Below are 59119 nucleotides of genomic sequence, written 5' to 3' on the forward strand. Positions count from 1 at the left end.
GACCCTGCTGCATACTAATATGAATATAAGTCCAGTACTTATGTGTACTTTAACTGTACTAGCTTGTTACTACATGTCAGATTTTAGCTGTCAGCAAGCTGAAATACACTAAAACTCCCATTTCTACCAAATAGCACTGCTAATATGTAGTCACCACGTAATTATTACGTGCTTTAAGTATTTATTAGTTTAAATATTCCCATCTTTTTCATTTGACCTGTTGAGCATATAAAACCTATTAACAAGACTATATTTAATATGCATGTCGTCTTTCGTTTGCTTTGTTTAGCTGAGCGTAATGATTTATTAGCCTGCTTCTCTCCTCTGTTGATCCAACTCTTCTGGACCAGGATGCAGTTTAGATTCCTGCAGGACGCAGAAACGTTTCCTGCTGTGTGTGACGGTTGTTTGACGGCCTGTACGACGACCGAAGCCGGCTTTGTTTTTTTTAATCCAGGCTCATTCTCCTGTGCAGGTTTACAAATCCAGTCGTGTGTGGCTGACGCGATAACAAGCGTATGAAGCTGAGTGTTTGAGCTGTGAAGACTCTGTAGATGTTTGTCATCGATGATCCGAGTGAGGCCGACACACACTGAGGATCAGAGGAGCGTTAGGATTCCCGTCAAAGCTGGAAAATGATTCGTTTAAATGTGTCACACATTCAGAACACACCGGGTTAGAAAAGCCGAGTTAGATGAAAAGCCAGCGATCTGGTCCTCAGTGTGTTAGACGCCACTCTTGTCCCCGAGCTGTGAACACAGCTGTCAGTGTGTCCGTTTAACCCTTTAAACTTCAGCCTTTCATTTTCAGATGAGTTGCCTAATGTCTTACCGTATACGCTTAAAGAAGCTCTGGGTTTGATTTCTTTGTATAATACTCCTACTTCAGGTGCTCTCCTATAATTGTGAGGTTTCCCTCGTGCATTTCCTCAACAGATATTGATGCAGCCACTTTATTTTATGGAAAGTATCAGAATTAGAATTTTGGCCCTTAGATTAATTATCATCAGTCTTGGGTGCACGTTTTACAAAAAATGCATTTTTAGTCAGTTATCATTTATTGCACAATAACAAAAAAAAGCCTATTTAAAAATATCTTTCTTGTAAATTTGAAGTATTATGTCCTGTGGTGGATTCTCATTTTAAACGTGGCCACAGATTCAGATATGAAGATCTGTCAGGCACTGAGAGAGACCCCTCAGCACTTTTAAGCCCCACCCACCTGTCGTTAAACCTTCTGTTTGCCGGACCCATCCAATCAGCAGAAAGCTGGCTTAAAGAGGGAGGAGCCAGAGTGAAAAATGCATTTTATAAATCACAGATTGATTGAGGCCTAAACTTTGGGACAGCGGTCCTTTACTTCCCCAGTTTGCTCTTACGATGGTAGATAAAAGGCGGATTTTACTGCAGACTTTAAATTAGATTTACAAAAACAACCGCGTACAGCAGAAATGACACAAATGTCAAAAACTAAATCTGTTAAAAATTCAGCGATGAGGCTGAGATTAACAGCTTCGCTAACATCACTCACCACAATAATCACTTCTTTTAAGCCGACGTACAAGTGAGGTTTCATTTTTATTGATTTTAATAAAAGTAACGGCACATGAATGTAACTTTTTACTGACAAATTTCCCACGAGCCTTGAACTCAGCATGGCTCCTGTAAGAACAGCAACTTTTCTCCATCTCATTTCAGACGTTTTCTAAAACCGCGAGGAAACAAACAGGTTTTATTAAAATCATAACTCCAGCAGCTACAGACCTTTCCAGCGCTGTGACGAACTCACTCCTGCCTGTGGTGCTAGAAGTAAAAAACCTTTTTTATTTAATTTTTTTTACTACTTTTGTAATTCTGTAAATTCTGCTTCATGCTCCTGAATATTAATCATCTTTTTCTATGTAAACCGTTTTTTTGTTGGATCTTGGCTGTAAAATAAAATCGTACGTTCGATGTGCACCTGATGATGAGGGAAACCTGCGCTTTGCTTTTATCGTTTTTTGTTTCTATTTAACTTCATGAGGCTAAAGTAGGAAAGCTTTAGTTTGACTGTGAGCTTGGGCTTGAGAAGATAAACAGTTGGTTATCTTTGGTCCTACTTTTTCATGCAAGACGTTTTGATTGTCCCTTAATAAACTTATCGAGTACTGACAAATAATTCTGAGTCTGTTTATTCATTTGAGGTTGTTGATGCTCCAAATCACAATTTTTATCGTTTATTTTGTAAATGAATCAGCATTCGATATTACAAAAATCAAGTTTCTTATTCTGATAAACATCGAGACAAACGTTTAAGATGAATGAACCAGAGGAAGCAGCAGGATGACGCGCTGGGAAATGTCTGATATGAATTAAAGACGTGCAGGCTTCTGTCTACGAGTCGATCGACAGATTTAATTTGTTCTGGTGAGATTTAAATCAAGTTCTTTGAAATATAAGGAAGTTATTTTAGGGGTTTACTCTGTTGTTCTTATAAATAAAGACAAAATGACAACATTTCACCATTATGATTATTTACATAATTAAATTAAAAATATTTAAAGATATGTTTACAAAGTGATTCTCCAAAAGTTGATTCTGTTCATCTGGACGTAGAAACGTTTCGTCATCATCCAACTGCCTCCTTCAGTCTCAGCTGACTGCAGGTTTCAATCTTATAAACAGTACATTTGCATAATGACTGAAACCAGCCCACTGAGGAACAATGGGCTGGGAGGTCAGTTCCTTCTCATGACTATTGATCAACAACCACTGATCAATGGTCATGAGTACCATTCACAGAGAGTTGGGGAATGGCTGCAATCACAGCACAGTTTACAGTGAGTTTTGGGTTCAGGTGAGTTTACAAGATTTTCTCTTAGGATTAAACCAGAAATGTGTGTTTTAGAGGAATAAAACAAATATACACAAAGTGCTCCACACTACATATTTAACCATAGATTCAAGCAGTGCTTCGGTCTGTACCTGCATCTCTCCTCTGGGTGAACGTGTAAACTCCAGGCAGAAAGGCCCAGGCGGGGTTTGAACCAGGAACCTGCTCATGAGAAACCTGCAGTCCAGAGTGTGGAAGAATAAGGATAAACCAAGATGGTAATCAGTGATGTGATGAGTCATTATCCAGCGAGTGTGCAGAGATGAGAGTCATTCTCATGTCTGCTTCAAAACACCAAGCTGAGTGTTGGACGTCAGCAGACCTCATGACCAGTCAGTGATGTCACTCAGCAGGTTTTGAGAGCGTGTACTTCATGAAAATCAAAACCCACATTATTTTAAGCCCGACTACAGCACCGTGACAAACACCGAGCAGCAGCTATACCATCGTCTCAACTAGGGCTGCCACAAACGATTATTTTGATAGTCGACTAGTCACGATTATTTTTGCGATTAGTCGACAAATCAGATCATGCATCCATCTGCTCTTATATAACTATCATTAGCTTACAGCTTTAAGTGTTTAAGGTATGTGCTAACTAAAAATAAAGACAAGATGATAGTTTATTAAATTTTAATGAAATTTGCAGATTGTTTCGGTGAAGTTTAATAAACTCCTTGCTATCTAAAATATAACAGGACACCGGAGTAAATTCTCGAGCATCTCACACTTCTGATAATCAGCTGTCTGCTTGACGTTTATTCAGCTGTGTAAAAACTATAACTTTAATCTCAGCCAAACAGATTTACTCAGGAACAAATAAAACACTAAAAAAAAAGCCAAACAATAACATTTTAAGTTATCTAAGTGACTTATATATCATGTTTAACCTGAGTAGCGAAAGATGGCGGTGGGTTTCAAAACGATTAGCGGGAGTCCGGTGTTCTCACGGCTCTAGTGACCTAGACCCCGGCTAGCTATCGAGCTAGTGGCTAACAGACATCTCCGAAAACGTCGGAGCGTTTTTGAAAATATGTGGTGTCTTGATAAACTGAGCAGATATTTGAGGTTTACACAGCTACATTCTCGCCTAAAAAATATGTTAAATGTTTATTTTGTGACCCAGAAAGAATAATAAGAGTAATATTAAAACTAACTAGCTGCCGCCATTGTTGTAAACTGAGCTGGGCTGCGCTATGAATTCTGGGACAGCAGCTTCTTCTTCTTCGGGGTTTAACGGCAGCTGGCATCCTTGTACATGCAGTGCTGCCATCTTCTGTTTCAGTCCGTTATTACACTCTTAAATCCTACTACTTATTCCTGCGTCTTTTGTGATCTTACAAAGCTTCAAACGACGCGTCGACTATTAAATCAGTCGTCGACGATTTTAATAGTCGACGTAATCGTGGCAGCCTTAGTTTCAACATCATCTATTGTTGAGGCGTTCACGTCACATACAAATGACGTGATTGGACTAGAGCGATGCTGTAACGAGCCCACGCACATTAGGTGGTCCTTGATTGTAATGGTGAGCAAAACGCAGTCGAGCTGTGTAAGCAGGTACGAGTGGAAAAGGGCTAAAAGTGACCTCACAGTGGCTACATCCATCTTTGCTTTACAGTCTGAGCTCACGATTCAAATGAACGTGTTGTTTTCAGGACCTTTAAACACTGAACGTGAGCTCAGTCCTGCTCGCAGCAGCGTCCTCAGCCTGGAGTCCCCAATGAATGAATGAATGAGAGGTCAGTGAAGCATCACCTGCAGAACCACAATCAAACACTTGTATTCATTTACTTTTGTTTTAATTGCACATAATGTTGCAAAATACATCCACACATCATCCTTCAACAGTCCAGGTTGTTCGGTACATACTGTACATGTATCAGTGCGCGGCGGCTGTTCCAGACTGTCCACAAGAGGGCAGCACAACACGGCATTCCTTTACCCGACAGCCTTACATGACAAACTTCTTGTTTATAGGCTTCAAAGGATGACTTCACATAATTAAATGAAGGAAAATATCGTCTTAAATAAGCAAAACAAACAAAAAGTTTGATTAAAATCTTTTCCTCGTGTAAAATAAACACAAACATGAGATGACAGAAAAGCAAACGAGTTCTCTGAAGCATCCTCAGTTTTTACCAGGTTCAGACTCAGACTAATCTGTCCTAATGAGACGGGCAGACAAAGAGCTCACGTCCCTCGAGGCTTTTACAGTTAATCCAGCGACAAACTTGAATGTCTCCTGCAGCCGAGTCCAAACCCTCATTAAAACACCGTGCAAACATTTCTGTCTGAACTCACAGCTCTTAATTCCTTTAATTCAGACGATGTGTTGGGATTTGTGCTTAAAGCATCTCCGTCCCTCTGAAGACAAACATTTCATAATCTGCTAGAAAAACAGCAGAACTCAAAACCACACATCACAGTTTTTATCAGGAAAGTTGTGATGGCAGAGGACGACGTCTGTGAAGAATGTAAGGTAGATAAAAACAGAATAATGATGCTGTGATGATCGACCTGGACAATAATCACAGCATCATCAGATATACTGAATTTCTAGGTCGATGGAACAACCTTCATCTCGCAACTGCTGAACCACACTAGGGCTGCCACAAACGATTATTTTGATAGTCGACTAGTCACCGATTATTTTTGCGATTAGTCGACTAATCAGATCATCATCCATCTGCTCTTATATAACTATCATTAGCTTACAGCTTTAAGTGTTTAAGGTATGTGCTAACTAAAAATAAAGGCAAGATGATAGTTTATTAAATTTTAATGAAGTTTGCAGATTGTTTTGGTGAAGTTTAATAAACTCCTTGCTATCTAAAATATAACAGGACACCGGAGTAAATTCTTGAGCATCTCACACTTCTGATAATCAGCTGTCTGCTTGACATTTATTCAGCTGTGTAAAAACTATAACTTTAATCTCAGCCAAACCGATTTACTCAGGAACAAATAAAATACTAAAAAAAGCCAAACATTAACATTTTAAGTTATCTAAGTGACTTATATATCATGTTTAACCTGAGTAGTGAAAGACAGCGGTGGGTTTGAAAACGATTAGCCGGGAATCCGGTGTTCTCACGGCTCTAGTTAGCCTAGCCCCCGGCTAGCTATCGAGCTAGTGGGTAACAGACGTCTCCGAAAACGTCGGAGCGCTTTTGAAAATATGTGGTGTCTTGATAAACTGAGCAGATATTTGAGGTTTACACAGCTACATTCTCGCCTGAAAATATGTTAAACGTTTATTTTGTGACCCAGAAAGAATAATAAGAGTAACATTAAAGCTAACTAGCTGCCGCCATTGTTGTAAACTGAGCTGGGTTGCGCTATGAATTCTGGGACACAGCTTCTTCTTCTTCTTCTTTGGTGTTTAACGGCAGCTGGCATCCTTGTACATGCAGTGCTGCCATCTTCTGTTTCAGTCCGTTATTACACTCTTAAATCCTACTACTTATTCCTGCGTCTTTTGTGATCTTACAAAGCTTCAAACGACGCGTCGACTATTAAATCAGTCGTCGACGATTTTAATAGTCGACGTAATTGTGACTAGTCGACTAATCGTGGCAGCCCTTTATTGCACAAAACATATTGAACAAAAACTGCACATTATTGCACTGATCAGAGGGGGTGGAGCCTATCCCAGCTGTCACAGGGTGACAGGTCACGAGCACCTTGTAGGGAAAAATGTCTGATGTAGAAGGAGCTGATAGAAGACTGCAGGAGGAAGAGAAGTCCTAAACATCTAACAGCCCTCACTTCTCACTGTGTGTTTTAAGCAGCTGGCAAAGACATTTTCACCTATTAGAAACAAAAACAATCTGGTTTTTGCCTCTAAAATGTGAGAATCTGAATTATTCAGTAAGTTTTAGCAGCTCCTGGAATAATAAGATGATTTCTGACAGTTTGTTAAATCTAAAAATGATGAAGCTGCTGATCAATAAGAAAAGAGTCACTGTGGAAGCCCAAATCAAGCAGCAAACAAAACACTGAGACAGTAAGCTGGGGGCGCGGGAGTCTGAGGATCAAGAGGATCCGTTATAAGAAGCACCTTACAGGGTTGTCGACAGCTGGAGTGTTTAATGGTGACAAAGAAAGTCACCAAACGTCTGAGCCACTTCTCTGACTTTGAATCGCACCTTCTCAGGCACCATCTGCAGCTTCAAGATCAAACAAAAGCTAAAAAAAAGAAGGAAAATCTGGATGCAAGTGAAGCGACTGTGTGAGAGAAAGAAGGAAAAGATGGTGGAGAAAGTAAAACAAACAGATACAGAGCGACCTTGGAAAGCTCAGCCCAGAGCTGAAAATAGAAACCCGAGTGTGCGCTGCCACTGAACGCCTCCTACAAACATCTCGAAGCACTAATAAAAACCATCTGATGAGATTACAGAGCTACACAAGTTCTTCATGCAAACACAGAAATCATTCCTCGAGGTAGCAGATGACATGTTTTCAGATTTGCAGGATGGCGGCGACTCGACGGGGAAGTCCGCTCGCTTCCAGAGCAAGTGGTGACCAAACACTTGTTGCTTTGACTCATGAATAAATAGTGTTTTTGGAGATGAAGTCTGTAAATGTATAAAGTGTCTGCTGAAGAAAAATTTAAAAATTTGTGCTTTTATCTTTTTTTTTTTGTTCCTCCAATTAATCAGAGATCAAAACGAAACGCGAGCTAGTGTCTGAAACAGTCGGCGTGTTCGTGTTTCTGCTGTCGGGATGGGAAACGCTCGCCGCTGCTACAGTGCTGATGTCTGGGAGGAATAAACCACACCGGCGGTGCTGAGACTGCAGAGGGTTTCCCATCCTCCGAGCTGCCCGGGCGGATTTACACGAGCCGTCTGTGGGAGGGAAATCAAAGTTTTGTTCCACCAGAGAAGCATCGATTCTTCCCATCAGCCCCTGGGAGCGAGTCGCAGAGAGGAAAGCCGAACATGTGAATTTCTGGGAACTCGACCAACATACTGATACAGGAAAAAAACCTACTGGATTAATTGCCAAGCAGCGAAATCAGCACCAAGGTTACGCGTATGTTCGTTCTGCACAGGCCTCTCTCTCCAGGGTCTCCGCCTGCACCGGATCTCCGTTTTTATCAGGTTAAAATTAGGATACATCACAGCGTGAAACTCCGGGATCCCTTTATTATGCTAAGCAACCTCTGACTGCTGACACACTAAAAGCTGAAACTGTGAAAGGAAACCATTAAAACTGCTCCTGCAGCTTTACTTTGTGTCCCTTTGTGAATTTCCGCGCTTTAGCTTCACACTGCACGGAGAGCTGAGCTGGTGATGTGACAGCGGGAACAGAATCCAGGAGTGAATCCAGTCTTATTGTGATGCTGGAATACTTGGAAAACATGCGGTTGGAGCACAAAGCGACAAACCTTCGATAAACCATGAAGCTGAACGTTTAAAACTTTTTGATTAACAGTGCAAATTCACGCACTGCACCGATCTGCTACCTGCTGCCCACCTGCAGTGACCTAGATGAGCTAAACGAGGTTTTACTACAAACACTGATAAGTCAAGCAGTGCACTGAGAACTGCAGCCTCACCTGCTCAGGTACGACCAACAGGTAACATCAGCAAGAGATTTTTGGATATTTATAAACTGATATGTGGGATTAAAGCAGATTAGCTGCTAAATTAAACCCAGTTTTCTATTTGTGCTGCTCAACAGAGGCGGAGTAGATTCTCATTTCAGATCATGTGTCACAAAGATGTGCTTTTACAGCGTGAGCCACATTCACACTGGGGCTGCAACATCAGATTTTTCACGTTATCGTGATTTTAAATCAGCCTGAATTAACAATAAGGATCATTTTGCTTTCAGTAAATCATATTTAATGCTTTCTCCTTTAGTGATGAGTCGCAATGCATCCATACAGATGTGGTTCAGTGACTATTAGAACACTTTCTGCACAGGCAGAAACCCGTCACTGTGACCTTTCACCTGGATTATGTCTCCTAGTCACTCCTAGCAGGCTTTCAGGGGTCACGAGTGGACGTTATTGTGTTTATTGTGTGGTTTTCGTCTTTTTTGGCAAATAAATGACTCTGAAAACGTGCGTGCAGGGACTCTGCAGCCATAAAGATTATTATAACTATGCAGCCGTTTCCTCTCTGACACTGGGAATGGGACTGATAAGAAGAATCGATGAGAATCGCAGCTTGAACCTCCCGCTGAACCAACAGACGCCGCTTTCTTGGAGCAGACGGTGTAAAAATAACTCTGGTCGCGGTCAGCGGCCAATTACGTTCCCTCACACTGTACGCCGCCCGAGCAGGATGACAGAGAAACGTCCGACTGTGAATACTTTTTTTTTTTCTTTTCTTAGAGCTGTGACATCAGCAGTGTTATGAAGATGTAGTGGCGTGTTAGGAGGAGCCTGATGGCGCGTCGCCGTCCTTCTCGTCGTCGTCGCTGAGGAAAAACAGCGGGAACATCCCCAAAATGCAGCCGATGGACACGCCGATGGCCTTACCCTGCAGCGGGAGGCGAAGGAGACATCAGATCATCAGAATCTGTTATTCTCAAACAGTCGGTGTGCAGAGGTGAAACTAGCTTCAGGAAGTCTGGGCAGCGATGCTCTGTTTCCTTATTTTAAACACTCGTGTGGCTCCACCACAAACTTCCTTTGAACGTTATCTGTTGTGATAAGTTCAGCTGATTATAATCAACACTTTATTTAATCATCTGGAAAAGTGGAGCGTCCTGCTTGCTCTGAGATAAAGAAGCATGAACTCATCATCCCTCTATTGTTGCCGCTACGAATAAGAACATGAAGAAGATTTAAAAATAGGACCCAAAGGAGAAACCTCACCATGTGAGAGCTGACCCTGGTCTGCCACATGTCCACCTGCTTGGGCGTCAGATCTGGAACCTGCATCCCCAGTTTGGAGGCCAGAACCTCCACGTAACCTGCAAGACTTCACACAGACAACAAACGTGTGTTAATCTCTGCACAGGCATTTAGTGACATCATTTCCCCCAGAAATAAAACACGTGCTCGTGGTTTTCCATCCATGTCCTTCAATTTTGGGGACATCAGCTGTGGAGACGTCTGCGATCATTCCTGCAGAAACTGTGAAATCTGTGAAATGGGCCGACGCAGATCAAGTTTCACAGTATTCGGTGCCAACACTCTGCATGCTTTGGATGCTGGTTTAGCAGCTTTGTCTTCGTCCAGACGTTATTCAAACCAAGTAAAAACTTCCATAATTGCTCAACCAACCAAAGGAGCGTGCAGCCAGCTCACATCCCAGCTCAGCTGAGGCTTACAGGGGTCAGAGGTCACAGTAATAGGAATAGGAAACCCCAGACAGTAGAGGTGGGAATCACCATACATCCCACGATACGATATTATTGCGATTTTTTAAAATATTTTGCGATATTCAGATTCTGTACATAAAGGTAAACTTTATCAATATTCATTTTCTCTAATATCAAAGTCTCACACTCAGTCTTTCTCTCATTTCAGTTTGATTGTTGACAAACTGAACGGTTTGTATTACAGTCTAGTCCAACTTAACTGAACAACCATCTGGTACAATTATAGCTATTCTGAACTATGCAGTTTATGAAAACTATGCAGCCCCTTCAGCAACTGAAGAATTTGAAAGTAAATTAAAATAAAATATAATTTTACATTAAATAAAAAAGTTTTAAACTTCATTAAAATAAAACATGTCTTAAATTAAAATAAGTAAACTGTCACATTTGGACAGTGAAGGAATGTCAGGATTCTTGCTCAGAAGTCAGATGTTCCATTCCACAAAAACCTTTTTGTAACAAAATATCGATTTCTGCTGTCCCTGTATCGATACATTATTAGCAAACAAAATATCACCATGCTACACAGTATCCATTTTTTCCCCAACCCCTACCAGACAGTTTGTTCTGTTCATGTGGATTCAGCGTCTTCAGTGGGAGAAATGTTTCATCACTCATCCAGGTGATTCAGCCCCGACATTTGTGCTGAACTACACACTCGGGATGAGGCTAGCCTTCTTCTGCACAACTGTTAGCGCAATTAAAAAGGCCGAACAGCAAAGTTTGAGCCTCTGAAGCGAAGATCCTGTTAACATAAACACCGTATATACACACACACACAGGAAGAGCTCATAACATGTGTGTATTTCTCGATGTTTTAGTGCCGGAGTAACAGTTAAAACTAAACCAGATCAGATCAACAGCTAAAAATCTGTTTTTCATTCAGGCTGATTGAAACTGAAACACAGAGAAGTTTCACTTCTCCTGTGGGAAGACATCTGCTGACTGCACACCTGCTTCAACACTTTAGGATGAAAACCGTCCTTTCAAAGATGATGTCAGACTTTAGTTACAGTGCAAACCTTTTACTACAGATAAATAAGAAAATAAAAGGTATTTAACACAGAAAATCACCAGCACTCAGTGAGTTTAGTTCAAACTACAAAAACAGAAACACACCAGGACAAACTTCACGTCATTGATCTAAATCTTTGAGCAGTTCTAACTTGCTTCAAACAGGCTTCACACAGTTCGCCCAGAATAAACCGAAAAGCCTCAGAGGCCGTTTGTAAAGATGCTGCTTACCCGAGCCCCGCCAGATCTGAAACCAGGTTCCCCAGAGCCGCCGCTGCAAACACAAAGAGACACACACTTTGGTTTCTGCCGCTCTCACAAAGAACAACAGCGAGCACGGTGACAGACACAAATGCATCAGACACACAGAAAAAGAAAAGCTGAGGATTTGTGAAACTCAGTGATTTGATTTCTGCAGATCTTAACATGTAATTATGAAAATAACGGTGTCACGTGTGATTTATGTGAACAGTATCGATCTCTTTCAGTCATCTTCTCATTCCTCTTTAACTTTAACAGACTTTAAGAAGCTTTATAGTTTCAGACAAACCAAACTCCTCCTGAGACTCTTGCAGAAACACGAGGTTCATTCAGACTGAGTCAGTCTGATAACCATCATGTTCCTCTGGGAGGCTCGGCGCCAAAATCTCTGAAGGAAATCTGCTCACTGCTGTGCTGACGACTATCAAACACAATTCAAGCCTGACACATTACACACACATACATGCACGCACATGCACACACACGCGCACGCACATGCACACACACGCGCACGCACACACACTTGCACACACACACACACACACACAGACACACTTGCACGCACGCACGCACGCACATACACACACACACACACTTGCACGCACATGCACACATACATGCACGCACATGCACACACACGCGCACGCACATGCACACACACGCGCACGCACATGCACACACACGCGCACGCACATGCACACACATGCGCACGCACATGCACACACACTTGCACACACACACACACACACACACAGACACACTTGCACGCACGCACATACACACACACACACACGCGCACGCACATGCACACACACGCGCACGCACATGCACACACACACACAGACACACTTGCACGCATGCACATACACACACACACACTTGCACACATACATGCACACATTAATGCATGCACACACACACTTGCACACACACACACACACATACATGCATGCACATGCACACACACGCACATGCACACACACTTGCACACACACACACACACAGACACACTTGCACGCATGCACATACACACACACACATACATGCACACATTAATGCATGCACACACACACTTGCACACACACACACATACATGCATGCACATGCACGCACACACACACACACGCACGCACACACTTGCACACACACACGCACGCACACACACACACACACACACACACACACACACATGCACGCACACACTTGCACACACACACACACACACACACACACACACACACACACACACTTGCACGCACATGCACGCGCACGCACATGCACACACACGCACATGCACACACAGACACACTTGCACGCACATACACACACACACTTGCACACATACATGCACACATTAATGCATGCACGCACACACTTGCACGCACACACACATACATGCATGCACATGCACGCACACATACACACACACACGCACACACACTCTCACACACACACACACAAACTTCCCAATTCAGTGAAAGCTTCGTCTGATCTTTTCTGCAGGGACCCAAAAGTGCATCGACAGGAAGTGAGTCGAGGTCGCGCTCGCCTTAGTGGCAATGACTTGCTCTTTCGGCAGCCAGAGAAATAAGCAAACTGTAATTTGAATGGAAGAAGGAGCCATGAATGAAACCATCACTCGTGTGCTCCAGTGCGGTGGCGTTCTCACTGATGATGTCAGTGCTGCTGATAAAACACTGGGTCTGATTTAGCAGCAGTGCATTAACTGGACGCCTGCTGGGATGGTTTCTCCTCTTCCTATTGGCTGCTCTCTCTCCTAATGCCTAAACCTGTGAGGTCTTCCTCTCCTCCTGCCTGGCAGCTCCAGCATCAGCATCCCTCACTACAGTTACCTGCACAGTCCACAGAGACTCCAGCCTGACCTCATCCATCAGCCTGTCTCTTTGTCGTACCCGTCCTGCACCACCCTCACATACGTCTCCGCCCCTCCTCACGCAGCACCATGGTCACAGTGAAGCTCCTCCTCTGTTCTCCTCCAGCCTCACCCTCAAACTTCACATGGTTTTTCTCAGCATGAAGCCACACCGCTGCTCGCTGACAGCCGCCTCTCTTCAACATCTTCATCGTACGGCTCATCAACTTCATCACTTTGATCCACATGTTTGATCAGACCAACACTTCACACTCGGTGCTTGGAAGCAGCGCGGTGAGTCCACAGGAGACTGTTTCTGTAAACAGCCTGATGTTTCCCACACTCAGCAGACTTTTCTCTTTTTTCAATGAGTTTGGGAACAAAGTGCATTTTTGCACAATAACAAAACTCTCCATTAATGCTCAGACTTTTATCCGGACATTTTTTCATTAAACTTGTCCTAATTTCCCCATTAATCATTTAATTGAAAGTAAATTCCCATCTTATTTAATCGTAAAGATGAATCTGAGCCACATTTACAAACAGCTAAAGCATCCAAATAACAGATTAAAAAGTACCCGGATCACCATCTGTGACATCGTCCTCCTTTTCCTGTATTTAATGCATGTTACATAAATCCTAACGCACTGCTTGCTTCTCCAAACATCCTAATTACACCCACGGTGTTTGGGGGAGACGGAGTGTGAAGAAGATCTTCCCGGATGTGTCCTTTTAACTCTTTTACAGACGCTTCCACCTGAGAAAGACTCCGGGGAAAAGTCGATGCAGGGATTTTACATCCCATCTGGTCCGGGAGCGCTACAGCATCCCCCGAGAGGAGCTGCAGGAAATATTCAGGCATCTGTTTCTCCTGCAGGAAACTGACAGCTGATTAAAGGTCAAATCTAACAGCGCAAACATTTACAGTGGGGCAAAAAAGTATTTAGTCAGCCACCGATTGTGCAAGTTCCCCCACTTAAAATGATGACAGAGGTCAGTAATTTGCACCAGAGGTACACTTCAACTGTGAGAGACAGAATGTGAAAAAAAAAAATCCATGAATTCACATGGTAGGATTTGTAAAGAATTTATTCGTAAATCAGGGTGGAAAATAAGTATTTGGTCAATAACAAAAATACAACTCAATACTTTGTAACATAACCTTTGTTGGCAATAACAGAGGTCAAACGTTTACTATAGGTCTTTACCAGGTTTGCACACACAGTAGCTGGTATTTTGGCCCATTCCTCCATGCAGATCTTCTCAAGAGCAGTGATGTTTTGGGGCTGTCGCCGAGCAACACGGACTTTCAACTCCCGCCACAGATTTTCTATAGGGTTGAGGTCTGGAGACTGGCTAGGCCACTCCAGGACTTTCAAATGCTTCTTACGGAGCCACTCCTTTGTTGCCCGGGCGGTGTGTTTTGGATCATTGTCATGTTGGAAGACCCAGCCTCGTTTCATCTTCAAAGTTCTCACTGATGGAAGGAGGTTTTGGCTCAAAATCTCACGATACTTGGTCCCATTCATTCTGTCCTTAACACGGATCAGTCGTCCTGTCCCCTTGGCAGAAAAACAGCCCCATAGCATGATGTTTCCACCCCCATGCTTCACAGTAGGTATGGTGTTCTTGGGATGCAACTCAGTATTCTTCTTCCTCCAAACACGACGAGTTGAGTTTATACCAAAAAGTTCTACTTTGGTTTCATCTGACCACATGACATTCTCCCAATCCTCTGCTGTATCATCCATGTGCTCTCTGGCAAACTTCAGACGGGCCTGGACATGCACTGGCTTCAGCAGCGGAACACGTCTGGCACTGCGGGATTTGATTCCCTGCCGTTGTAGTGTGTTACTGATGGTGACCTTTGTTACTTTGGTCCCAGCTCTCTGCAGGTCATTCACCAGGTCCCCCCGTGTGGTTCTGGGATCTTTGCTCACCGTTCTCATGATCATTTTGACCCCACGGGATGAGATCTTGCGTGGAGCCCCAGATCGAGGGAGATTATCAGTGGTCTTGTATGTCTTCCATTTTCTGATGATTGCTCCCACAGTTGATTTTTTCACACCAAGCTGCTTGCCTATTGTAGATTCACTCTTCCCAGTCTGGTGCAGGTCTACAATTCTTTTCCTGGTGTCCTTCGAAAGCTCTTTGGTCTTGGCCATGGCGGAGTTTGGAGTCTGACTGGTTGAGGCTGTGGACAGGTGTCTTTTATACAGATGATGAGGTCAAACAGGTGCCATTCATACAGGTAACGAGTGGGGGACAGAAAAGCTTCTTACAGAAGACGTTACAGGTCTGTGAGAGCCAGGGATTTTCCTTGTTTGAGGTGACCAAATACTTATTTTCCACCCTGATTTACGAATAAATTCTTTACAAATCCTACCATGTGAATTCATGGATTTTTTTTTCACATTCTGTCTCTCACAGTTGAAGTGTACCTCTGGTGCAAATTACTGACCTCTGTCATCATTTTAAGTGGGGGAACTTGCACAATCGGTGGCTGACTAAATACTTTTTTGCCCCACTGTACCTGATGCTGAGGACGCACGCTTCCCTCGACAACAAGCTCCTTTTTAAGGAAGCCTTTAGAAACCCACCCACACATCACGCCCTGAACAGATAAGTGTACCTACAAGAGTGCATCTCTGCATACTCACGGATGATGAAAAAGCAGAGCGAGTGTCCAAACAACACATCAAAGCAGAAACAGGAGAAGGTGTGAAAGTTTCCGAGGATCAAAGAGCACCTTTGGAAAAGGACCAAGACTCCCGTCAGCTTCTTTGTCTTCTGCTTTCACGGTTTCACTGTCAGCAAAGTCGGCTTTGCAACAACTGACGGTACACCACAGCTCTGAATAATTAACGCTGTGGACGGCAGTGTGGAGGAAAATGCATTTGTTTATTGAAACTAAAGCGTGTTTGTTTTGCCTTCAGGGAATCTGAACGTTCCTGCAGGAGCTGAAAGTCCAGATGGACACCTTCCCCTCAAAGAGAAGCTGCTTGATGGCCAAGAGGAGGTGAGATGGTGAAACTAGCTGGCCTTGTTCTAACATGAACCCTGCAGGGTGGACGGCGATGACACGGACGCGTCACAGCCTGGATGGAGACGTCACAGCACAGCTATTGATCGTCAGCCCGTCTTCAGCCTCTGATTTGCACTTTGCAGAGGAAAATGGAGCCAGGTATCCATGGAAACTGAATAATCGCGCGGTGAAGAGAGGGGAGAAGGCGAGCTCGGGGGCTTTTATGGTTTCGCAGAGCAATAAAAACCCAAACTGAGAACCGCAACAGAAGACGGGGCGACGGCGGGATCTGTCGCAATAAGCAGTAACAATTCTGTAGAATCGAGTGTAAGCGCTGGTGGCGGCGCTGGTGGCGGCGCGGGAGCTGCGCAAGTAATAAAAACGTCTTCCAGGTGAAGCCAACACTGCAGGTGCTGTAAAGCAATCACACCTGGGAGGATTTCATGTGGGACTCTAAGGATTGTGCTTCTGTTATCTCCTCGTTTAGAACGACAACTTATGACTTTCCTGCTGGGCTGCTCTGTTATTGCTTTAATGCCAGTGGCATTGGGGGGGCTGCTGCCCACTTTAGACTAAATACAAGTTGTTTTTCTTCACTGAAGCCCTGAACTTTTCTAGATATCACCAGGAAGAAGCTGTGCATCCTGTAACTTCACTTAGGAGTTCTGTAAACTCTCCTCCAGCGCCGGTGTCCTGAAACGTTCAAGTGTCCGTGCTGCAACACACATGAACACAATTAGTAGGTCTCTAGATAGACTCTACAGAACCTGACTGCCTGCTGAGGTGGCAACGCAGCCATTTGACTCATGTTACAGCAGCTCATGAGTGAATGAAAAAGGTGCAATCAAAGTACATTTTTCTAAACACTTACATTTACTTAAATTTACTTGAACAGGGTTAGGCGTTGCCACGTCAGCAGGCAGCCACATGGAAAAGCTTCAGGACACTGGCCCTCGAGGAGTTTCAGACTCCTGCCCTACATGGTTAAAGCAACATGCACCTCCTTCAACATCACGTCGCACTGACATGGTCACTGACACATGCAGAAGCATGCAGGGGAGGCACGCAACTGCAGATGTGCAGTAAAAAAGAAAGTATTCTCCTGTTAATTCTTTTGGGTTTAACCCTTTCATGCATACTGGTCACTGCAGTGGACGCTATTCACAGGCTGGTTTCTTGTATTTGTGTCAGTGTTGATGGGATACTTGCACATAAACACAACACACAGTGTTCGTTTGTCTAATTCATAAGTCAAAACATCTGTTGTCCACCTAAAGCCGGGCTCACACTGTGCGATTTTTGGCCCATTTTGAGACGTTTTTTGAGTCGTGCGACCGTTTTGGCGATCGGCCCGATTTTGGCCTTCATCGTGCGTCGTGCATCGTGTAGTATACGTGGGGTAACGAGAAGCGATTAACACCTCACGACCAGCTCCTGATCATCAATCGCTTGGTCGTGAGGGTGTCGTCGTAGTTTCTCACACTGCGTACGCGCAAACACAAATGTCAGCGAAAAAGACGGCGCAGCACGGCGGTGCAGCGTGTGATCTGGACACAAGCGATGGAGGCACTTGTAGAACTTTGGAAAGCTCATCCGAGCCTTTTCGATGTGGCCTCACAAAATTATCACGACCACAAAAACCGTGAAAATAGTTGGATGGACATCGCTGCTCAATCACAGCTGATCATGTTTTTCATTAGCAGTTTAGCAAAGCTGATGGTGGTGTGTGTCTGTGTGAGTGAAAGACAGAGAGCGAGAGCGAGCGACAGAATTGCTGTTATAACCTTCATGTTATGGACGCACAGTTTGAGCACTCGGGTCGCATCAGAGCATCGGGACCTACGAACTTCTGACCCCTGCGAGTCAATCGTGCAGTTTGAGCAGGAGCTGAATCGCGCGACTGACAAAATCGCACAGTGTGAGCCCGGCATGAGTGGACACGTGACAAACTCTTTGAAAAGTACAAGTTTAAAAATGATTATTTTGTTCAGTTACTTTTTAGTTCGTTTATTTTTTCACATTTTTCAAAGCTTCTATCACATTTTCAGCCTTAAATTCGTGGCGATATTTTGACATATAAGATCCTCTCTGTAGTCCACATGTTGTCCTGACATTCATCTCAAATCTCACTTTATCTGGTAAACAAAAAAAACATTTCTCAGCATCTTTGGCTTTTGTTGTTTTTAATCACGAGTGCTAAAAATTCATTTCCCATAACCTGAGATAAGCACCAGCATCGTGTGATGCCGTGCTGAGACGTTCCCAGCATCTGTCGTCGGCTTCAGCAGCGCTTTTACAGCCATGCTGGGAGAAGCTAATGAGCTTCTTCCTCTCCTCCTTTTTCCTCTTTTTATGGCGCTGCGAACATCAAGATTACGATCTACTGTTACAGACTACTATAAAGATAATTACTGGAGTTTTTGTAGTTTTAAAGTATCACCCTGTACTACGAGACCCTACGGCCCCGCTGAACGATCCTGAACGATATAACGATATAAAAAGATTCGCTGAGATCGACAGAGGTTTTGATGTGGCCACGCCCTCCTCTCCTCCTCATCCATCAAAGCTTCGCAGCTTCTACCGGCTACTCGAGTGGGAACGCTCCTCAGTGGAGTTTCATAAATCAGGGATTTGAAGATTCATATGTACATATATTAACACATATTTGCTGTAAAGCGGAGAAAGGAATCATCTCACGCATGAGGAATGGGAGCAGAAAGTTGCTTTGCTCGGTTATCCAATCAAAACTTTCTACATTAATCAATTAAAATATTCATTAGAAATGAGCTCATGAAGGCCAACAAGATAACGAAGTCGTTTCAGGTTTACGCGACTCGTCGCCGCTCGGCTCTTACCAGCCATGGTGGAGATCCCCAGAGTGACTCCGATGGAGAGTTCGATTTGAGTTCCCTGGAGAACGAAAGAGAAAGAGGTGAAACGCTCATCCCGACTCGGAGTTAGCACATCGGGCAGAGCAGACAGAAGGAAATTACAGCCTTAATGCAGAGATAAGACTCCTTTTTCTTTACAGGCGACTAATTCCTGCAAAATGAGATTCAAATACTTACTGCTGCAATCATGATGGCATTATCCAGAAAGCCAAATCCAACAAAGGGGATGGCGTTGTGGAGTAAAACTGCAAATTAACAGAAGGAAAATGAAAAACGTGGAAAGCAGAGCAGATTTATTTGAATGTAACTTGGAATAATTTGCACAGTGAACAGCTTCCCTGTGATAACGCTTTGTTTACGTTCTGCTCTTTTCCACCTCCATATTTATATTAACTGGCTCTGTAAGATTATCTGTACATCACTCAGATAAAAAAGTGCTTATGCATCTTAAACCTGACGCCCTGCAGTTCAAGGCTGCTTCTTTTAAAGAAGCCTAACTGATCATCTTTGATAAGAGCAGCATCCTCTGTAACAGCAGAATAGTTAATCAAGCTAATTATTGATTTTAACTTCATATTTCTATTTGAGACATTATATGTGGGAAGCATTCAAAGACAGTCCAGGGCAAAGTGTCTTTAACCTGCAGTCCTTCTAATCACCAGCAGGAGGCGACTTCTCTGGCTCACTTGATTCGTGACCTCGGTAAACATTAGGGCTGAGTATCGTCGCTGATTTCAAGAATCGATTCAATTCCGATTCAATTTGATTTGAATCTGGGAAATTTTGACAGTCAGAAATATTATAATTCAGATTTTTGTATCTATAAAAAAGAAGCTGACACACGGGAGACTTTATCAAAGGTGTGAGCGTCACAGCAGAGGCCTTTGTGTCAAAGTAGATGAAGATAAAACAGAAAAACATGAAGGTGATTTTTCCTGTTCTGGGATTTTATAAAAATATTCTGCAGTACATCAAAAACGAAAGAAAACCATTAATCAACACATGAACATTACCTCTGACATTACAGCGGTTTTATTAGAGACACAGCGTTTTGCATTTTGCATAATTTTAAAAAGTTTAAATTTGTTCAGTGTTGAACGGCAGAAATTAGGTTTTCTTTTCGGAAGAATGTAAAAGGGGAAAACAACGGTAGACTTGTGTGTAACAAGCAAGCGAATATTGAAGAAAACAGATTTTTAGACAGGAAACTGTTCTTGAAGAGAGAGAGAGAGAGAGCTGTGCATCGTGGTCGAAGCAAAACAGTAAAAGTCAGAGTGAATTCATGACGATGTTTATGTGATGCGTAGTTTGGATCTTCTTTTGCTGCTGGTTCGGTCAATATTGTTTGGAGAGACATCAAACTAACAGCTTTAGAATCAGCGCATAAAGGGCGTGAACACAAAGCGCGGACCCGCCGACAGATCAGAATCAGCGGGCGGTCTGCTTTCAGCCCCGACCGTGAGAAAGGCGACATCTCACTGATTCTGATCCGCGGGTCGCGCTGTGTGTTTACGTCTTTGTGCAGAATCCGTGTTCCTGCTCGCATTTACTGTCTTAGCTGTTTGGTGGTTGTTGAAATTTTGTGAGATTTCACCTGAGATTCTGTCATTTCGGGCAAAATAAATTTATATTAAAAAAATCTACCAAAAAGGCAAAGCTTCTTAAGAGAATGAGAGCAGGACTAAAAGAAAAAAATCAAAAGATAATAGCAGGATACATCAGAAATGACCTGTTCACAGCCACTCTTAAAATGTTGCCCCAAGTGGTAAAGGTTTTAAGAAAAGTTTTGCAGAGTATAGTTTTAAAAAGTACCTTTAATCATTGTGTAAGATCTTGGTGTCATGTCCTTACACAAACAAACTCGTGAAAATATGATGTGAAACTAAGGAGAGTCAATTTTTTTTAAATTTTATGGGTTTTTCAGGAATTCGTTATCTTGTTGGCCGCTTATTCAGGATTTTAATGAATCGATTTTACGTTATCCAAGCCAGAATCGATTTTAATCGATAAATTGATTATAAAAACCCACCCCTAGTAAACATGATTATGGGGTCAAAATTATCGTCATTTTGTGAATTTTGGTCCCAGTTTGAGTTGGACAGATGATAAAGAGGGTCTGCTTATTAGCTAAAGGAGTCGTTAGCCGTGTCCTTTGGCTCAGTCGGGAAAGCAGCCACTCTTCATCCTCCCTTCACAGGACAGGCAGACTTAATTTTTATACAGTATCATTAAAATCTGTCTGATTGGTGAATCTGTGCATGCATTTTTAATGACCAATGACATTAAAGTTAATTTAGATAAAGCTCAGAAATCCTTAAAGAGTAAGGATCCTGTGATCAACAAGAGACAGCTCACTGATGTCCACACCACACCTGACCTCTGAGGTCAGTAACTGAATGAAGTGCAGATGAATAAATTTGGGATTGTAGTTTCATTCCCAAATATGGACGATTTGTGGTGTGTGTGTGTGTGTGTTCCTGTTTAGCTATCTTTGTGAGGACCGACAGTCACTTGTGAGGACACACAAACGGTCCTCACAAATTTGAAGGCATTTTTAAAACTCAAAATGTGGTTTTAGTGTCAGGGTTACAGTTAGGTTATGGTTAGGGTAGGCAGCAGGGAAAGCATTATGTCAATGAGATGTCCCCACAAGGATATAAATACACATGTGTGTGTGTGTGTGTGTGTGTGTGTGTTTGTTTTAATCTCTCACCGTATCTGATCTGGGCTGCCGTTGGCGGCGAGGGCTCCACTTCATCTGAGAACAAAAAGCAAAGAGAAAATCAGAGTTTCACTCATTAACTGCTGAGGTTTGACTCCAAGTGTCTGCAGCAGCATGGAGACGCAGTCAGAGACGCTGATTCACTTCTTTAGAGCTTCAACTTTAATGATGGAGCTCATCAGTGTGAGGTGCGGTGATTAAACGCTCACACCACCACCCTGCATGTTTTATTTATGCAAATATAAACCAAAAGGAATTTAAATCGAGTTAAAACACCAAGACGAGGCCACGTCTGTGTTTATGGATCACGCTGTGCAGTGGATTCCCACTCCGAGTTGGGTGGGTCTGTCACCAGCCACAGCAGCTGCTCATTTACTTTGCTGCCTGTGTACAGTGCAGGACTAACACAGGCACAGGTGTCCACTCACAGCACGTTCACAGTGACTAAGCTAACGCTGACGCCTGTGGACGGTGAGAGGAAAGCTGGAGTACTCGGAGAAAACCAACGGAGGCGCAGGGAGAACTCCACACAACAGAAGCTCCTTACTGTGAGGCAACAACGCGAACCACTGCACCACCGAGCCATCGGGAAGCAAATCCTGTTTCCAAATAACGTTCTTTCCCCCCAAACTTGATTGTTTCTGCTGATCTCCAACAGCCACAAACTCAGGTATCAAAGGGGTTCAAATATGAAAATAATGCATGAAAACCAAAGTTAACTACCAGCAGATTCACTGAAACTCTGCGAGAGCGGCTTTCTGACGTCCAGCCACAGATTGGGTAATCTCACGTGTCGGTTTGGTCCATCATCTCACTGTAATTGGTGCGAGGAGCAGCAGACTGGGCTGGTGTGTGGAGCGCCCTCGAGAGATGCTGAGATAACTGGACAGAAGTGTGCCACTGGAGCAGGCTGCACTCTCAGATCCAATTACAGGAGCGGGTCGATTACTGCGACGCATCAATTTCGAGCTCTGCCTGTGCGTCTGTATGCTCCTCACACACTAGTTTTCCTCCTGTTCTTAGAGCAGACCGTTTTCTCTGTGCACCCTCGGCTCTGTCTGTGAGGCAAGAAGCCTCAGGTTAGACTCCAAAACAAACCAGCCGTGGACAGAATCGGACTTTGGAGACGTCCGAGTCTGAAGCTGCGTTCAAGACTCCAGGAGAGACTCTCGCTGTTTATTCACCAACACCAGATGCAAACTTGCTGAAGATCTTACTTTTAATACTTTTCCTCACATGTATCTTTATGTTGCCCCCAAATACTGGACAGAAGTTAGTCCTACCACCACCACCACTACTACTAGTAATGAAGCCAAAAAAGGATTTGTCAGTATCAAGCGTTTGTTTTCTTTCAATCCTGACTCAACCTGATTTACAGTTTTACTAATAAATACTTGTTTAATACGTTTATATTAGGGCTGCACGATTAATCGTTAGAAAATCGCGATCTCGATTCATACTTATGTGCGATCTCATTTCCAAATGACAACGATTTAAAAAAAAAAAAAAAAAAAAAAAAGAAGAAGACGAAGATTATACCGCATTTTGATCCGGGACGTAATCTGCATGAAAACAAGCGCTCGCTCTTCCTGCTCAACCAATGACAAAGGCGGAGCCTTATACCACGTGATACAGAAGCTGGCTGCTAAAATTAGCAGGAAAAGACAACGGAGAGCACGTCAGGGATGACGAGAAAGTGACAGGAGAAAATCCGTCCCGGTCAACCACCCAAACATCAATAACGGGAACCTTATACAGCGCTTCCCTAAACCCGTCGAACTCCCGCAGGCACAAAGAAATTACAGAGGCTATTACTTATCACCTGACCAAAGATATGGCTCCATCAACACTGTGCAAAACGAGGGATTTAGGAAAATGATCAACACCCTAGACCAGGGGTGGGCAACTCCAGGCCTCGAGGGCCGGTGTCCTGCAGGTTTTAGATGTGTCCTTGATCCAACACAGCTGATTTAAATGGCTAAATTAGCTCCTCAACATGTCTTGAAGTTCTCCAGAGGCCTGGTAACGAACTAATCACGTGATTCAGGTGTGTTGACCCAAGGTGAGATCTAAAACCTGCAGGACACCGGCCCTCGAGGCCTGGGATTGCCCACCTCTGCCCTAGACAAACGCTACGCAGTGCCGTCCCGCAACTATTTTTCTATTGTTGCACTACCTGCTCTATACACGCAGCGTCGAGCAACGGTGGAGACGCAATTACAAGCAGTACAACATTTTGTTGTACTGCTTGTACAGCAACGACAAAACGTGAGACATTTGTTGTTTTTATGTTCAGTCTCAACTGTTACGAAGTTGATGTGCAGTTAATAAGTGCAATAAATATTTATACTGGAAAAGAAAATCGTGAGAGAATCGTGATCTCAATTCTAAGCAAAAAAATCGTGCAGCCCTAGTTTATATCCTTAAATGTGTGCAGCCTCACACAAACAATGATTCCCAGCCTCCTCAGACTGAGGCAGCATTGATGCATCGCTGGTATCACAGACGAACGTTTTCTCTGCTGCTGTCATAAGACAAGCAGATGAAGAGAAGTAATAAGAACAATATTTTATTTCTGTCAGCCCGAAACAATCAGCTGAGGGAAAGAAAATGAAGATTATTTCCTTCCTTTTTTGTTTCTTGTTTTAAAGCCACACACACACAACATGATCAGAAAGCTCAAACAATAAAAGATCATGGACACCAACATGAGTGAAAACAAAAGAACTGGGAGCTGGGAGCAGTGCCAGCAACTGGGCTGATGGGATCCACATCCCTGATCTTGGAAACATCCTGTAGCTGCTTGGTTTAGTTGAAGAGGAGAACATAGAATAAAAGAAACCCTGTGCCCTCCTTATTCAACCTAACATCCAATTACCACAAACCTCCAGCCTTCGTATTTGACTCTGAACAACTTCTCACGAGGAAAAAGAAAAAACATTCATACTGAAAGAAAAAGAAACCAGCGTCTACAAATTAAAGCTTCTCCGAAGGATCCGACGCTTCCTTCTGCCTCCTCACTGAAAGCTCAATAAGCCAAAGTTGCCAAGCAACAAAATCCCGTTCCAGTCAGCGAGGCCTTAGCAACAACATTCATCCAGGAAGTAACTCGGCTGAAGGGTATGAAGGAATGTAACAGGTACAAAATGTCACTCTTCACTCATCTTTAACACAACAGGATGCCTCTGAAGTGTAAGGAGAGTCTCACACACATCAGCACTGACAGCTTCCACTACAACAGCAGCAGTCGAGCCCTCGCAGGCATGGGACACCTCCAAAACCTCCAAAACAAAGGAAGCATTACTGCCTTTGTTTTGGAGGTGTAATATTAACCCTTTAAGACCTACCATAGAACCAAGTCCGCCAGAGCTTATATTATATGTTTACATGCTGTGGAGCCATTTTTGGGAGCATTTCAAGTTGATATACATCAATACAACCATTATAGCCCAGATTTTAATAATATGTCTGCATTAAGTGCATAGTAATTACATAAATTGCAAAAAAGTGCAATAAACAACAAAAAAATTGAAAATCGTTTTTGTTTTTTTAACATATATTTCTAATTAGAGAAATTTAAGAGGCTTATCCCTCAAAACTGTAAATACAAAAAAGTTGCACAAAATAGTTTCCCACCACAGGAAATTTATTTTGAGTGTCTTCATAGTTTTATTTTTGAAATACACCAATTTTTATACACTGCAGGAAAAATGAAAATAAATATTATAATGCAAATTTGCAAAAAAGCAGCATATGCATCAAAATAAACTATTTCCAGCAGTGCAATATGAGTCCTAAGCATCCCAGAAACGACACAGAAAGTCATAAAGTCAAAGATAACTTTTAAAAACACCAGTATAGGCTCATGAGGCCCTGATGGTAAAAAACTACATTTCCGCAAAATGACGTCACTTCCGGTTTCGGCCAAGTCATGGCGGACATGCGATAGTTCGCGCTGATGGACGTAGGAAGTGTTATGAACAGCTGATCGGATCGGCAAAGCGTGTTTCTGGAATATTGTGTTTTTGTTGCTACAAGTGCTTTTTATGCAGTTTTTGCAAAGCTATATGTGGAAGGAAACTGTGACCGAGGACAAGCTGATGGCATAAGATGTAAGTACAACTCCTCCGGTTTCATATGCAAAAATATTTTTTGCGCTAGCTCACGTGGTTGCAGAGCTACCGGGATTTAAAAATAGTTACGCAAAACAGAGAGTGCCCGCTCCGACCGGCTTTAAAGGGTTAAAAAGGAACGACAGGTGAGCGGCTGAGACGTAAATGTGTGATCCTGCCAATCAAGCAAACTGACTGATGCTCATTAAAATTCAAGCAAATGACCAGAAAACCAACTGAACTCTGAGATATTTGAGAATTCTGCCGCGTTTCCCACCAACTGAAAGGCTTTTTGTGCTGTCAGCATATGCGAGTTTGTTGGGGCGTACTTGGGTCCAAGCGGCATGAATATCATCAGATGGCGAGCTCGAGGTGCTGCGTAGATGCCCGAGTACCTGCCAAGTTTCTTGTGACCATATGGACTCATCGGCAGGGCATTATGATTAAGGGTGTGCATGACTGGACAACTACATGTTTTAATGTTGCAGCCTTTGCTAGAAATACTAAAACACCGTAAAAAGATGCAACAATGCTACGACCACCAGCACCGGTCTGCAGTACTTTGATATAAAGACTGATGTCAACTCGGCCAGAATAAACTGGAATATCAGTCGAGGTGATGTGTGACCACATTCTGCACAGAGTGGACGCGAGCATGAAGAAGTTAGTGCTCAGTTTCAGTCAAATAGTCTTTTTTTGTGTGTTAGATGTTGAAACAACAACAAATTAGTTACACTACACCAGCTACACACTTCAAAGAAGTAAAACAAGAATGAATGTTTGATCGTGAGGTCTGCAGCCGTATAATTCTGTTATACTCTGTTGTGGTGTGGAGAAAAGAAATTAATTATTCCACTTACAGGTTTTTCCTCTGGAAATATTTACATTTGTACTTTGTGACAAATAACTGAGGTCGAGTATTTCTGGGAACAAGTCTGCAAAAAACCCAAACTTCACCCGATTACATTCAGTCAACCTCACGATCGAGATCATGCAGACAGACTGATCGCTGGAATCACTCGTTCCGGGTCCCATTCTGACCAGTTACACTGTGCACTTCAGACCTCAAACTGGTGCAGACAGCAAACATCAACTTCTGGTTTAATTGGACCCAAGTTTCCTGTGGAGGAGCATCTCTGGAGAGGCCCGGCTGGCTGCAGCGGAGACGTTTTCAGTTCACAGCTTTCAGGCCTGAAGGCAGCACGTCAGGCGAAGAGTGCGAGCGTGTATTTATATACTTGTGGGGACCAAAATCCTGGTTCCCACAAGTCTGAAGGCATTTTTGAGAGCTATGGTTATGGTTAGGTATTCATTTTTCATGGTTAGGGTTAGGGGCTAGGGCAGGGGTGGGCAACTCCAGGCCTCGAGGGCCGGTGTCCTGCAGGTTTTAGATGCGTCCTTGATCCAACACAGCTGATTCAAATGGCTAAATGACCTCCTCAACATGTCCTGTAGGTCGTGTCCAAATTCATGGGCTGCATCCTCCTGAGGCCGCATTTGTAGACCGATTACGTCACAGCGACGTGCCGAAGGCTGTCCAAATTTGTAGACTCCTCCGAATGCAGCCGACAAATGCGTCCTCCTTTTCTCCGAATTTGAAGGATGGGTCGGGTGTGTCCTTCTTGGCCCACTATATCCCAGAATTCATAGCGCGGCCCAGCCAAGCTCCAGTTTCCAACAATGGCGGCCGCTACTAAGTTTTAAAATTACTCTTATTATTCTTTCTGGGTCACAAAATAAACTTTTAACATATTTTCAGGCGAGAAAGTAGCTGTGAAAACATCAAATATCTGCTCGGTTTATCAAGATATCGCATATTTGCAAAAGTGCTTCGACGTTTTCGGAGACGTCTGTTACCCACCAGCTCGATAGCTCGCCGGGAGCTCGAGGGTCACTGAAGCCGCCGAGAACGGCACAACTCCCGTCACATCATGTTCAGATCACCGCGGACTTTCGCTGATCAGGTTAAACGTAATATATAAGTCACTTAGACAACCTAAAATGTTATTGTTGGGCCTTTTTCAGTGTTTTGTTTGTTCGTGAGTAAATCGGTTTGGCTGAGATTAAAGTTATTAGATTAGATAAAATAAAACTTTATTAATCCATCGGGTGGGTTCCTCCTTGGTTTTCACACAGCTGAATAAATGTCAAACAGAAAACTGATTAAACAGAAGTGTGAGACGGTCGAGAATTTACGCCAGTGTCCTGTTATATTTTAGATAGCAAGGAGCAGACGGCCGAGTTTATTAAACTCCACCGAGACAGCGGTGACGCTAATCTGAAGGCTAGACCGTCCAATTTCACAGCCGTTTACTTCCGGCCTACCCGACCTTCTGAGGACCCGGCCCACGTAGACCGCGAAGGCCGGGTCCTCAGGAGGATGCAGCCCATGAATTTGGACACGGTGGTAGTTCTCAAGAGGCCTGGTAATGAACTAATCATTTGATTCAGGTGTGTTGACCCAGGGTGTGATGTAAAACCTGCAGGACACCGGCCCTCGAGGCCTGGAGTTGCCCACCCCTGGGCTAGGGCATTATGTCAATCAGTTGTCCCCACAAGATATGAATACCTGACGTGCGTCTGTGTGCGCGTGTGCGCGTGTGTGTGTGTGATCCACTGAATGTCAATGAGAGGATCTGGTGGAGCTGCAGGTTCAATTCGATGTGATTTATTCAGATAATGTTCTGATTATACTCGCACGCAGGGCCGCCTCACTCTTCACACAATCGCTGGAGTTTTCATTATGCAAACATCTCAGGAGTTTGTGTCTCACAATTTATTGTTTTCATTGAGAGTGTCACACTTCATTAGTAATTCATAGTGTGAGTATTTACACTTTTACATGCAAAAAGAAAAGAGAAAGAAATGATAATAAACTCTGTGTGTACATCAGCAGCTTTATGAATTGCAGATTTTGTGCTCTGGCAGCAATAATTTCCCCTGACAGATGATACACTTTAAAAGAAGATCAAACCTGACCTTAAACCTAATTATTATAAAGCACTAATTGATCTCTAAAGTTAACCAAGACTAAATAAAAGCTCTGAGCAGGTCCAGCCAGTGAGACCTTTAATCTTAGAGCTGATCAATGAACCTATAACAGATTAATCTGAGGAGCACGGCGGTGCAGTCTGCTGTGAAAGGCTGGACCTTCATTAAACACACTTTGATCTCAGCAGCTTTCAACATTTCTTTAATCAGAGAGGCCAGCGTTCAGTGTTAGTGTCTCAGTGGGCGATACCTCCAGTCTCATCAAACTGTCAGGGTGAAGGCGACACGTGTGTGCACCGCGTTTAATCTCTGTCAACAGATGTGCGACGTAAATATGTAGGATCACAACATCCGTTTCCCGTTTGCAGTTCAGGTAATACTGAGTTTGTGCAGGCTTGGACTGGATGCAGAGAAAAAGACCAGGAGAAGGACAGAAGGAAATACTGCATTTATTAAAACACAATCTGAAAACCATCAGTAATGTGTTTACATCCATAAACAATGGAGGACACAGAGATCTGCTGTGTGGAGATGCCCCGACTACACTGAAAGCTGGCTGAGCTGCCCACAGCAACACACTGGGAACACACTGGGAACACACTGGGAACACACTGGGAACACACTGGGAACACAGTGGGAACACACTGGGAACACACTGGGAACACACTGGGAACACACTGGGAACACACTGGGAACACAGTGGGAACACACTGGGAACACACTGGGAACACAGTGGGAAAACACTGGGAACACACTGGGAACACACTGGGAACACACTGGGAAAACAGTGGGAAAACAGTGGGAAAACAGTGGGAATACAGTGGGAACACAATGGGGAAAACACTGGGAACACAGTGGGAACACAGTGGGAACACAGCGGGAACACACTGGGAAAGCATTGGGAACACGCTGGGAACACGCTGGGAACATGTCTGTGACGACTCGACTCCGATGCAGTTTTGTTAAAAAGAAGTGTTTGAGAATGCTGCTGACTTCCTGCCCTCTTCCTTGCTGAGTGCAGCTTTGCTCTGGAGCCAAACGACGTGGAGCAGAGAGCAGCTTCTGAGTGCAATTTGATGGTATTGTGAGCCGAAGCGACTCGAGCCGAGTCTCGATGGCGTGAGATTAGATCCAGAGCCCACATCAGAAGCAGAGCGTGACAGAGCATTGCTGAGGTGGCCGATAAAGCTGCAGGTGAGTCTGCAGACTAGTTGGGATTTTGCAGAGTGTACGTGTCAAAGGAAAATCCAAGTCAGAGATAAAATGGACTGTTGTTTACATTAAGCACCGTTTTTCACAATAAAAGTACAAACATGAACAAAGCGTTTGCTCTGACACTTGGAAACGACTCTGAACTCATCATTAATGTTTCTGAACGCAGAAATATTAAAGATTAAAACAACAGAAACAAACAAAAACTGAAACATTTCCTCTGACCTGAAATACTCTGTGTGAAAACAGCTTCAGGGTCTTTTACATTAGAGCTACAGAACCTTCGCTGTTCTCCTCTTGAACCAAACTTACCTTCAGCTTCCTCCCAGCAGCATCTAACAACTAACCTCTACTTTCCCAGCCTTCAAATGATTTTGCCTCCCGGCGTGTGGGGAGGACCGCAGCCTCATGCAGCCGCTGTTCTGGTGACTTTGTGTCTTTCTTTTTTAGGCCACAAACAGCGAACGACACATTTTCACTCTTTTTCATTTGGACTTCCTTGCGCCTGCAGTGTGAGTACAAACACTGCGACTCCTGGGAAAACGTCCAGAAATAGGTCTGCCTGATGCAAGCGAAAAATTAATATCACTGTACAATCTGCCAATAGCTGCAGATTTGGAGTCAGATGAGTAAACGCTGAGTTCAGCTCTCGAGTGTTTCTGCTGCAGGGTTTCTCATAAAGCTGCTAATGACAGCCGTGTGAGTGGAGCACAGTTCATGTCGGTGTGAGATTAAATCAAACATAAGCTGACTGTGTGTGTTTGTCTGCGTATACATAATTAGACTTCAGCAGATGCGGCGTCATCTGTCTGCTGTCACGCTGCTGATTAACAGCGTGGAAACGCTTCCTGCGACACACCTGACGAACACGCAGCCAACGCCGCAGACAAGTAAATATAAATAATCCCCACAGATGACATCGTTTCACAGGCACAGCTGGACTCAGAAGGGTTTATGTACCAGAGTGCATCTACCCACATTAATCTATTCCTGTGGCACATAATGCGCTCCATTATTAACACTTGTGCATGAATAATATCAACAGTGTGCAGCTCTGAAGGTGCAGAGCTAAATCCACCCAAAAGTGGAAATCAGCATATTTATTCATGCATTTGCATTTTTGAGCATCTTTTGTGCGCCTTGAAAACTTCAACCTTGAACACTTTCAGTAAAATGCTTACTCTCATATTCTCTGTAAGATGAAATCCTCAGGATTGGCTCCAAAATCAAACAGATTCTTCTTCTAACATTTTCTTTCTCCCAGAAACTTTTATACTGGGAACACTGGCAGCATTAGAGTTCACCCACAGGAAGTCAGAGCGCTGCACAAGCCAACAAACAACTAAAACCTTGGCTTTGTGCAACAGCACAGTCATGCTGGAAGGTAAAGGACAAACGCAAAGAGCCGATGGCCTCGAGTCTTTTTCCTGCTCTGGTGACCTGCTGGAAGCTGCATTTGTGCAGCGGGTGGAGAAGCTGCTCACGTCAGGCTACGCCGACCTCACCGAGGCTGCAGGACAAGGACAGCCACCACGAGCTCTGTCCAACACGCTGAAGAGGAGCAGCAAACAAATCTGCTGCTCGGTTTTCTCATCTGCTCCACGCTATTTGTCAAATACGGCGATCGTGGCTCAAGAGTTGGGAGTTCGCCTTGTAATCGGAAGGTTGCCGGTTCGAGCCCCGGCTTGGACAGTCTCGGTCGTTGTGTCCTTGGGCAAGACACTTCACCCGTTGCCTACTGGTGGTCCGGCAGCCTCGCCTCTGTCAGTGCGCCCCAGGGTGGCTGTGGCTACAATGTAGCTGCCATCACCAGTGTGTGAATGTGTGTGTGACTGGATGTGTAAAGCGCTTTGGGGTCCTTGGGGACTAGTAAAAGCTACACAAATACAGGCCATTTACCATAGTGTGTGTGTGTGTGTGTGCATGTAGCAAAAAGATGCACACACACAAAAACTTTTTAATTGAAGAGAGAAGACAGACCGTCCTATCAAGGATGCAGGCTGTTATCTCTCTCACACACACACACACACACACACACACACACACACACACTGAGCAGAAAGGGAAATTAACACCATCCGGCCAACTGCTTCTCCTCCATCAGCCAACCTGGCGGCTCATCAACCGTCACTCGGAGGTTTCTTTAGATTAGAAACTTTGCTGCTCACGCAGAGGAAAAATAATTGGTGGTGTCAGTTTGGCATCAGTGGTTTTAAAGCAACCAGCCTGGGGTCTAAATAGTCCCACGCTAAAGACCCTCCAGACTCCAAATTCTTCACCTGACATGAGCAGAGTGCTGAACGACGACGACTGAAACAGTCAGCTGCTGAAAATCGTCTCTCTAAAAGTACGTTTTGGAGTATTTTCGTGCATTTTTCCCAAAAAATTGAAACTAAGAAGTTGAAACTGGAAGCGTCCAGCCTGCGGACCTGCAGCTCTCACACATCCTTCTTGGCTTTGTGGCGTGAGCCGACCTCCGCTGCCAGAGGCCGCCACGACAGCTCGTGCATCTCTGCTGCGTAAGCGGAGGACCGGAGGCGTACGCTCAGCAGTGAAGCAGTTTCCTTCAGTTCACTTTGGAAATAAAACAGAGTCTGCAGGCAGAGTTTAGCTCTGTTGTGAACTTCCCCTCTCACAGCTGACACTGCTGTGAAACAACATGCAGACGTCCACAGGCAGAAAGTTACATTCAAGAGGTTTTACATTAAACTTCAAAGAGAAGCTGCTACACTAAGTGTGTATTTCAGGCTCCTGCAAACAGCCCGTCCACTATAATTATCACAGAATATGAAAGAGCAAAATAAGCATTGATTAAGTGAAATGAAAAGCTGGTGTGGATCCAGACGCTTAATGACCAGTGATAATGAAGTTTGATGACTTCACTCAGCTCAGCGATTCTCCTGCAGACTCTTATCATTAATCTCATTTATGTCAGAGTCATCAGTTTTCTTTCTTTGCTCCATTTCAAAGCTGCCACAGTTTCCTAATAATAAAACAGAATAATCACATAATCTGGAGTTCGGCCCGTCCTTGAGGATTTTTAATTTATCGTTATTTGACTTTATTTACTGCTTTCTGTTTGCAGCTGACTGTGTCGCCTCACAGCTCTCAGCGTTCCTTCGTTCTGCATTTCTCCACCCGGCTGTTCTTCTTCTCTCGCGCTGTGTTTGTGTAATTGTCAGCTTTGTCAGAGGATTCGTCTCAATCTCCCTGCGTGACGCGCCACTTTGGGCTCAGCTGAAAGCGATATGATGCGGGCCTTATATCAGGCGGGGGAGCTGATATAAGGAGGCAGCTCGAGTTTTTAAGCGAGGGCCTAATTTATGTGCCACTCAACAGCACCTCAAACCACACAAGAGTGTTCATCTGCCTCAAATCTCAGAGGAAATGACACGCTACACCCTCACGTCCACAGAGAGGCTGACGAGTTCCCGTGGAGCGCTGGCCCCCGGCGGGGTGCGATCGAGTGGATGAGCACGTGGACGTGTGCACGCAGCGCTGTCTGTCATACTAGTGCTGTCAAAACATTTATTTCCTCAAAAGAAACCATCAACACAGAAATGAACCATCAGAATATAATCAATTATTCATTTTTACTATCAAATGTCTTTGTTTATAAGTTCTATATTAAAATTCTGGAAGTTTGTTGATGGCCTTTGCCAGCAGTGAGGATTTGGTGCTTTCATACATTATGTATGTTCAATGGAGAATAAAATATAAGTAGAAGAAGAAGAAGAAAATCTTAAAATGTGCATTTTCTATTGCATGTGCCTATTTTTAATGTGTCATTGGACTTTTTTTAGTGTGACCACGAATTTTAATAGAAGAATTGATCAAGCCCTAGATCGACGGCGCGCAGGGAAACTGATCAATATTGTAGGTATATTGAGTGTTTGTTTTAGCTTCATGATTTTGAATGGTTTCATAAAATTGAAACCAGACCTGGTGGCTGTGACTGATGGCTGCACTACTATGAGCTCTGCCTCATTCTATGCCATGAACCATTTGACAAATACACTTACATCCATGTAATCTGTAATCCAGTATTAGTCTGGATGATTTGTTTGTCTATTTTTCAAAGACTGTAAATGATGAAGAACAGATATGAGAAGAAAGAAAGATGAAAAACTATGAAAAGGAGGCCTTAGGTCGACTATACTACACATGTACTGTCTAGTTAAAGCGATCAGCGCTCCTGAATCTTTTTTGCGCCACGGACCGGTTTATGTCCGACAATATTTTCATGGACCAGCCTTTAAGGTGCCGCGGATAAATACAACAAAATAAAACCGATATCGGTACCAAAAAAAGGAGATTTATTCATAACACACAGGAGAAGAACCAGGGAAACCGAGTTAATGATAAAAACCCTGAAAACCATGGATTTCAAACCATGAGTCTCAACTCTCGTGGCCCGGTGCCGCTCCGTGGCCTGGGGGTTGGAGACCGCTGAGTTAAATGGTTAATAAAAGTTATTACATACAACGGATCCTTTACAAATTAAATGTGACCTTGTACTTGTGACCTTGTTTCCGATACCTGGGTGTGTTTCCGATACCTGGGTGTGTTTCCGATACCTGGGTGTCCACATCACTCAGGACCTGTCATGGTCCTGCCACATCAACACCCTGGTTAAGAAAGCCCGTCAGCGTCTCTTCTTCCTCAGAAGACTTAGAGACTTCCATCTGCCACTGAAGGTGCTCAAGAACTTCTACTGCTGCACCATCGAGAGCGTCCTGACGGCAAACATCTGCACCTGGTTTGGGAACAGCACCAAGCAGGACAAACGAGATCTGCAAAGAGCGGTGCGCTCAGCCGAACGCATCAATCAGAGCTCCCTGACCTGCTGTCCATCTACACCAAGCGGTGCAAGTCCAAAGCTAGGAAGATTATGATGGACCTCTCCCATCCCAACAATGGACTCTTCTCACTGTTGAGGTCTGGGAAGCGCTTCCGCTCCCTTAAGGCCAAAACAGAGAATGAGGAGGAGCTTCTTCCCCCAGGCTATTCGGGCCCTGAACCAGGTGTAGGACTGGACTCTCCCACACATCACATCACCACACGCACCACCACACTCTTCCTATAATCCTATAATTCCTATAATCTATAATCTTTATAATCTCTTTCTGCTATTTGCACATTTTTTACTGTAAATTTCTAAGTTAATTTGTAAATTTTGTAGTAACCTGTAAATTGTAAATACTGTAAAACTTTTTTTCTGTCATTTAATGGTCGGGCATCGTACAGCTACAAGCATTTCACCCCCATGTCATACTGTGTATGGTTGTGTGTGTGTGACAAATAAAAATTTGAATTTGAATTTACTCTGAGGATATTGTTACAAATTTGTCATTTTTCTATTTAGGACTGATGTCATCCCTATAACAAACAGATACATAAATATGTAAAAAACTTGCAACATTTTTAGAACTGTTTGCTTTTTGGTTACACACAGTCCATCCTTCATATACAGTCTATGGCCACAGCTCCTTCTAGTTTCATTTTTTAAGCCAATATGTAATCAGAGCTGCCTCCATCCAGCACTAAGCTGATGTCTGAAGTGAGGGAGCATTGATATTGTGCATTAATAAGCAGAATTTGTAGGCAAACAAACAAGAAATCCCTCCATGTTTGCTGCAGAGACACTCCACGTGTCCTAATCCCACTAATTAACTCCCTGAAGATTTGCACTTCTTGAATTCACTGCAGGTGTCACCGGTGGGAAATGTGCTCAAACCTGGAGAAAAGAAAGCCTCTAAAAAGACTTCCCTGAGCTCAGGGGATATTTTACTAGCAGTTTAGCACAGCTGGTACGGTAATACCTCTGTTTATATAAAAGCTGCATCAAAATCTGTATAAGCAACTCAGGTGGGCAATATACGTTCAAAAATATGTCATGATATGTTGAGCAAATTTAAGACAGAGGCTCCTGAAGCTCTCGCTCTCATGCACGTCTGGGTTTGTCTGGTTGCTGTGCGCTAAGGAAGAAACCACACGGCTACTTAAAAGCAGTTTGGTGTTGTAGGATTTTGTTCATCTGGCCAAAGGACCGAAATGCACAGCAGACCCCGAGTGTGACCCATTCATTGCCTGGTCTACGTGCTGGTTCACTGCATGTGTCGCAAACTCACTGCACAGAGACAAATTATAAACTGAAGCATATGGAGGTCACGTCAATCCATCAGGCAGGTTCACTGAGCAGCACCATAAACAGAGCGCTCTGCTCTGCATTCATGTGAAGGAAACGTCTGTCACACTTTTCAGTCTGACCCCCGAGTGCGCTCTGAATGAGGAAAATGCAAAATACTGAAACATTAAACACCTAAAATTAAATTATTTTGATCAGAATTCTTTCAGTCTTTGTTCAGACAAACCTGATGGTGGCTTCTTCTTCTTCTTTTTTTTTTTTTACTAACAAAGTTTCAATTAGTCAAACTTTAAATATATTTTTGTTTATGAAATGGGAAAAATAAGAGGAAAATTCTGACTTTTGTTAAATAGGAAATCTTTATGCAGACCGATCGTGCTCATGTGCGAGCAGAGGACCAACAGGTGAAGTAAAAGTAATGTTCTGGCTCCTCAAGGGTCGCCCGAGATATTATGTAGTGTCAAATAGGTTCATACAGTATTTGTTTTGGGGGGCATTTTTACACTGTCTGTTTTATTTTGACATCCTACCGGAAGTGGTGCATCTCACTACTTCCTGTCTAACGGTAGAAGGATATTTATCTACTCCTGTGCCTGCCTATGCTGTGTCCTAAGCCAAAACCGTCTGTAAGTTGGCAGTAATGTTGTATTTTTACAAGTGTGTGTTTGGTGCCAACTGTCGTGAGTTACTTGCGACAGTTTATACAAGTGAGTTCACCTAAAGATGTGCTTTATCAGACATTAGCCTAGACGCTAATTAGCCGTTAGCTAACGTTAGCTCGTTAGCTAACGTTAGCTCGTTAGCTAACGTTAGCTCGTTAGCCAACGTTAGCTCGTTAGCCAACGTTAGCTCGTTAGCCTGTTTAGTTTTGCTTTACTTTGTATGATAAGGAAATACAGCCTTTTGTTTATAGGTCATAGCATTTTCTAATTGTAAAAAAACATGTTTACATATGTCAGCTTACACATGAGATTTTGTGTCTTGTTTCATTCATTCTTTCATTAAAGTCCATGCCATGCATCCAATTTGAAATAAAATACCAGAACAAAACAACGGTGTGGTTTTTCTTTGTGAGATGATGGTTATCTACAGCGCCCAGTTAAGTGCGAGGTCATGAGTAATGTTACTGAAGATGACTACATAAGTGCCATTTGTTTTTTCCCGGTGTAGAGAATAACAACACAATATAAAGTGAGATTTTCACTCTGGACTGAAACAGGACAGAGAGCAGACTCCAGAACTAATTTGTGGTTCGTTCACGCCACAGTGAAGCATCCTTCGCCTGAAGTTTATTTATTTCCTCTGACAGCCAACACGAGGAGTACAACAGATAACTGTTCTCGCCTCTCACCCAGTGTTTATTTTTATCATTTTGCAAAAAGTCTAAACATTGTCAGCGCTATGAAAGTGAGGAAAAGCAGCAGCAGTGGCATGTACTTACATTTCTGTGATGCACATAGACTTTGGTATTATTATGTACTATAATGTGTAACTGTACTGTTATATGCAATACAAAAGCTTCTCCAATAAATGCTCAAAACTCTGCTGCTGCTGGCAGAGAAGCCCCTCTGTTTGCATTCAATTAGTTTAATTAAGCGTACCAACACCTTTGTTTCCTCTTCAAAGGATTTGCAACTTTGAATATTTGCTAATTCCTAAAGCTAAACCTGGGTTTGGATTCTTTTAAACACCCTAGCCTCCAGGCTCTGTGCAGTACACACTCACAAAGCTGTGGTTTTAAATCAATATCCCCAAACAGCAGCGTGTGTTGTTCTGGAAGAAGCACATCACAGTGACACTTGCTGCCAATGCACAAAAACAGTCCAACACTGATCTGTCCTCCCACTGCCGATGCACAAACATCTGCATCATCTGAGCCGCAGAGTGCTGACCTTAGGACACATTTTACTCCTTTAAATCCTCGTGTTTACTCCTGGTGGTTTCAGGTATCATGACAAATGGCCTGTTATAGGTCACTGATCTATCAGACTGCTACCTCACCTTGTTTTATAAAGTTCACAAAAAAGCTTAAAGCTAACGGTAGCTTCTAGCAGGGTGAGTTAGAAGAAAATAAAAGAATGCATCGTCTCTACCTTTAGGACTCGCAGTGCTGAAATTAGCTCCTAACAGAGAACTTATCTGCCAGTAAAGATGCACCAGTATTTTAAACAGCTACAGCAGTGAGCAGCCATTGAAGAGGATGGTGATGTTGAAGAAGCTGGTAAGACGTATGGGCTGGGCGATATGGCCTAAAATTCATATCGCGATATATTTTCAAGCATGTGCGGTAACGATATATATCACGATATATTCTTTTCTTCTGTACAAAGTATTTTCCACACTATAAGGCGCACTTAAAATCCTTTAATTTTCTCAAAAATCGAGAGTGTGCCTTATGTATGAATTCTGGTTGTGCTTACTGACCTCGAACAGATTTCTGTGTGCAGAAATCTGTTAAAAAAATGTTTTAGTACAACTTTGCTAAGCGGCACTGCTTGATGGATTGTCAGATCATTACGGCTGCCGTAGTGAGGAGCTTCACGGAGTAATCTGGGTCCAAAACTCAGTCTGATTCAGGTCCCAAAGTCAAACGAACACAGAGTTAAAAACGGTCTAAATTCTTAAATCTTTAATAAAATCATCAGCGTTGCAGCTTTATCAGGTGTAACAATTAATTTAACATCCAGGCATCCATGAAAATAGAATTTATTAAATTTAACAGAGTTAGAAGTTAGCAGGAAGTTAGCTCGCTAGTTTCCACCTAAACATGATATAGCATGTTCTGACTGAGAGATTTTTGAAACTAATTAAAACGCACAGCTCTGCTATCACTTCCAACATAAATGAAGACAGAAAACTAAACAGCAGTGGCGTTTGCAGGGTTACTGAAGTTGGACTACCTGGTATATAATGTTGTGCTTGCTATGTTGTGATTGCTAGCGACACAGCTATGTTAGCATAACATTAGCACAGTGAAGCTGGAGGATGAACGCCAACTTTTTTCCACTCGATAAAAGTCATTAATGAATCAATGTTACGGAAGTGGAGGAAGCGCAGCTTTTGGCTTTCTCCTTATTTCAAAAGTGCTTCATCTCTTTGCTGTGACTGTCGCCATAATTTGCAGATGATAATGGTTGTAGCCGCTGCGATGCTTTCGACCAAAACAGGCGCAGCTTGATGACATCATCAACATGCGCTATCGCGATAGAGTGGTATAGTCAAAATCTCTATCGTTGGCCAAATTTAAATCGTTTCTATCGTATATCGTTTCTATCGCCCACCCCTACAATCACCTCATTAATAACACAAATATTTTAGTAACATCCAGTATCACTGTCTACAAAACTCTACAGTTAGACTACTACCGCCTTTAAAATGCAGTTATGGATCAGTCTTTTAGATTAATAATCAATAATGAAGTTAATGTTCACAGTGTGTGAGTGAGTGGAAGTTCCACAATCCCACGCCATCTCTGCGGGTAAAAATGTACGAGCAGAAATCCAACATGTGAATAAAGCTTTGTTTTTGTGTTTTTGCTCATCAAAACAGTTTAGAAAATATATTAAAAAAAAACTTCAGCTGCCTCTATCGCCCAGCAATCTCTCAAGAACGGTGACATCATCCAGAAGTAATGCGGTCAATCGTCCTTATTGGTTTCATCTCATGTCTTTACAGAGAGTTTCTCTCAGCATCGTTCTCAAGGGAAAGTCTGAGGAGTTAAAAAAAGAAGCTCCTGCCAGCAGGATAAGAAGCCACATCCGTACAACTCCTGCTGTTTTCATCTACACGGGAGGATCGTTTCAATGGACAGCAGCCACACTGTGAAAACCACCATCATCTACTTCAAACCCACATGAGCAGCAGCAGAGTCACACTGTAATGCATTTTAATTGGACTCAGTGGATCATCCAGTCCAGCTGTGACACACAGTTATACATAGATACTGCAGATACACATTATTTATTGATATGTTCCTTTAATGTTAGAACTGTGAAACACTTCAAATAGAATCGTTGTGGTGCTTCATGTTAGTCCGCTGTAACAATGTAACCAAAGAACGACACCAATACCAACGTATACGACACCAGTTTGTTGTGGTTGTCGATGAGCCCTTTCATAGGCAGTAAGCCAAGAATCATCTTTATGAAAAATAAAGTAACAGCTGAACTATCTGAACAACGAGCAAGCACAAAACTTTAACGTCACATTAAAAATTTCTGTACTCGAATGAAAATAACGAGAGCTGTGATAAAAATATTTAAGTTTTCTTTACGTGGAGTTTAATTATGTTTGGTGTTAACATGTAAACCAATCAGGGTTACACATGTGGCCTGTTTTTAAACCTTTATTTATTCCATCTTATTTATTAACCAATACAGCCTGCGTTCGAACAAAATCATACAATTGATTGTCCCAAAAATCAGAACAGAATTGGGGAAAAAGGCTTTTAAATACGCTGCCCCTGCTTCCTGGAATAATCTGCAGAAGGAACTGAAATGATCAGAATTGGTTACCTTGGGAGAGTTTAAGTCTGTCTTAAAGGAACAAGAGAATAACTCTTTTACTCAGTGTGATTGTTTTTAATGTACTCTTAATTTGATCTGTTATTGTATATTTTACACATGTTGGTATGGGATATTGTATTTGTTTTAAATGTTATATACCTATGTGGTATGTGACTTTTGTTGCCATGAGGCCAGGTCTCTCTTGGAAATGAGATTTTTAATCTCAATGAGATTTTTTACCTGGATAAATAAAGGATTAATACCAAGAAAAAATTCACCAGAAAGTGAAACTGCTCAGATTAAGAATCTCTCTTGTTACAGTCGCTTGGCTCAAAACAGAAACGGTGAACTTGGTTTTCAGCTGTCAGGGCAAACTGGAGCAAAACTGTCCAATAACAGAAAAGGATTCAGCCTCCAGACAGAAGTGTTGGAATCCTGGACAGTAACTGTGAGGCAACACTGAGCCAGGGAAAACCCTGGACGTGATACACGGGATGCCATATGCTCCTCGTATGCAAAGCCCAAAATCCACCAATAACCATATTAGAGCTGAAATATCAGCGCATCCATCCTGGAAACGAATTATACAAAGCAGCTTATTTTAGCTTTTTTCCCCATATTTTGAAGAGCATCACAGTCAATATACGAGTGGACCCCTGACTTTCATTGTCAAAGTCCAAGTCACAGTTTAGTTGCGTCTCTTGTCTCACTGCTGCTCCACTGTGATGGACCGCTGCTGTCCTCCTCTGCCGTGAGCAGGAGTTGCTCTCCAACCATCACCTGTAGCAGATGCAGGTTCTGCTTCATGTCCTGCAGAGCAGAACAATAACCAGCACCAGCAGAGAATGATGCAGCTGATTATAGCACTCTGTTATTTAACGACCCTCTGCAGAAGAACAGCATATACCGTCTGGATCAGCGTGCCTCCTTTTGAGCAGCCGCTCACCATTACGGGAAAACAAATCTATGAGTGACGCTGCTTCCAACGCTTTGAAGAGCAGGTGAAATGTAATGACTTAGTCTCATCCTCAGTACTGCACAAAACAGCCCAATATTTTCCTCATTTTAAAATACCACGAGTCAGTCGAGTTCAAAGTGAGCTTTTTAAAAGTGGCTTTAAAAGACATCTTGCTGTGAGTGATCATTTCCATCAGTAATGGAGAATTTAATTACAGCTTAGCAGCAGCAGCACATCCACATTGCTAATTTATGCCTCATTATTCATGGTTTCCTAACAGCTTCATCTTTATGTTAAACTAAAGTAATGAAACGTGTGAAAACACATCTTATCTATTATTAGGGGTGGGTTTTTATAATCGATTTATTGATTAAAATCGATTCTGGCTTGGATTAAGTAAAATCGATTCATTAAAATCCTGAATCGATTTTTTAATATAAATTTATTTGCCCGAAATGCCAGAATCTCTGGTGAAATCTCACAAAATTTCAACAACCACCAAACAGCTAAGACAGTAAATGAGAGCAGGAACATGGATTCTGCACAAAGACTTAAACACACAGCGCGACTCGCGGATCAGAATCAGTGAGATGTCGCCTTTCTCACAGTCGGGGCTGAAAGCCGACAGCTCGCTGATCTGATCTGTCGGCGGGTCGAGCTTTGTGTTCACGCCCTTTATGCGCCGATTCTAAAGCTGTTAGTTTGATGTCTCTCCAAATAATATTGACCGAACCAGCAGCAAAAGAAGATCCAAACTACGCTTCACATTAACACCGTCATGTTTTCACTCTGACTTTTGCTGTTTTGCTTCGACCACGATGCACAGCTCGCTCTCTCTCTCTCTCCCCCTCTTTCTCTCTGTACTGTTTTCTGCATTATTCGCTTGCTTGTTACGCACAAGTCTACCGTTGTTTACAGGCTGTCGGCCGACATTTTTTTTCTTTTTCGTTTTACATACTTCTGAAAAGAAAACCTAATTTCTGCCGTTCAATACTGAACAAATTTAAACTTTTTAAAATTATGCAAAAGGCAAAACGCTTAGCTGTGTCTCTAATAAAGCCGCAGTAACTTCAGAGGTGATGTTCATATGTTCATTAATGGTTTTCTTTTGTTTTTGATCTACTGCAGAATATTTGTATAAAATCCCAGGCCAGGAAAATCGCCTTCATGTTTTTCTGTGTTTTATTTTCAGCTACTTTGACGCAAAGGCATCTGCTGTGACGCTCACACCTTTGATAAAATCTTGCATGTGTCAGCTTCCTTTTTATAGATACAAAAATATGTAAATGTACTGATCTGAACTATAATATATCTGACTGTCAAAATTTCCCAGAGTCAAGTCGAAGTGAATCGAATCGAATAGAATCGAATTAAATCGATTTGTGGATCGAATCGATTCGGGACCTTGTGAATCGGAATTGAATCGATTCTAGAAATCAGTGACGATACCCAGCCCTATCTATTATATATGACTTGTGTCACATAAGAGCGCTCCGAGCCCACATTTCCATCAGACTGGTACCACATGATGAGGTGTCCTCAGAAGGCATCAGTATCTAATTTAGTTCACCAAAAACAAACTGAGTTACAAGAGCATCATTAGTCACAATCTGTTACTGCTTGAAAATCTCTAAATGTCCTTATTAAGTGTGACGACATATTTAATGGTGCAAATTGAGTTTGCAGCATAACTTCAATTTATTTCTTTGGCTCCTGGATGGGAGCTGCTACTGGCTTCCAGTCCGACGTTATTGCACATGTCACTGTTTGTTTTGGACCGACCGAGTGGTCAGAGAGTCTGCTACACAATAATAATCCCAGTGGGATGTATCCAATTCCACAGCTCACTACAACTCACTGCTTTCAGCTCGAGGCTTCAGGACCCAGCGCTGTCTCTACTTTTAAGATTAGGCTTCAAACGTTCCTTTTTGCTAAAGCATATAGTTAGGGCTGGACCAGGTGACCCTGAATCCTCCCTTAGTTATGCTGCAATAGATGTAGGCTGCCGGGGGATTCCCATGATGCATTGAGTTTTTCCTTTCCAGTCACCTTTCTCACTCACTATCTATTAACAGACCTCTCTGCATTGAATCATATCTGTTATTAACCTCTGTCTCTCTTCCACAGCATGTCTTTATCCTGTCTTCCTTCTCTCACCCCAACCAATCACAGCAGATGGCCCCGCCCCTCCCTGAGCCTGGTTCTGCTGGAGGTTTCTTCCTGTTAAAAGGGAGTTTTTCCTTCCCACTGTCGCCAAAGTGCTGCTCATAGGGGGTCACATGATTGTTGGGTTTTTCTCTGTATCTATGAAGCGCCTCGAGGCGACATTTGTTGTGATTTGGCGCTATATAAATAACATTGAATTGAATTGAATTGAAAAATAACCTCTGGTTCAGCTGGACTGCTTTTTCGATGGATTTGGAGGAGACGGTCTCCGTGCGGTTGTTTTGGTCCGAAGCAGACTGTGATTACACAGTCAGTCATTACAACTGCACCTAATGAACCGGTAGGGGTGGGGGAAAAAATTGATACTGTGTAGCATCGTGATACTTTGTTTGCTAATAATGTATGGATACAGGGACAGCAGAAATCGATATTTTGTTACAAAAAGGTTTTTGTGCTCTGACTTCAGAGCATGTTGATCCTTTTTCTGAGCAAGAATCCTGACATTCCTTCACTGTCCAAATGTGACAGTTTACTTATTTTAATTTAAGACACGTTTTATTTTAATTAAGTTTAAAACTTTTTTATTTAATGTAAAAATTATATTTTGTTTTAATTTACTTTCAAATTCTTCAGTTGCTGAAGGGGCTGCATAGTTTTCATAAACTGCATAGTTCAGAATAGCTATAATTGTACCAGATGGTTGATTCAGTTAAGTTGGACTAGACTGTAATACAAACCGTTCAGTTTGTCAACAATCAAACTGAAATGAGAGAAAGACTGAGTGTGAGACTTTGATATTAGAGAAAATGAATATTGATAAAGTTTACCTTTATGTACAGAATCTGAATATCGCAAAATATTTTTAAAAAATCGCAATAATATCGTATCGTGCGTTAAGTATTGTGATAATATCGTATCGTGGGATGTATGGTGATTCCCACCTCTATGAACCAGAGGTCAACACTAAACAAACTAAACAGGCCAACTGTGTGGAAACACCTGCAGTAATGTAGCAGTAACGTTACCTTTACTCATCCTGAAGATTCAAGTTTGGCATTAATATAACTGAGATCATCATTTTAGGTTTAGGTATTCAATGTTCCTTTCCCCCTCTCGAGTGGGTTCCTCATCACTAGTTGTTACAGTTTAAACTGCAGTCGGTGTTTACATGGCTTCAACTTTGCATCTTTGAGGCCTGTGTGTGTTGTAGCTTCCTGAAACAGCAGAGCGAGCTCGTGGTTTGTAGCCTTGCAGACGGAGGGTTAGTGCACCAGGTCCAGTTCGGATGGCGGTCCATGCCTCTGGGACTTCTGACCAGTTCTTTGACTCTGGGCTGAACAACATTAGCTCAGTAGTTTGGGTGACAGAAGTTCTCATGTTATGAGGGACAAGTTTACAGGAGTCCGGCTATCAAAACCTTATGATCCTACAGGATCAACATCCAGTCTTAATTCGCCTTAGGGTGAGTCGTTGGGCTGCAGTGTACACCGCAGGTTGGCTGCACCTGAATATGAGTCTTTGTTGGCTTGGAAAAACAAGAGGACTTCACCCAATGTGGGAAAACACACACTAGCACTAACTGATGGATATGAAGTGCAAGGATTTACGATAATAGCAGGAGCCATGATGCCACAGCACAGCACAATATGAAATACAGATCTACCCTGGTTTATGACAACTCAAAACCTTTGTGACAAGCCAACAATCTGCAAACCATCAGATTGCACTCACAGCGCGCCTCCTGCATTAACAGGGTTCACTATAAGAAGATGTAATGTGTTAACAAGCCTGGAGACGAGCTCAGAGAAAATCTTTCAGAGTTTCTCGCCGTTCCTCGATGGCATTTAGCTCATTAGCTGGAAAAGTAATGTGCGCGGGGGGACGGGTGGGGGTCTGAGCTGCAGACAGTTGCTTGTTAGTAAAGACGTTCGGGTCCAAACCGGCCGTCTAATTAATATGGAAGATGGTGCAGAAGAAAGAGACGCTGCTTCGGTGCTCGAGTGCACCATCGCACTGAAAAACACGTCAGCCAGTCATCTGAAACCTGACACACTTTTACTAACTTACTTTTACTGCAACTTTTTTCCATTCGTTGTAAGAAACTCAGAACACTTTCATATTTAAGGCTTTTCTGGTAGAAACAGTGGGAAGAGCAACAATAACAGGACTGCCTGCTTCTAATTGTACAACTAAAAAGAAAGCACCGCACTTAAAAAGAAGTTCAATAGCAGTTTAAGCATCAAGTAAGTCTATGAAGAAAGGAGCTTCTACTAAGCTGAACTGTGGTGATCCTTCTAATTCTGAAAGGAGATTAACTGTTTGGGTCAAACTCTCCCAAGAGGCGCTCAAAGCGCTCTGCTGCGAGGCTGACATTCACTCATCTAATGGGGCAAAAAGACATTTAAATAGTGACCTTTAAAACTTTCTGGGTGCTTAAAAAAAAGAAAAAAATAGTTAAAGAATTAGAAATTACGTCCACTCCCCCTACACGAATCCGACTGGTACTTGTGTGTAAATATCAACCCAGTATAGAAATAATGGTACCGGTTTATACGTCATCGAACATGAAATGATATGAAAACTTAAGCAGCAGCTGAACAGACGACGGGGGAGTCAGGCAGAGCTTCACAGCAAACCTGTTTTTGAAATAAATTCATAAACATCAATATTAATATACTACCCATAACAATCAGCTCTGTATAAACTGCATGCATCACGCACAACTCCACCTGTCAGCCTTTGGGGCGCAAAACTGTTGTGAGACAACAAATAAACATCATCCATTAACATCTGTCACTGTGTGCTTTCCATCTTTCTCCCGGCAACTCCACCACCTTCAACTGACACAGGGGGTGGGGGTGGGGGGTGATTAAATGTAATTTACTATTAATGCTGAGCTGTTGGTAACGAGATGGCGAGACAGGACGACAGAGACACACCAGAGCGTTCACTTCACCTTTACAGCCTATTTCAGTGAGAACTCACCAAACAACCCTGTTCACCAGAGTTCATGGTGCTGTTCTCTTCTTCTTTTTCTATTTCTATGTTTTAATAAACATTTCGAGCTAGAATGAGCTAACCTACAATAATCTGCAGTTAGTGGACAGAAATGGACTCCTAAAGCAAGCGACCACTTATCAGTGTTCAGTCAATACATTAGTGTACCCTGTATGAAATGTTGGCTCCTATGTTGATCGTTTCTATTCTGTTAAAAAAATCCTCATAAAAGAAAACTTCAGTAATTCTGAGGAATAACTTCCTGGTTAAATACACCCAAACATCAGTAATGCAGTAGCTCGTCCAGCCCACAGTCCTGGCTGTGGTGCATCTTTATGTAATATTAAAGTGTCATATCGCACTGCCGTTGCTATAGTAACTCCATTTGTTTACGTTTCCTGGTGCACAACAACGAAACAAAGCCAACCATGTCTGAGAGCGAGAGCTGCGCATCAGCCTCTGATGTTACTTCAACAAACACAGAAGACTGTGAAGGTGGAAGCAACACCTGTCTCAACACATCGAGGCTACGAAGGAGGTGGTGCAAGCAGCTGGTGACAACACCAAACGCCACTATTTGGGCTCCGTGTGACAGAAAAAGCAAACAGTGGGTGGAAATCAGTGACGTGTGGCGGGAAAACAGCTGGTTAAAAAGCTCGATCTATGAAACAACATCCAGGTACAAAATATGTTTCGTCATCGTACGTGAGAATATTGTACTGATCTAAAAGATATTTAAGGTTAAGTTACATTAGCTATTGTTAAACTGTTATTTTAGACTGTTGCTTACATTTCCCACCCAGCTGCTGCTGTACTTGCATGTACTTATACTGGATATACTGCACTATAACGCTGCTGCTGGCCCTGTGTTTCAATAGATTCACATTTGGAGTTCGGTAGTGTGTCGTTAGTGACAACAGCTGATTTTTAAAAACAGGAACACATCATTCTTTCACTAACACGCACGGGCTGTGCGATATGACCAAAATCTCATATGAAAACATCTATCGTCCGATAACGATATAAATCACAAAAATTTAACATTTTCTGTAAATTCTGTGTTTTACCGATGCATGAAACTACACATTTTTAGACATAGGTTGTAACGGCCGCCGTTTCCTTTGCGGCGTGCTGCGGGGAAAAGCCTGCTCTAACGTTTGAGTCTAAGGTTTATTTTTTAGCACCTGGCGGCTCTTTTTTACTTCTCATCCGTAAATAATCTGCTCTTTCACGTGATTCAGTTTATTTTGAAAAGTCTCAACAGGATCTTGAGCTTTATTGTGAAAGGTTTATGTGGAAAATAAACAAGCGGACACGTGATGGTGTTACCGTCGTTGTTGCTAACGACAACGCATAAAAACAGGCGCTTGTCCGTCTGTAGTGTGGTTATATTAAATATAAGAGAAAGAGAGAAGTTTAAGAAATTAATATAGCCACTACAGTGACCATCAGAATGATACAAACATATTGTCATAAACAGTTTATTTTGCGACACCACGAAACAAATGATATCGTAAAATTAAACGATAGATGTTTTTATACATCCCTACCCTCACCTATGGCCACGAGCTGTGGGTAGTGGCCGAAAGAACGAGATCGCGGATACAAGCGGTAGAAATGAGCTTCCTCCGAAGGGTGGCTGGCCTCTCCCTTAGAGATAGGGTGAGAAGTTCGACCATCCGGGAGGGGCTCAGAGTAGAGCCGCTGCTGCTCCACATCGAAAGGAGGCAGCTGAGGTGGTTCGGGCATCTGACAAGGATGCCTCCTGGGCGCCTCCTGGGTGAGGTTATCCGGGCATGTCCCACCGGGAGGAGGCCCCGGGGCAGACCCAGGACACGCTGGAGAGATTATATCTCTCGGCTGGCCTGGGAACGCCTTGGTGTTCCCCCGGATAAGCTGGAGGAGGTGGCTGGGGAGAGGGAGGTCTGGGCCTCTTTGCTTAGGCTGCTGCCCCCGCGACCCGGCCTCGGATAAAGATGGATGGATGGATGTTTTTATATCGTCATCCGATATATATCGTTATATCCAACAGCTCTAACACTCAAAATGCTGCTGCCTGTAAGCAAGTTTTATATTTTTTTCCTATATCATCATAAATAATCTTCATCGAAATGTTTCTAAAACACTGTGATATAATTCTGAGGCTGAAATCACCCACCCCTCCTCACAGCCCATTACAGTTTACAGGTTATAATACTGTAATGTGTGAAGTTTTCTTCTCATTGGTCGGCTGCAGAGAGTTAAAGTCCACTGTGTGCAAGTTTGGCTAAAATCGAACCAACACTGGAGGAGGAATCATTCTCATCAGCTGTAGACAGACTGTGTCACGGCCTCATTGGTCCTAATTTATTAAGACTGTCATTTCATTACTGAGTCACTGGGTTGCTGCATCCTGTGGTTATTTACAGTCACACTAGTTCCTCCTTTGTGTTACATGCCCTCAAACATGGAGTGAAGCTGAGAGCAGACAGCTTAAGATAAATAATATCAACCAAGCTGATGGTAACACGTAAGGTTACTCTAAATTTAATAAAATCCTCCCTGAACTGAACCATCGTCCTTGCAGCGTCTACCTCGTATAAAGTTTCTCTGACTGAAGATGATGAGTGAAAGTGAACGAGTCAGAGTGAGAGAGGAGCCAAAGCATTGCTGAAAGAGAAGCTGTGCAGTGTGCGATACCTCCATCCACCCATCCACCTTTAAAGCAGGGGTGGAGAACTCCGGGCCTCAAGGGCCAGCGTCCTGCAGGTCTTAGATGTGTCCTAATCCAACACAGCTGATTTAAATGGCTAAATTACCTCCTCAACATGAGGCCTGGTAACGAACTAATCATTTGAGTCATGTATGTTGACCCAGGGTAAGATCTAAATCCTGCAGGACGCCGGCCCTTGAGACCTGGAGTTCCCCACCCCTGCTTTAGATACTGACAGTCAGACCAGATCACATCCAGCCTGGTGCAGCCCTCAGAGCAAGAAGAGTTTAAAATTGCTCAGCAGAAACCCTCAAATTAACGCCCACACATTTGTTAACTTCTCATGCTGCTGTTCAGCGTTTCTGTAATAGGAAACCTGTTGAGATCAGTGAGAGATTTTTAGCTAATAAATATTGTCTGCCAATTTTTCGAAGCTGTCCACACCCGTGCAACGCGGGAAGAAGACACACGCCTGCATAAAACACCTGATACAGCAGTCTCTCTCTCGCCTAAATCGAAGAAAATCATGTTCAGCGGTGGGCAAATAAAAACGAACAGTCAGAAGAAGAAATCAGTTTCCTGAAAAAGGAAATCAGAGCATCATCCCACACAGCAGCCTCGGTGCACACGAGCAACGTGCTGCACAACAAAGTGATGGGGAGCTGGTCTGAAGCCGTCGCCGTTTCCTTTAATGTCTTCTCAGTAGAGCAGGGCGATGTGACCAAAAATATTTATCACGGTAAACATTTGAAAATTTGCGATAACGATATAACTGACGATATAATTGACACTAGACAAAATACTTTACAACTCCTCAACTTTATTAGTGCAAAAACAAAAACATCAATGTATTTTCACTTAAACAAGCAGCTGTTTTTTATGTGCATTAAAGTTGTATAAAAATGTAACAGTGCAAATGCAAATTTGTTGCTGACAGTTTAACCAAAAGGCATTTCCAGTGGAAACTGGCCGACATATCCTCAGCATAACCATGTGTAATATCCACAAAACTTAAAAAGAGGTTATACACACACAATACGGTAATATTATGTTGAAGCACAGTACGTATCACTCCGCGAGGCTCCGCCTACGATAGCCGTAATGCTCCAACAATCCATCAAGCGGTGCGGCTTCGTAGCTTAGCAAAGTCGTACTAAAACATTTGACAGGTTTTCGAGCGCCGTGCACATAAAATCGTTTCGAGGTCAGTAAACACAACCAGAGTTCATACATAAGGCACACGGGATTATAAGGGGCTCTGTCGACTTTCAGAAAAATCAAAGGATTGATTTTAAGTGCGCCGTATTTTCCAAACAACACGGTAATAACGACGGCCTGCTAGCATGCGCTACCAAAAATAGTGCTTTGTTGTGTATCTGACGGACAAAGCTAAACCAGTTCCACACCAGTGAAGCTGCAGCATTTTTACAAACCAGTTCTGGTTCATCCGTTTCATTCAACATCCACTTTCGCCCTCCTCGTTCTCCGTCACCGCCATGCTTTTTCCGCCATGTGCGTATGTAAACAAAGGCACTGCACATGCGCGTTTTACCCATATTTGATCGCAATATTTCATTTTCTTATTGTTTCCCAACATTATACTGGTATTACCGTGAACCGTATGATATGACCCAGCCCTACTTCTCAGTGTGTCGGGATTTCACCATTTCAGCATCATCTGACTGTACGAATAAGAATGAGGGAGAACAGGTACTGTTGAATGGAGGAAGGCCGTAAACGCACCACGAGGTATTCGGGGCACTGAGCACACCCTGGGTGCTGCAGGTCCAGCGTATTGGTCAGTGGATGCCATATTTGTATCTCCCGTGGCTTCTACAGAGTGCTTCCAGACACTTGAGGGGATTACTCACATTTCCTGACTGGGCAGCTGATTATTTTGGTGCTCCGATGAGTCACCGTGGTTTTGGTTTCATTCACATGGAGACGCTTTATTTGCTTTCAAGCAGACAGTAAATACCCTGTGAGTCAAACACAGAACAACACACATGTGCACACACGCCCAGCTGTCCACACCCAACAAATGTTCAACCTGACACTGGAAGACACACACACACACACTGTAAGCTTATGAGTGAGGCGTTCACTTGCCAGTAACTATTCAGTAAAAGGCTGATTGTGTAAATGGTTCCTCATAGAACAACCCAGCGTTAGGGCTGTGCGATATGACCAAAATCTCATATCCTGATATAAAACATCTATCGTCCGATAACGATATAAATCACAAAAATGTAACATTTTCTGTAAATTCTGTGACTCTCAGGCAGCTCGACTTGCGTGAAGTGTTTCCAGCTGGGCGTCATGTACCCGAAGTCGAGTGTTTTAACCGATGCATGAAACGATACATTTTTAGACATAAGTTGTAACGGCCGCCGTTTTCTTTTTGAGTATTTATTACACAGCGTGCTGCGGGGAAAAGCCTGTTCTAACGTTTGAGTCTAAGGTTTATTTTTTAGCACCTGGCGGCTCTTTTTTACTTCTCATCCGTCAATACTCTGCTCTTTCACGTGATTCAGTTTATTTTGAAAAGTCTCAACAGGATCTTGAGCTTTATTGTGAAAGGTTTATGTGGAACATAAACAAGTGGACACAGAATGGTGTTACCGTTGTTGCTGCTAACGACAACGCATAAAAACAGGCGCTTGTCCGTCTGTAGTGTGGTTATATTAAATATAAGAGAAAGAGAGAAGTTTAAGAAATTAATAATAACTACAGTCACCATCAGAATGATACAAACATATTGCCGTAAACAGTTTATTTTGCGACACCACAAAACAAACGATAGCGTAAAATGAAACAGATGTTTTTATATCGTCATCCTAAATATATCGTTATATCAAACAGCCCTACCCAGCGTCACCTGACAAATCCTGAACGCATCCTCACTCCCCACTCATGAGTGGGGAAGCACAGTGGGCGAAGCGTGGAGACACTGATGACACGCACAACGCTATCACACGCACTTCTGAGCTACCACACAAACAAAACTATGGAAGAGACAGCGTTTAACCCTCACCCCACCTGCACGCTCATCTCCAGGTGAATGCAGCTGCCTTTAACCCTGGAGGACACGCCCACAAAACTAAAAACCAGTGAAGTGCAGACACATAAACCAATCAATACAAACTAAATGTACACAAAAATCAGTCACAGTGAGTGAAGCGACAGAAAGCATCTGCATGGCTGCACTAAAGCAAAGGCACTTCGGTGCTTCCTTCTTACACCGAACCGTACCACACGTCATCCCACCATTCATGTAAACAAACCATCACAATGACTGCAGCACACACTGTGCAAAAGTTAGCAGGCGTTTTGCATTTAATGGCACAACCTGCCCATATGTCTCAAACCTTCAATCACAGGTTAAACCTGCAGGAGAACTCTGAACACCGCTGTGATCTTCTGAGGCAGTTGGCTTGGAATTTGAGCTTAAGATAGGAGTGTGAGCTATATACAAAGGATCAAAGTGAGTTTTAGGTTAGCATAATTCACTTTATTATTTCGGTCCTCAGTTTGCTGAGAAATAATTTGACTTCAGGTACATTAAGTCTTAATACAGGCGGGAGCTGCAGGGGATCATCTCTGCAGCAGGAAGAGAAAATACAGGCGGACAGGATGTGACAGACATTATAGTTCAAGTTATAGTTTCCTTTAAACTTATTACTCCAAGTGTGGTAATGAGATCAGTAACATCCTCCGTCTAATGTAAGTCGGATTCTCTGTGCTTCACGTTTCTGAGTCTTTGTAAAGACGCGAGTCATTTTCTGCACACGGCATTGGTGGGAAAACATCCAAAACACACGACAGCTGAAGAGCGACGTCATAAAAAATGTTCATCTTTTTTTCTTTTAAAGATTCTGGAAGTTTCCCTGGATTATTATCAATATTGGTATTATTTAAGCATTTATGTGAGCCTTTAAATTGCTTTACAGTGGTTCATTTTTTTTAAATCTGAAGAATATAAAATAGAAAACACTTTCATATCATCGTAAAACAGAAATAAAACCACACAAAAAACCTCCTCTGTTATTGGGCTTTGTTAAGATTTAAATATCACTAATGGACGGGTCTAACCTCATGTCCTTTGACCAGCTAATCTATAAATACAACATTCATAGGCATGACTTCTTTAGATATTTACAAGTGAGGGCTACAACAATACTCACTAATCAAACTGTCTCTAAATGTGAAAAGCAGATATTTCAACCAAACCTTAGAACTTCTAAAAAAAATTGTTATGGCCTGTTAACAGAATTTGGGGTCACTGACACAACCAATTTGAAGAGGACTTGGGAAAAGGAATTAAATATAGAGATCAGTGACGAGGTTGGGACAAAGTTTGGGAGAATGCTAAATCTCTGAGCGTCTGTAATAAAGTTAAGGCAATCCAAATTAAAATCCTACACAGAGCTCAAATATCACCTTCTCAACGCCATAAATACAATCAGACCTTTCTCCGCTGTGCCCTAAATGTAAAATAGAGGTGGGCAACCTCACGCACTGTCTATGGTCCTGCCGGAAAATACAACAATTCTGGTTCCTCATAAAGTGTGAACTGGATAAGATCTTCACCACTGACACTGAATGCAATCCACTGTGTATGCTACTTGGAGTGGCAAACGACAAAACTAGGGGGACGTTTGGAAAGCAGCTCTATGCACTGTTAACATTCTGTGCAAGGAAATGTGTCCTCTTGAACTGGATCACGGACACGGCCCCGTCTAAAACTCAATGGCATCGGACGGTATTGGAATATGTGTCACTAGATTTCCTAACATGCAAGCTACATAGTAGGGACAAAAAGTTTCATAAAATATGGGACCCATTTATGGCGTATGTCGGTTTGGATATTTCTGCTATTTTCTCACGGGCCTTGGTATAATGCAAGCAGATCACTGCTATTTTACATATATGTATTGTTAATTGTATCTCATAATCAAAATGTCTGGATTTTCCACTTATTTCTTTGTATTGATGAGCCGGGTTGCCTGTCTCTTTGTTTTGTCTGTTTTGTTTCGTTCTGCTATGTTGTTGTTGTTGTTTTGGTTATTTGTTTGTTTGTTTAATTTTGGTGTCAGTGTAAAATTTAAAACGCAATAAACACACAGTTTAAAATTTTTTTTTAAATATCAGGTCTACAAAGTCTTTAAAACATTTTATTCCTTATAATTTAGATTTGGATATAATCCCACTTTCTGTGCTGGCTCAACACAGTCAACATCTGGCTCGAGCACCCAAACCAGCTCGTCTTCAAGCTTAAGGTGGCTACAAAGCCTGGACAGACCAGCCAGTGAGGAGATTTCCAGCAACCTGCACAGTCTGGCAGGCGACAAAGAAAATATGCTGTGTGACTGAGCCAATGCACCAGACAACACACTGAAAGACAGAACATGTCTTTGTACCAAAACAAACAGGGAAGACGACCAGCAGCTCGCACTGTTTATATGTAAAGCCATTTGTGCTGAAGAGGCAGAAAGCCTGGCTGAGATCCTGGATGGAGAAGTATGAGCGAGGCTGACTGTAGAGCTCACAGAGGGGCCTGGTAATGAGGCTGTTTAGTTTACAGTGTTTCAGTCAGAAATGACTGAGTGGCTGAAGACATGAAATGACAGTTTTTATCTGCCTCAAACAGTTGACCCAGACTGGGACAGAGCTGGCAGGTCTCGTCACACCCTGATGATGTCAGTCACAGATTCAAACTGCCACAATAACAACGTGTACATGCAACTGTCTCAAGTCTTAACCACCTTTAAACCATCAAATCCCAGCAGGGTTCAGTAGCTATGGATGCTGGCACACTGCTGCACTTCCCACAGCGACCAACTGGTGTCGCTACTACTGTTTTTTCCCTAATGACGCCTTTAAACGTCAATTAGGCGTCTAATTAGCAACACCTGGTGTATTCAACTGTATTGACACAGTGAGTCCGCGTGTGCCTTTAAGGGTAAGCTGCCAAAGACTCCACCCAATGACCAGGGCCGTTCAAACACAGAAGAGCCCGCCCATCGTGAAACCAATCGGCCCCTGACCGAACACCCAACAGTGTTCTACACCTGGGTTTAACCCTGGGTTTGTACAGAAACGTATCCGTGCTGGTCAACACTGCAGGAGGGAAATGTGGGCTTGCCTGCACCGACAACCTGTGACCTCTCATTCAATGTGCCACGTTTAACCCACGCTGCTCGTTGCTTTACCTTGTGCGAGTGCTTTGGACTCGAAGATCTGCAGCTCCTGTAGTAAACACGTCCTCTCCTTGGGATGAAGGCGGTAAATAAACTCTTTGGCCCTGGTGGGGGAGTTGAGAGGCTCCAGGGGCTCGTTTCTCCCGTGTGTTCCCATCCAGCAGCTCGGAGCGCGTCGCGCAGTCGCCGCCGCCTTCGGTAACTTACGGAGAGCCGGGCGGAAAGCTCTCTGCAGGCAAATCCTTAACATGGTGCCAAAAAGAGCCACTCCTCCAGTCTATAAGATACAAAGTACTTCTCTGAAGGATCCTTTCTTCGCTTCGCTTTCACGTCTCTCGGGGAGAAGTTGGCCGTCCGTCGGTCCTTCTCGCTCGCTCGTGTTTAACGGTGATAAAATGTGCTTTTAAGAGCAGTTTCTGTAAAACTTTGGTTAAATTTCAAACGGCCGTACATGTCCTGTTTCCCCGCTGTCTGCCGAGGCAGCCGTCTCATGATCTTTTATGACTCGGTGGTCAGGAGTTTGGCACATGAAGTTCAAGCTAAAAGGCGAACAAGACAGCCGCAGTTACACTTCCGCTGGTGGCTTTCAAAATAAAATAATGGCATCCGGTCAAAACTTTTTTTTCTGTCGTAATATTAAAACTTGTGCAGCAGCCAGCAAAAATATCTAGGAAGAGGACAGGTGAAGGTGTTCTTTACGGACGAACAATGTAAACTATTCAGGCAGGAGAGGTGATCTTAATTAGTTATATGATGACGCGTAGCTTTATCAAAAACAATACAGCGTCATATAATAGATTTCTTAGTATATTGCATATAAAACAATAATAAAACGAAACCACTTCCTCACCTCAAAGCCATCTATAAATAGTTCGGTTCATCAGCCTGTCAGTTCAGATGGGGCTCGTGTTTTCTTGTGCACATCGGTAGCGTGGCCGAGCGGTCTAAGGCGCTGGATTAAGGCTCCAGTCTCTTCGGGGGCGTGGGTTCGAATCCCACCGCTGCCAAGAATGATTTTTGGGGTGGCTGCTCAGTGAGTGGAAACAAAAACGCTATCCACTGGTGGGAACGTTCGTGGTTCATATTGTGACCCCACCAACCTGCGTGGTCTCCCACTCGTGTTTTGTGCAAGAAAAACGTTTTCAGGACAAATAGTATAACAGCACCACCTCGTGGTCCAATGACTCAACTGCATTTCTACACACTAAAATGGGCACACTTCTCTGCACCTAAACTTTTACAGTCCTTCATTTAATGAAGATATACTTTATTAGGCAACGTTTTTAGGCAAAGATTTCAGTCTGTAGATGTGCAAAGCTGGTAGAGACAGACCCTAAAAGACTGGCAGCTGGAATTTCAGCAAAAGGTGGTTCTACAAAGTATTGACTCAGGGGGCTGAATAATTACGCACACCCCACTTGGCAGTTATTTATTTGTAAAAAATGTTTGGAATCATGAATGATTTTCGTTCCACTTCTCACGTGTGCACCACTTTGTGTTGGTCTTTCATGTGGAATTCCAATAAAATTTATTCATGTTTGTGGCTGTAATGTGACAAAATGTGGAAAAGTTCAAGGGGGCCGAATACTTTTGTAAGCCACTATATGTGGTAGTGAACGAATACTGAAAGAATTTAGACCAAATGAACCAAATGAAAGTGATAAAAGATTTCAGTCCTGGATAGAGAGTGGACTAACAACACTCCATCCCTTCACACATAAAGGGACACTACAGAGTTTTCAATCTTTACAAACAAGAACTGGCCTAAAAGACCAGTGTTGGGGAGTAACGGAATACATGTACCGCCGTTACGTATTTAAAATACAAAATATGAGTAACTGTATTCCGTTACAGTTACCGTTTAAAAAGGTGGTATTTAGAATACAGTTACTTTGTTGGAATAAATGGATTACACGGCGGTACTTCCCTGTTTCATATTGTGGCGGGTCAGGACTGTTTGGGTTTTGTTTGACAGCTACGTTCTGTTGTTCCAGGCGGCAGCGTTACGGTTGCCATGGTTACAGGGCTACGCTCTCTCTCTGCGTGTTTCCTGGGTGAGAGAGGCCTTTTTTGTTTTTGTTGTTATGCTAAGCTAATAGGCAGAATGCTACAGGTATAGCTCTAAAGAATGTAGCATCATGGGCAGTGTAGTCCGTGCTGCAGGGAGAATGGACTGCCATACACGTTATGTGTCTGTGAGCGAGGGAGGGAGAAAAAGGAAAAGTACGAGCTGTCATCGAGCAGAAACGGGAGCTGGAAGCATGTAAATATAATAATAACCACTGCAGCCAAGAAGAGAGCCTGACGAGCCCAGCTGTAAGTAAGCTATTAAGACTCGACTGTACACCGTGTTCGTGTTTTCCTCCAAAACAATAAGTTCTGTTGGAGCAGCCTTTCAACGCCTCTCTCTGTCTCTGCTAGCAAAGTTGACCCAGACAACAAAGTAAAGCTAGTTTTCGGCTACGAGCCGACACAGAACCCACCGTATTAGCCAGAGGTCCCTTTACTACGGTTCAGAGCCGCGGACCTTCAGTAACAGTAATAAATCACAGCAATAGTACATTCATGTAGTTGTAAAAAGCATGATAATATATTAAGTAATCCAAAGTATTCAGAATACGTTACTCTCATTGAGTAACGTAACGGAATACGTTACAGAATACATTTTGGGGCATGTAATCTGTAATCTGTAATGGAATACATTTTAAAAGTAACCTTCCCAACACTGCCTAAGACAAGTAGGTTTCTTCAGGTTCCTTCAAATGTGGGATTATTTTAACAAACGTTGCAATATCCCAAACCCAAACCCGGTTGACTCAGAAATGTTTAAGATAGTTAAATGAGCATGTGTTGGCTCTCTGAGAAAGGAAATCTGCAAACTATATGATGTGCTTCTTCAGCCCAGGAAGGATACTACTCAAAATATTACGATTAAATGGGAATTGGAATCAGGGATGGGTAAACAAACGAGAACTGGGAGAGGATTTGTCATTTTCATTGGTACTCAACAAGTTCATTAATTGGAGAGACCACTGCTGGAAGAACATTATTAGATTTTTCTAAACCCCTCATCAAACTAAATCTAAAAATGGGACAGCAGAATGCTGGAGAAGATGTGGATCAGAAGAGGCACATCATTC

General features: G+C 42.9%; 1 protein-coding gene and 1 non-coding gene across 3 annotated transcripts; one reads left to right on the forward strand and one right to left on the reverse strand.

Annotated features, from left to right (window-relative positions):
- Positions 1-1554: 1554 nt before the first annotated feature.
- Positions 1555-56749, reverse strand: tmem65 (transmembrane protein 65). 2 transcript variants are annotated; one of them, XR_014872038.1, is made up of 8 exons: positions 55992-56749; positions 21990-22034; positions 19454-19521; positions 19241-19295; positions 11458-11500; positions 9704-9809; positions 8826-9365; positions 1555-8792 (listed from the first exon to the last, which is right to left on the reverse strand). XR_014872038.1 is itself a non-coding variant. In XM_085149251.1 (7 exons), the coding sequence occupies exons 1-7, from the start codon at positions 56227-56229 to the stop codon at positions 9258-9260; spliced, it is 663 nt and encodes a 220-aa protein (XP_085005377.1). In that variant the 5' UTR covers positions 56230-56749; the 3' UTR covers positions 1555-9257. The 2 variants fall into 2 exon arrangements, 1 of the variants encoding a protein (XP_085005377.1); XM_085149251.1 differs by having other exon boundaries at positions 1555-9365.
- A 155-nt stretch (positions 56750-56904) lies between these two features.
- Positions 56905-56986, forward strand: trnal-aag (transfer RNA leucine (anticodon AAG)). Its single transcript has one exon. It is a non-coding gene; the product is annotated as a tRNA-Leu (tRNA).
- Positions 56987-59119: the final 2133 nt, after the last annotated feature.

This window comes from Neolamprologus multifasciatus, chromosome 22 (assembly GCF_963576455.1).
Source record: "Neolamprologus multifasciatus chromosome 22, fNeoMul1.2, whole genome shotgun sequence".
Taxonomy (NCBI): domain Eukaryota; kingdom Metazoa; phylum Chordata; class Actinopteri; order Cichliformes; family Cichlidae; genus Neolamprologus; species Neolamprologus multifasciatus.

Bases quoted from the DNA above. Each gene is read 5' to 3' on its own strand.
- tmem65 (XM_085149251.1), bottom strand. From the start codon at position 56,229: ATGTTAAGGATTTGCCTGCAGAGAGCTTTCCGCCCGGCTCTCCGTAAG. The intron at 11,501-19,240 runs GTAAGAGCCGAG...TTGTGTTTGCAG, and splicing joins GGGGATCTCCACCATGGCTG to CGGCGGCTCTGGGGAACCTG. The intron at 9,810-11,457 runs GTAAGCAGCATC...GTCTGTGTGAAG, and splicing joins TCAGATCTGGCGGGGCTCGG to TCTTGCAGGTTACGTGGAGG.